Source organism: Azolla caroliniana, unplaced genomic scaffold (assembly GCF_043228905.1).
Source record: "Azolla caroliniana isolate FFs.n. ecotype wild unplaced genomic scaffold, voAzoCaro1.0.p SCAF_5, whole genome shotgun sequence".
Taxonomy (NCBI): Eukaryota; Viridiplantae; Streptophyta; class Polypodiopsida; order Salviniales; family Salviniaceae; genus Azolla; species Azolla caroliniana.
This window is the reverse complement of record NW_028230440.1, coordinates 10176644-10248732: the sequence shown is the minus strand read 5'-3', so window position 1 is coordinate 10248732 and position 72089 is coordinate 10176644. Positions and strand designations below refer to the sequence as shown.

Below are 72089 nucleotides of genomic sequence, written 5' to 3'. Positions count from 1 at the left end.
GAAAACGGAAGGTTTGATCCGGAGGGGCGATCGAGATTCCTCGGCTTTCTTTCCTTATGGACATGGAGAGGGGAAGAGGGCAGAGAAAGTGTCCATCCATCCATCCATCCATCCATCAATTTTGGTTCGTGACTTTGTCTATTTTGCATATCCAAACTCCTTCATCCACCGATTCTTCTTTCCGATGTAAGGGCGGTACATTTTTTTGAGATGCTTGACCTTTACCTACCTTACCTTACCTAACCTAATCGATGTGTCTCCTCCTCCTCCTCCTGACTCATGCGACACCCACACCACACATCGGTTGTTCAATCAATTGTCTCACACAGGGCCATGTGCCCATCCATCCATCCATTTGTCCATGGTAGGTGCACATCGGCCACCTTCGTGTCCTGTGTACAAATTCTCAACATTACACACACCTCTTAGAGTACAGTTCCCCGTTCGCCCAATAACCACTTTCGTGTGCCACGTACCGATCATCAACATATGCCTCTTCCCACCCACTGCGTTCATGTACGCCTCAATTATAATCCTTGGTTATAAAAGATTTTTGTAGTCTTTCCCGACACTTTGAAAGAAATAAGCGAAAACGATAAGAAATTATGATTATGGGTATCACAAAAATTTGTAGTATTTTCCTTGGATGTGAAACAAGAATCATGATTCAACAAACTTTTGTTATGTGAAGCGTCATGTACCACATCCACGTTATGTGTTATCTCTAAGTACTTCATGCAATTTAGGTACCTTTGATGTGTTACGTACACACTAGGTGTTTTATGGTACATGTGAAATACATGGTACTTCAATTTACATTTATCTCGCCTTTTACAATTTCTGAATGCCATTGTTTGGCCAACCACCCAACCACAAGATACTATTAATGTTTCCAATTTTTATTAATATTTTGTATAAGCAATACCATATACATAATAAGAGTCAATACACATTGCATTTCTACCCTTATGCATATATCGCATACCTATCATCCATGTTAACATGTTGAGACATGAATGTCCTTGTCATGCGCACACACGCACACGCACACACATAATGTCCTTGAAAGAAGTTAGCAAAACCGAGGAAATTTTGAACATTATTCATGTATTTTTTGACCTCCCAATCATGTATTGTAAAACCCTTTTTATCATCCATGGTGATGTCATAAAAAAGACTCCACGGAGGTAAGATCAAACTCACATTTTTCCAACAACCTTTTTATTGTCCATGTTGATGTCATCCAAAAGATGAAGGTAGCTTCGAAACTCCATGGAGGTAAGATCAAACTCACATATCTACAACTTGGGATGGAGCCTACATTCATAGAGTTTAGAAAGAACAATGTTGTGAACCGTACATGCATGTGTGTGAAACCAGAGTGAGACATTAGGGACTAGAACCAGAGACGATGGGATTGGTCGAGTCACTGATGTCAAAATTGCTCAAAGTTATATATTTCCACACTTAGTTCCCTTTGGGGAAATAAACTAACATTTCACTTAGTATTCTCATACACGGACGAGTTGTTCCATGTATGAGTGCGCACAAGTGTGAATATATTATTATATGTCTTTTTTGTTTGTTTTTAATATTTATATTTTTATGTAGAAGTGTATGTTTGTAAATATGTGTGTGACTCTATATGAGTGTATGTATGTAGGTGAATGTGTGCTATAAATATATTTGTGTGCGTGCACTTTGTATATGTTACATGTTAATGTGTGTTTATATGTGCAAATATATGAATGGTTATGATAATGTATACGCATGAATGTGAGTGTCTCGTTGCCTTGGTGTAAGTATATATTGAAAAGGTAAGAAAATATATATTAATTTTAATTGTGTGCATACTAGTATGCATATAGGAATGAACTATGTGTAATCGTTAATGTTCTAGGTGAATTTAGATTATTTATCTTATGTATGGGTATGCATAGGCTTTGTATATGTTATGGGCATGACCATAATTTATCCTATGGTAAGTTGTATCATAGTATTTTATACACGAGGATCAAGTGTGAGGCATAATCGAGAGTGTAAAGACGGGAGGATTACTTTTAATCCAAGGTGTTGAGACAACCCATATGGACCAAGTGTGAACTTGTCGCGAGGGCTTAGGTCTGGTTATATGTAAAAGTTAGTGTGCGGAAGCTTAACAAAACCGGTTTAGCCGAGTAGCAACAGAGAATAAAAAACACAGGTTCAATGGAAGCTTGAGAGTATTTAGCATACACGGGAGAGATAGAGAGACAGAAAGAGCAAAACATAAACTCTATTAAAAAAATAAGATTCTGTATCACTCAATGCATACAACGTGCTAAACAAAACTATTTATACAAGTCCTCGAAAGGACTGACAGAAGTACTATGTACTTCAATGCTCATACGAGCAGTTGACACTAACTACAAGGAATCTGACTACCTAGTAGTATAGGAGTATAGGCTACTACTAGCCTTCCGGTTCACATTTGAATCCGGCTCTCTAATCCGACCCACCGATCCGGCTCCTGGTTCTGGATACCATCCGGACACCGTTCCAGCTCTCCGATCCGGATACCGATCCGGCTCTGGCTTGTTCAGCCGATCCGGATACGGTTGAGCTTGCTCGCTCAACACTCCCCTCAAGCTCAATTTTAGGTCGGATTGTGGTGTTAGTATCTGTAGTAGCCGATCCTTTCCTCTGGCTCCTTTTAACGTCCTCCTGCCTTGCTTGCACTCCTCGTTCAATCCGGTTCTGCTTCCCACGACTCGTCCGATTCTGCGCACCTCGACCTCCTTGGTCAGCTTGTCTGCTCAGTGTTGTCACCGGGTTAGACAAACCGCTAACACAGGGTGTCCCTTTGGAACACTTCACCAAAGGGTGGTACGGTAAGGAATGTGCAGACCGTGATACAGAACCGATCCTTCCCGGTTACTATCCGGAATGATTAACTTGATACACGCGTATGATAATCACATTAAGCACAAAACAATATTAACAAGATAAACAATATGTAAAGACAAAACACTTCTCAATTAATTATCCATCGTTACTTACATCGTCTCCGAATCCTTTTATAGGTATCCGACTGGGTTACAAACCGGTGCCAATCGGCAACCGACTACGAACCGGTTCAGATCCGGATCGGCATACCGATTCCGGGTCCGTCCGTTCGCTCTTATAATTATCATAATTTAACTAATTACAACTCCCAAAACCAGCTCCCCCTTTCATACTCTGGCCTAACCGGCCAACACAGGGCACGCCCATGGGACAATACATTGTACGTCGAACCCACGGTTAGCCCCTTCATTCCTCCTCCAAAATGTCCAGAATGCTCTGGTCTAGGGGTTCCAACGGTTCATCGGGTAGTTGCTCCCTCGGTTGCGGCTGTGTAAGGAATACGGTTTCCTTTGCTATGCTCGGCCACAACCGAGACGTCGGATCAAGCACAGAAAACAGGGATGTGGTGAGATGTATCTACACACGAAAAAAATAGTAAAGAAGAGAGTGCACTGGATGTTAACGTGAAAAACCCAAATCTGGGAAAAACCACGGCAGTCCTCAAACTGCAAAATATCACTATATCAAGATTACAACAATGGGGCACAGAGGCAACGACCTCTTGCTCCCTCGCTTTGCCACCAGGCGGTTACAACAGAGGCAACAACCTCTTCTTCTCTCTCTCTCTCTCTCTCTCTTCTCTGTACACAGTTCCGCTCCAAATTATCGCAACAACGATAATAACACAACCAACTCTACATCATACACTATTAAGTTTGCCCTAGGTCATATTTATACTAATATGACTTTCGGGCTATTTACAAATATAGCCCCAGTGGGCTCTCTAGAACATATTTACATATATGTCCCTTCCGTCCGATGAGAGGTTCTCACCGGGCCTGCAACATCCAGTTCTCACCGGGTCTTCCTTGTCGGGTACTCGTCATCCGGTTCTCACCGGGTCTTCCGTTGCTGGGTACTCCACATTCGGTTCTCACCGGGTCTTCCGTTGCCGGGTACTCCACATCCGGATTCGGCCGAGTTGCTCATCAACACTGTTCTTCTCACTTCCCATCCGAAGGGACTTGTTTCCTAACAGGCTATTGCTCCTCATTCCGGAGTTCCCCTAGCTTCTCCTGCTACCGGTCACCTTCTGCAATCAGCTTTTTGTGCTCCGCATCCAAATGCTTGTCATCCTGATGCAATCGCTAAAAATCCTCCATCTTCTGCTTCACCTTTTGGTTTATTTGGCCTCGAGCGCGGTCTTCCCAGTCTTTTTGCTGCTTGCGCCCGAAATACAGCTCATGCGCGGACACCTTGTCACCGATCAGGTTTTGGATGTAGACGGTCGTCCGGACTACCTCCGCCCAGTAGAAATGGGGCATGCTCTTCTCTTCCAGCATTGCCCTTGCCACGTTGACAAGCAACTGGTTCTTCCTTTCGGCCACACCGTTTTGCTCCGGTGTGTATTTGCAGTTGAACTCTCTCCGAATTCCTGTTTGCTGTAGATAACTGTTGAATTGGCCGGAAAAATATTCTTTTCCGCCATCTAACCGCAGGCACTTGATCTTCCTCTCCGATTCCCGTTCCACCATGCTCTGGAGGTTCCGGAAACAGTCGAAGACTTTGCTCTTCCGCTCAATGAGGTAGATCCATGTGTGCCAGCTATAGTCGTCGATGAAGGAGACAAAGTATCGACTCCTGCCAAGACTCACGTTTTGTGCCAGTCCCCATACATCCGAATGAATAAGGTCGAGCTTGTTACGGCTACGGTTTTGTTAGGCGGGGAATGGAAGCCGGTGTTGCTTCCCGAGTTGGCAAGCTTCACATACTTGGGCCTTCCGGCCACTAAACTTCGGCAAACCGAAAACAACTTGTTTCGTTTGCAAGTCTTGAAGCCGTTGGTAATTGACGTGGCTGATCCGCTTGTGCCACAAGTCGATGCCCGATTCAACCTTCCGTCCTTTGGCGAACAAGGCGGTGCCAACGTCATTGGTGTCGAGGATGAACATCCTCCCATGTCTGCGCCCTTGCGCGATAATCTGGCCCTCCTCCTCGATGAAGCACCTGAGGTGCATAAACCGCACCTGCATTCCCTGGTCGATGATCTGTCCGACTGACATCAGGTCCTTCGTGATAGTCGGAATGTGTAATACATTCATCAGCTTCCCCCTCTGTCCGACGTGGCTCAGGGGAATTTCTCTGACATTCACGATTGGGTGAGGAGTGTCGTCTCCGGTTTCGAAAACTCCTGGTTGTTCCGGTTTCTCCAAGAAGGAGAACCATTCCTTGTGGTTCGTCATGTGATTTGACGCACCGGAATCAACGTACCACACTTCCTCCGATTTGGAATTGGTCTTCTTCATCGAGTTAGCCTCGTGTCTCATCACCAAGGCTGGCCCCTTACCGATCTTCCCTGTACCGGATCCTCTCGATCCTTGTGCGTAGTGCGAGCTTTGCCAGTTCTCCTGACCTGTTTTGCCGGATTCAAATCTGTCTGAATCGGTGCGCTTCTTCCAGCACTCGCTTTCTCTATGGCCCTTTTTTCCACAGTACCAGCATTCCGTGGCGAATGTCTTGCCAGCCTCCGGCGCCACCTTGACTCCCCCTGCTTGTGGAAGTCCTGGAATTATTGTCGGCATGGTCTCTGTGCCGTCGATCTTGCCCTTGCTGGCCGCCTCCATTGTGTGCCGACCCGCCTCGTCCACCACGCCCACAGGGCCGATCGGCCTCCGTGTACAGCATCCGGTTGTCGGTGGGTGCACTTGTTGACGCACCAGCGTGGTTCTCCTCTACAAGGAGCATCGACTGTAAGTTGAAAAATGACAACGTATTCTCCCTCGTACATACTGTTGTCCAGAAAGCTCGGAACTTAGATACCAGGCCCCCAAGACAGACCTGTACCATCTCGTCTTCCTCTACAGTGACGTTGATAGAGGCAAGTGAGTCACAGATCTCTTTGATTCGGGTCATGTAATCAGCCACCGACATGTCCTTCTGTCAGACATTGCTCAACTCCTACCGGAGTTGCAGCTTCCAGGATGTGGTGCTTGCGGCAAACACCTTCTTCAGGTTTCCTCAAGCCTCTTTTAGCGTCCCGGCATCTCGGACGTGGCTCAGCAGCTGGTCTCCGACACTGGACGCATACCGGGAAGTCCTTGTGTGCCGCATTAGGTGTTGTGTCGTTAGCTCCATCGACATAGCTCCAGTAAACATGCCCAAGCAGGTACTGGTGCATCTTGTATGACCAAGATGCGTAGTTGGATCTGTCGAGCTTCTCCACCGGAAGTGAGCTAGCCATTCCTCTATCCATTGTTTTTTTTTTACTTCTGTTCTTTACAAAGGTTAGGTTTTCTTCTTGCGAAAGCAAATGTCGTCTGCGGAGGTTCTCAACCCTCACACTCTGATACCATGTAAAAACAAATAGCGTGCGGAAGCAATAAAAAACAGAAAACAGAGAACAGGTTTAATGGAGAGCTTAACAGTACGCGGAGAGAGACAGAGAGAGAGAACAAGAATCTCTATTCAAAAAATTATATCAACACTCTGTACATCGTATGTGTTCAACGAACACTTTTATACAGGTCCATACGGACTGACAGAAGTACGGTGTACTTCAATGCTCACTCGAGCGTCTGACACTAACTACGAGAGTAATAACTCCCTAGTAGTCTAGCTACCACTAGGCTTCTGGTTACTGATGGATCTGGCTAACCGGCTCCCCAGCTCACCGGCTCTTTTGCTCACCGGGTGCTCACCGGCTCAGGCTTATCCAACCGATCCGTCTCCAATTCAGCTTGCCGCTCAACAAACTTGAATCGGCTCTGACTCCTCTACGATTTTTCCGGAAGCAATGAGATGACCATCAATAACTACTACATATGTTGGGCAAGAAAGTTTTCTTAAGGATACCTCATGAGCTTGGGCAAAATTCATATCCATGAAGCAAGAGTTGGCTCCGGAATCTAAGAGTGCTAAGACATGTACTAGAGGAGTACTTTTAGTACAAACCATTACTTGAGCTAAGAACACATTGCTAACTTGCTTAGAGGAAATGGAACCACTAATGGGTTGAATAGATCTAGGGATGTCCAACCAAACGGCCTCTATTTTGGTTGGACTTAATCGTTTAACTCTTCTTCTAGTTGACTAAGGATTTCAAATTTGTTTGAAAGGATTGGGCTATTAGGACTATCAGACACACCTAGAGAAATAGACTCGGGTTTAGTACTATTAGTACTAGCATTTATTTGATTTACCTACCTTCTTGGCCGATGGGGACAGTTCACTACAATATGACGCGGTCCACCGCAATAAAGACATAATCGATTTGCATGGCGTCATTGCTTTTCTTCTTCTGATAGGGGTCTGCGACGACGTGTGGTTTTGATTTCCATTGGAGTCGGAGTATTTGTTGGAGACATATTAAATGACTCCCTTGGGAAAGCCTTTGCTACAAATGCAGCATAGGTGAGCTCCGATCTTGCCCTCGGCATTTGAAACTGATGTTCCGAACGTCGTTCGAAGAGGCGGTTATCGCATCGTACTACGTGACTGATTGCTTCTGTCAATGAGTTTGGTTCTTTGGGGAAGGTCAAGAGTAAATCCTTGACATCGTTACGTAGGCCATAACGAAATTGCTCCATTAATGCTTGGTCATCCCAAGGGATATCGGAGGCAAGTAGACAGAAATCTGCGGCGTATGCGGAGGCTGGACGATCACCTTGATGTAATTGTCAGATTTTGTTGATTGTTTTCCTTATGTTGTTACTAACTCCAAAACAGGCTTTAAACTCACTTATAAACTCTTCAAAAAAATTTAGTAATGGAGATTCCTTTTCTAACAACAGAGCGAACCATGCCAAAGTTGAGCCACTTAACAACGTGCCTACTAGACCCAGTCGTGATGCATCGGTGGGATATCGGGAAGGATGCATTTGAATGACTAATCGTACCTGATTAAGGAATCCTCTAAACTATGATCGCATTCCATCGGAATTTCATAGGAAGCCTGATCTTGGGTTCTTTATGAATCCCTTGTGTACTTGGTCCTTGTTGTTGCAACGCTACAATGGTCGCTTCGAGCTGTTGCACGCGTAACGTTAGTTCCCCATGTTGTAGTTGCGTCTTCTGCTTCTCTAAGGAGATTTGTTGAAGCTCCCCCAACAGCCGTTGATTTTCTTGTTCCAATGCTAGAAACTTCTCTTTCAAGCATTGCAACTCCGAGAAAACGGATTGATATTCTTGAGCGCTAACAGTTGACATAGTATGAGAGAAAAGATGAATAAAAGATTAGTATGAAGGGAGGGTGAAGTAAAATGATAAAAGGAAGAGAATGAAGGAGACTACAAATCGGTTCACACTGTCAGAAACTGTACTAAGACAGAAAAGGAATTAGTACTAAAACATGAGGATTAGTACTAAGGGACATGTAGAACTCTCGAGAGAAGGAAAGAGTGAGAGGGAGAGAGAGAATGATGATAACAAAATATATATATTATGTGAAGAGAATATACAATAGTAGCTAGGAGGCTTAAGACTGGCGTTGAACCGATTTGGTTCGAAATAATGCCTTGTGCCTCCTTTTATAGTGTTCTCAGGAGTACTCCTGAAGTTTCTAGAATGTTCTAGAGAAATCTGGAATATACATCTACTTTCTATAATAAATGAAAATAATATCTTTTGTATTACAATGTATAGTTTAATGGTCAAGAGCTCGACCTGTGTAACATAAGGTTATGGGTTCGAATCTTGACATATCATGACTCTCTCTCTCTCTCTCTCTCTCTCTCTCTCTCTTTTCTATACAATAGCAACACTCAACTCGAATAACTTTTCAGGCTATTTACAAGTATCGCACATATAGGGACATAGGCTATTTTCTGATGGTTCCCATCGGATCCGGCCAGACCCCCAACAGATCCATTTAGTCTAGCTTCCAAATATCCTTCCGGGTCCATCAGATCCGGCTCATCCTACCCCATCCAGAGGGATCGAATTCCCAACCCGATTTACTCACCTCGGGTGCTTCATAGAGGAAGAAAGCAAGATCATCGCGCAAGGGCGCTGAGAAGGGAGGATGTTTATCCTCAAAACAAAAGACGTCAGAACCGCCATGTTCTCCAAGGGGAAAAAAGTCGAATTGGATATCGACTTGTGGCACAAGCGGTTCGGCGATATCAACTTCGCGCGGCTTTGGGAGATGCAAACGAAAAACATCATTTTCGGCTTGCCAAAGTTTAGTAGCCGAAAGGGCCAAGTCTGCGAAGCCTGCCAATTCGGGAAGCATCACCAACTTCCGTTCCCAAACGAAAGAAATCGGAGCTGAAACAAGCTCGATTTGATCCACTCAGATGTATGGGGATTGGCGTAGAACGTGAGTATCAATGGAAATCGTTACTTTGTGACCTTCATCGATGACTACACTTGGGTGTGCTTGATGAAGAAGAAAATCGAAGTCTTCTCTTGTTTCTTGAAGGTAAAGAGCCTTGTAGAATGGGAGACTAGTAGAAAGATCAAGTGCCTAATGTTCGATGGTGGAAAAGAGTACTTTTCGGACTAGTTTGCTTGTTATCTGCAAAAGGAAGGAATTCAACGCGAATTTTCGTGTAGATACACACCGGAGCAGAATGGTGTGGCCAAGCGGAAGAATCAGATGATAGAGGAAGCGTCTAGGGAAATTCTTGAGGAGAAGCATATGCCGAAGTTCTACTGGGCTGACGCAGTCAAAACTGTCGTTTACCCACAAAATCAGACATCTGCAAATGGAGGATTGTTGCCACATGAGCTATACTTCGAGAAGAAACTGAATTTGGCACATTTGAAGGTGTTCAATAGCATAGCATATGTGCATGTGCCGATGGAGAAGAGGAGGAAGCTAGACACAAAAGCCGCGAAGTGTATCTTGGTCAGCCTCTCAGATGAACAAAAGGGTTATAAGTGTTATAACCCCCGAACGAAAGAGGTCTGAGTAAGCTAAGATGTCGTATTCGACGAATCGGGTTCGTGGTACTTGCCTCCATCTCCAATCCCCCTCCACTACATACTGATTGTGAGGATGAGGCTAGTGAGGCCGAGATGCCCCTCAAGGAAAAGGAAATCGAAACTCTAAAAGAGAGTCTGATTTTGTGGGCTGAATGAGCAACTGAGTCGGAACGACCAGTCGGATGAAGAGCCGACGACTAATGGAGACTCGGTCGTGTAGTCCCCATGCCAGAAACCAAGAAGACGGTTTATGCGCAAGGAGAAGGGGAAGATGAAGATGCTAGAATATGGCACCGAGGCCGAAACATCGGATCGAAGCGAATCCGACGCGGCCAGAAGCAAGGAGACACCTCCAAAAACAAGGTCAAAGTCAACCGAGAGGTCCACGAATTTGGCGAACCAGAAGTTGTGTTGATCCACCCACCAGAAGAATCCCGTAATTCGGTATGGGTATAATGAGTACATGGTGCATCATTATGCGTATATGGCGAAGGTGGTTAAAGTGCGTGAGCCAGCGACCTATGCAGAAGCGATGAAAGACGCCATGTGGCAGAAAGCCATGGAGGAAGAGGTGCGAGCATTATCGGAAAACGAGACAAGGGACCTGGTTGATACCCCCAAGTTTGTGAAGCCAATCTGTTGCAAGTGGGTGTACAAGGTCAAGTGCAACACCGATGGCTCGGTCAACCGCTATAAGGCCTGATTGGTGGCCAAGGGCTATGCGCAGAAACATGGCATCGATTACGATGACACCTTCACGTCGGTTGCGAAGATGACAACTGTCTGTGTATTGCTGGCAATATCAATGGGAAAGGGGTGGCACTTACATCAAATGGATATAAATAATGTGTTCTTACAAGGCCATCTTGAGGAACAAGTGTACATGATACAACCCCCCGGATTTCTATTTGAACGAAACACCATGGCATTTTGCCATTTGAAGAAGTCGTTGTATGGACTTAAGCAAGCCCTATGTGCCTGGAACACTGTGTAAGATGGGGTCTGCTCCATCGAAATTGGACTCTTCATTATTCATTTGGAAGAGTCAGAGCAAACCGATTAGCATTCTACTATATGTTGATGATTTAGTCATCGCCGGTGCCGTCCTTCGAGAAATCGGCCGAGTAAAGTCTCAGCTTGCGGCATCATTTGAAATGACGGATCTGGGGGACCTTCATTACTTCTTCGGGATCGAAGTGGTCCGTGCCCCCGAAGGCATATTGATCGGCCAATGCCATTATGTGTTGAATATGCTCTTCAAGTTCCGGATGGCGTATTGCAAATCCGTCTCCACCCCTCTGGATTGAAATGTTAAGCTCCACCAAGGATCGGGAGCAGCATGTGACGCAACACGGTTCTGACAGATTGTCGGAAGCCTCATCTTTATGTGGAAAACCCGGAAGGGAAAAACCACGTGGATTCCATAAACTCCAAACAGATCACTATGATGAGAGGTAGTACAATAAGACACTCTAAGGCGATGACCTTGAGATCTTCTTCACCTGACAAACAGACGGTTACAGAGTTACACACACTAACTCTCTCTCTCTCTCTCACACACACACACAGTTACAGAGGCAGCAACCTTCACTAACTATGTAAACACTAATAATGATAACACATACATCATAAAGTTTGCCCTAGTTGCATTTATACTTATACAACGTTTTGGCTATTTACAAATATAGCTCACATGGGCACATTCAAACTATTTACAGATATAGTCTCCTGAATCAGTTATATTTCGATTTCGGTTTTGATTTCGGCCAAGGCTGAGTTACCCATGTGTCTTTGATTCGGTTCGTTCTCTTCTTCCCATCCGGAGGGACCTGTTTTCCCAACAAACTCCCCCTTCACTCCAACATGGGGTACTTCACCAATCCAACCCATTGTCGGCCCTCGTTCAACTTTTCAGCCGACATCACCGTTGTTAGCATGTCCAACTCGTTCTCCGTTGTATGCACTTTTACTAGAGCAAACTCCCTTTCTTCTACTCACTCTTGGAGCTAGTGATATCTCCTCTAGATGTGCTTGGTCCTCGAGTGGTGGGCGGCATTCTTCACAAGGTGGATGGCACTCTGATTATCGCAGTAGAATCGGAATTCTTCTTGCCAAATTCCCAACTCACCGATAAACTCCTTCATCCATATGATTTCCTTGCCGGCTTCCGATGCGGCCATGTACTCGGCTTCCGTGGTCGACAATGCCACGGCCTTCTGCAGCCTCGACTGCCATGAAACGGCCCCCCCTGCACAAGTCATCACGTACCCAGACGTGGATCAGCTGGTATCCGCATCAGTCGACATGTCCGAATCCGTGTAACCTTTTGGTGTGGGGTTACCCGAGCCAAATTGTAGACACACACTCGAGGTGCCTCTTAGGTATCGCAGTATCCACTTGATAGTGACCTAATGCTCTCTTCCGGGATTGCTCATATATCGGTTGACCATGATGACTACGTATCCAATGTCCGGCCTTGTACACACCACTGCGTACATCAGGCTTCTGACTGTTGAGGCATAAGGGACTTTTGACATCTAGGCCTTCCCAGTTTTCGATTTCGAACATTGATCTTTACTTAGCTTACAATTTGTTGGCAGTGTCAAGCCGACCGGTTTCGCGCTTTCCATGCTAAATCTCTAGAGCACTTTTGTCATGTACTTCTCCTGTGATAGCCATAACAATTTATTTGTTCGATCCTGAACAATGTGCATTCCCAAGATCTGTTTTGCCGGACCCATATCTTTCATCGAGAATGACTTACTCAAGGCCTTCTTCAAGCTTCCAATTTTCCTCGGGTCTCATACGACAATTAGCATTTCGTCCACGTACAATAGGAGTATGAGGAAATCTCCTCCATCAAATTTCTTTATAAACATGCAGTGATCGGCATGCATTTTGTGATACCCATTGTCGGTCATCAAGGATTCGAATTTTCGGTGCCATTGGCGAGGTGCTTGCTTCATTCCATACAAACTCTTTCTCAATCGGCATATCAAGTTCTCATTATCTTTTTCCTCGAATCCTTCCGGCTGGTGCATCTAAATATTTTCCTCCAAATCTCCATGAAGGAACGCAGTCTTGACGTCTACCTACTCGACTTCGAGATCCATGCTAGTCGCAATGCTTAGCACTGTTCGGATTGACGTCATCTTTACAACTAGGGCAAATATTTCGTCGAAATCGACACCCTTCTTCTGCTAAAAGCCCTTCACAACAATTTGTGCTTTGTACCAGGGTGGATTCCCGCCATCTCCCGGTTTCAACTTGTATACCCACTTATTCTGTAGTGCCTTCTTCCCTTTCGGCAACTCGGTCAATTCGTATTTGTGGTTCTCATGCAAGGAATCCATCTCCTCTTCCATGGCACTTAACCACTTTCGGTTGTGGGTATCGTTCTTAGCTTCTTCAAAGCTTTTCAGTTCCTCCTCATCGGTTAGCAGTACACACTCTACATCCAGAAATCTTCAGGGGCTCCTTCATTCACTTAGGGGATATCTTCGGCCTCCATTCGGCACGGTCGATTCTTCTTTGACTTCTTCATCTGAGGCAAATTTGTTTCCTCGTTCGGTCGGTTCCCCTTGTTCTTCAGTCGGTTCTTGATTTTGCCGAGTACTAAATCGGTCGATTAACTCGGATTCGATTTCAATCGAATCAACTTCTACTCGATTCGGTCGAGCATCGACTTCGCTCGATTAAGTAGTTGGAGACTTATTCTCAAACTCCCAATCAACTTTCGTCTTCTCTTCCATGAAGACAATGTCTCAGCTCTGGATCACCTTCTTCTCGGCTAAGTTCCATACCCAATATGCGAATTCGTCGTTGTCGTAGCCGAGAAATATACATGGCCGAGATTTCGGGTCCAGATTCCCCCTCTGGTCCTTTGCAACATGCACATAGGCAAGACAGTTAAACACCCTCAACTGTCGGTATGATATGTCTTTGCCGCTCCACACCCTTTGTGGAATATCACCGTCCAAGGGTACTGAGGGTGATCATTTTATCACATACGTTGTTGTCATGACCGCCTCCACCTAGAACAAATTCGGTAACATCGCATGTGCAAGCATACTTCGGACCCTCTCCATCACGGTCTGGTTCATTCTCTCAGACAGCTTATTAAGCTTTGGTGTCTTCGGCACAGTATACTCAAGCCGGATTCCCTATGCTCGGCAATATTCTTTGAACGGTCCGTGGTACTCTCCGCCATTGTCCACTCAGACTACCTTCAATTTTCGGCCGGTTTCCCTCTCAGCCCTCGCTTGGAACTCTTTGAAGACGGATAACACATGATCCTTTGTCTTCAGCACAGTGTCATGGAAATCCGCGCGTGCATGTCAGATAGGACGGGAACACGGGGGTCTTGGACTAGGGAGTAAGAGGAGGGAGAGAATCTTGGGAGTTCAACCGAGAAGGAAGAGAAAGATTAAGATTCAAGAGAATAAGTTCTAAACAAGACAAGATACATTATGGAAAGCACCACACCAATTACAACCATGACCGGATAGGGGAAAAGAAGAAGAAGAAGAAAACGAATGAAATTCCTAAAACGAGATCCTAAAACCCAAAATTCCGAAACCCTAATGGCAACCCAAAGAAACCCAAAAAAGTGGAAGCCCCTCAAAAATGGCCCCTCACTCCCTTTTATAGTAATAAGGGGTGAGGCACAATACATAAAGAAGAGGTCAACCCCCCCCCTTTCAATGGGGGAATATTTGGCCTTGATCTAAGGAGGAGAGATTGATGGAGCCTTAACTCCCTCTCCTCACACACACACTATGCCCACTACTCACTACACCCATACTTCATGTACTCTCCCTTTAGTCTACATGTGCATGTGCACATAAGTGCACATCACATTTACACTTTATGAATTTTCGTAGTGCACTTTTAAAACCTTACATTTACCCTTCCTTTTTTACATTTGTTTCTTTTACAAATCTTCCAAGTGCATGTGCAATGTTGCACATCCCCATTTTATCCATTCCACTTGGTTTTCCCACCATGGCCGAAATCCTCACGACATCCACCCCCATCAAACCGCACATCCACTGGTATGTGCCAAGAAAGGGAAAGAGGTGAGATTTTCGGCAATGGTGATTAACCAAGTTCCGCCGCTTCCTCGATGGCCTTGCCTGCCTTCATCTTCCATTTCGAGCATGCCCATCCTTCCCATACGAACCATCGTAGCCTCCCGATCCACCATGTCCGCCACATGTCCCCGAACCATCGGCTCCATCCGATCCACCATATACAATGCTAGCACCTTCCTCCCCGGCCGGTCGTAGTAGACCTCCCGAACGATGACGTTGATCCGATTGCTCTTCCTTTGTCCGCCGCGTGTGTCCTCCGATTGGACTCTTGACCACTCTAACCGCATGTCAGATACCATCCCTCACACACCTCGTATGTTCCTCCTTCGGCCCGACCGTCTCCTCGTCCCAAGCACCTAGGTGTGTCGTCTCCCTCCGTTCCGCGCTTGCCTTCCATAGGCTCTATCCATGCATCAATGTTGACCTCCGAATATGCGCTCCTTCTTAGGTCCTCATGTGACCACATTACACGTTCCCCATTTCGACCTTGCCCGTGGTGCTCTCTCACAGTAGGGTGTACCTCTATCCCGACATTCGCGTCGGGGATCCCCGCTTCGATGTCCTCTATGGATCACGTTACCACTTCATCTTGATGAACACCCTCTCGACCCGCTCGGCCCCATCCATCCTTCAGGATGTTGTGTTTGCTCTTCCCGGTGCATAGCCCTTCGTTCTCCATGCGCCTCCTCCGTTTCCCTAGACACAACCCTCCGCTCATGCCAATCTCGCTCGGCTCGTTTCGTCGATCTCGGCACCTTGCCGCGTCGTCTTTCTTCCTGTACTTGCTTCTCAAAGGCTCGACCCGACCTCTATCGTCGATCACTCGTTGCGGCTCCTCCGGGTGCATGCTTGTTTCTTCGCCCTCGAGCGGCTGTAGTGCATGCTTCATTTTTCGGCCTTCACTCACCGTAGTCCCGACCTCCGCGTCAGAATCTCCCCCCTTCATTGTCGTCATTCTGCACTCGATACATGCTTCGGCATCGCCATCCACTTCAATCTCCAACTCCTCGCCGCCACCTGCCATCTCTTCGGTCTTATGTTGGCACTCGAGCGCAACCGCCATAAGCCTCCAGCACCGGTGTCGAGGGGTCTCACCTCCGTCCGGTTCAATCTTCCTCCTTCACCTTGTTGTTGTCTTGGTCAACTGCTTTGCTGTCGCCACCGTACGTCTCTCCGGTCTCACGTAGGCCCTCGTGGCCGACCACCAAAGTCTCAAGAACTGGTGTGAGCAAGGTCTCGGCACCACCGCTCATCATGTCCGTAACCACCTCCATCCAGATGTCGTTGTCTGTGGCTACCCCCTCCCCAATCGCGCAAGCCTCGATTACGCTTGCTTCCTCCCCGCTCGATGTTTCTGGCAACCATGTCCCAAAACTTCTGCCCACTCTTGAAGTGGCGCTCCCCGCTCCGTAGTCTCTGGCCTTCTCCATGGACGTCCCTTTTCTGCAAGACGAGAGGGTCGCTCACTCTGCACCCTCTCCCATGTGGCCGTCATACACTCTTTTTGCCTCCACATAGGCCTCGTCCTCCGTGCGTAGGGAGGCGTCTTCCTCCGCATCCTCCAATCCTCTTGGACCTGACTCCTTAATAAACCCCTCTTCAGCTTCGATCTTTGACTTCACGATCTCGTACGCCTCCCTATCAATGCTTCTAGGTCGAACTCCTCCGAACCATTATGCGTTGAGCTCTCTTCCGGCGATAGTGCGTAGTCACTCACCACCCTCTCTTCTCCGCCGCTCGTGGTCCATGTCGTGGCCGACCGCTTCTCATCATGTTGCCGACATACCCACTGCACTTCGGACCAATCATCGGTGAGGCCGTGTGCTCCATGATCATCTTCGAGCTCGAATAAAATGTCCATCCTTTCCTCCCGATGGACTGTCTTCAAAAATAGGAGGACTTTGTCCGCCCCCACCGATCTCCGATCCCGCTCCAAGAGTTGAGCAAAACGACGCTTGAACTCTTGGAATGCTTCCATCACGCTTCGACGGGCCTTCACCGACGCCACCCATCGATCGAACTCATGCCAACTTCTCTCCTCCGGTTTCTTGTACCCGTATGCCTCTAATGAAGCTTCCATCCTCGTCCTCCCTTGCCGCCCTTCACGTCGGGTTCACCAAATGTCGTGGAAATCCGCGCGTGCGTGTTGGATAGGACGGGAACACGGGGGTCTTGGACTAGGGAGTAAGAGGAGGGAGAGAAGCTTGGGAGTTCAACCAAGAAGGAAGAGAAAGATTAAGATTCGAGAGATTAAGATTTGAGAGATTAAGATTCAAGAGAATAAAATCTAAACAAGACAAGATACATTATGGAAAGCACCACACCAATTACAATCATGTCTGTGTAGGCTGAATGTAAACCCTCTAGATGAAACCCTAACCGGATAGGGGATAAGAAGAAGAAGAAGAAGAAGAAGATGTTACGAGCGTGACCATATAATATCCCGTGGTGCGAATTTACCGTAGTATTCTATACACGTGGATAAGTGTGAGGGTTAAACGAGAGTGTAAAGAAGGGGAGGATTACTTTTAATCCTTGGCATTAAGACAACCCATTAGGTCAAGTGTGCACTTTCCTGGGGGCCTTGGGTATCGCTATAAATAAGAGGCCTAGCTACCCTCATTTCATCATCTTTTGACTACGTCGAGACTCTGTTTCGTGGTGGTTCAACTCTTGGAGCGAGCGCGCCAGCACCATGTACGACTCGACGCCACGGTGGTGGTATGGGACATGGTCATATGTAAAAAAAAATCATTAATTCAAAGATGTTGTAGTGGTAATTAATTGGTTATATAAAACGTTTACATATGTGCACGAGGTCAATACCTCATTTGACATATATTTAATATGTGATTATTGTTGTATGCGTACGAGGTTAATACCTCAATATGTATTACGTTCACAAACATATGTTACGTTTGCGTATGAGGTCATTACCTTGATTTGTATGTAAATGATATGTGTTTCATGTCGTATGCGTATGAGGTCACTACCTCAATTGCGTATTACGATTAACCCTTACTTTTAGATGTTTCATGTGCGTAGAGGGTATATGCCTCGATTACATATCTGGATTACATCATTTTTGGCTATTTTATATTACGATTTCTTTTATGTATGCATATGCGGTCACGTGTATACGTATTTGATCGTATATATGTGATAATATACATATGTGTATATAAGTTATTACATGATTTCAATATCAAATATTTCCCTTTTTGGGGAAAGGATCTTGGTGGCCGTCCTCACATTTTTGTGAGAATGGCATTGTCCCCATCCATTTTTCAACAAATTTTTATTGTTGACATCCCCATTGGTGACTTCGATTTCATTACGTAATGAAACAATCTTAGCCACAATGGTGTTGAGAACGTAGGGCTTGACCCACTTGATGTGAGGTCGCTCTTATGACACACATATCCAACATCCCTCCCTCATTACATGGATACGATGCCACCATGAGATCATTCTTACGAAAGGCATTCGTAATGACGTAACCATGTGATGGGCCACGTGGGCCTACTACGAAAAGAGGGCTCATTTGGCTTGACCATTAGGTTGCACTTTGGTGTATGCCATTGTAATTACGAGACTTGAGGTTAGGTAATGTACCAACAAAGTTTGTGGTAAATGAGGGGAAAATAAGGACTCTTGACATATATGTTTCTTTTAAAAAAATATATATGGACAAATGCCTCGCATATCTCTTATATGCATTAAATATTAACTATTCAAGAAGAGCAACCTACTTGGTTGGCTCAAGTGTTTAATGCATTTGTTCTCGAGGTCTCGAGTTCAAATATGATTAAGACCATACAACATCGTTGATACGTATGACTACAACACATGTTTAGACTTGAGGTCTAAGTGCAGTTCAGGGTCCTCGTAATAGGACTTAAAGAGCCGAAACCACATATGTGGGCACCGAAACATAGTTTATTGTTAACATTTTTTTCGTGTATAAACTATTCATGATGCAAACATACATGGTTGAGCCTTAGGGAGTCGCCATGAAAAAATCGATATAGAGATCAAGGAAAGACATTAATTTGTCACCCCCATGGTTTTTAAAACACCTTTGTGTTACCATAGTAACCTAATCTTCAACCTCATCTCATACGTCTAGAGGGGTATTGACGTGAGATCATGATATCGATTAATGTTTGCCCATGATATGTTACATCACGACATGATGTTATGACTATTTTTCTGACCTTATCCTATTTCTTTGCCAAAAATAACCATTCAATGGCTCAAAATAACGACCCAATGTCATCCGCTCAAGTGGAAGGAACTCAAGGAAATCCTCTTGGACAAATGTCCATTGAGATGTATTTTTCACAAATAAGCCAATACCTTAGTTTCACCGCTCAACGAATGACTGAACTTCGGCAATCTCAAAGTGCTCTCAAGGCACATGTCATTAGTTTACAATGTCAGACTAATAGACCTGATGAACGACAGGGTGAACCATCGTTTGTCGTTAAGCCATTTACGGGAGAAAAAAAGGAAAGAACCGAAGAAGCAATTTACACATGGTTGGGCAGATGGGAGTCTCATTTTGAGCTCTATCCCATGCTAGATGGCGGTCTGTGCTTCGACCTCCTCCCATAAGGTATTTGATGCATCATCACTAGACGTTGGTCCGGGGTTTTGCTGCACCGTAGTCGTGTCACGTGCTAACTCTGCGATGCGATCTTCAGCCTTCTATAGTAGGGCTTGGGTCAGCTTGACTGTTTTCCAGACATTTTTATTTTTGATCCCCACGTCCTTCGCGCCCTTATTGACTTTAGCCAATTCCCTATGCATTTCGACGAGGGTTGTATTCAATGGGGGTAATTCAATGCCCATGTGGCGAATCCCTGCGTTTCGCTGCCTGCCCACCTTAGCGAGGGCCCCCTCATCTTCACTTTCCGTTGTTCGTGTGAGCACACACTCAATCATCTGCTATTCCGGGTGCTCCTCTGCCATTCTCTGGGAAACCTTGATTTGTTGCATCACTAAAAATTCCATGAGTTTGTAAGTCGTTCCAAACTGTAATAGTGTGTCGAACTCGTGGGCCGTATCCGGGATATCTGGGTACTTCAAAACCTCGCTTTCTGCCATGAGCACTCCTTTTCCACGTTGTGACTAAGTCGTAATGATCGGCCATGGTTCCCGGATTATCTCTAATGTAATTACGGGCTCCGTAGGGGCGGAAGTGTCGACCGGGCTGGTTGTGTCTTTGACCAGTCCGCGGCCATCCTTTCGGTCCAATCTACATCATTTCGGCCTCGGGCTTTCTTGGTGTTGTTTCGTTTGTTGCTAATTCTTGGCTTCTTCTACCCTTGTTGGTTGTTCCACTTGCGTTGTTTGCGTTACGGGATGGGAAGGTTACAGTGGTTCCTCCTCCCATTCAATGTTTCCCAGTTGTTACCGGCCGGCAAAGGAGTCCAGAGTGTGAAACGGGGAGTTATTTAATTAGTAGGAATGGTTGTAAGTAAGCTATGAGTGTGGACAGACGGACCGGAATCGATATGCCGTTCCGGATCCGGACTGATCCCGAACAGGTGCGGATGGCACCGTTGTCGTGCCTTTCGGCGTCAGATCGTTTGCGTGAGTCGGGTGGAAACCGTTGGGGTTTTGGACTAGGAAGAGGAGAGTTTTAAGGCTAATAAGAATATAAATATGTTGTAAGAAAGAGTTATAGCAAACTCGTGAATCCCACGAGTGTATTGTATTTGATTAATCAATATGAATATAAGAATATAAATTTGGGTTGAAAGAGAATGATATAGAATCCTCGTGAATCCCACGAGTATAGTTTATTAATTGGTGTTTTTTAGAAACATATCCAGTTTCCAAGTATTTCACACACAATTAGATTGTGCTCCCCATCCTTATGTAGTGATGAGGAAGTATTAGTAATCTATGCTTTTTCTCTAACTATAGACCCCATGCTTTTCCTATAGATAGACTATATGCTTTATCTAAAGTGATCATGCTTTTTTCTAACTTGTGCGTTTTTTATCATGCACGCTAGATGTGTATGTGTAGCTTTTTCTTTTGTTATGCGTTTTTCTAATGTTTATCCTAGCGTGAATTTACCTTTCTATGTGGGACATCTATGCTTTAACACTAATGAAATGCTAGTGTAATGGTAAGACATTACATTATTAACATGGAGGTGCAAGGTTTGAATCTTGCCCTATGCATGTTCCATTTATTTTGCTATTTTCTTCTATTTCTTCATTTTTTATTGAATCTAATATTATATACGTTTTTCACGTAGTGTACAAAATACACTACGACACCGTTTTGTAATACAGACTGGAAACCTATTTAAAGGCCCGGATACAATGTAATGAATAGCGGTTAATTAATAAAGCTTAGTGTTGTTATCTCTCTATGTTAATTGTCGTTCTGCATCCATTGTTATATCTTACACGGGTGATTATTAAAGACGATCATGCTAAGTAACCTAATTAAGTCGGATTAATCATTGAGTCTAATCCGGTTGCCGTAACACCCCTTTGGTGAAGTGTCTTCCGTAGACACCCTGTGTTAGGCCATTGTCCGGCCCTAAGAGTTAACACAGTTTTTGGGACTTCACCGCCATACGGGACGAGCTGGCCGACGACTTCCAAGTCCTGGCGGATGAACAGCTGGCGCAGGTCAGGCAACTCGTAGCTCAGCTAGACGATGATAGGCTGGACGCTCAAATCTAATTTGAAAGCTACGAGCGGTCTCGGGTTCGGGAAGAAAAAGCACGGGCAGCGGCAACGGTTAACCTTAGTGATGAGGAATCGTCACCGGCCGAGGGCCAACCCGGAACCAGTCAACCGGAGACCACTACGACGGAGGGAGCAACGACGGAGACGCCGGTGTTAGAGCAACAAACGGAGAAGCAGCCGCAGCAACCACCAACGGACCCGTCGCAGCAGACATCAACAGAGCAACAACAACAACAACAACAACAACCAATTCCAGATGAACCATTGGAGACTCTCGAACAAAGCATTCTGGATATTTTGGACGAAGAATAGCAAGGTTCGGTTGTGGATTCGATGTACAAGGTATTGTCCCACGGGAGTGCCATGTGTTACCGGTCGGCAAAGGAGTTCAGAGTGTGAAACGAGGAGTTATTTAATTAGTAGGAATGGTTGTAAGTAAGCTATGAGTGTGGACGGACGGACCGGAATCGGTATGCCGTTCCGGATCCGGACCGATCCCGAACAGGTGCGGATGACACCGTTTTGTAATACAGACCGGAAACCTATTTAAAGGCCCGGATACAATGTAATGAATAGCGGTTAATTAATAAAGCTTAGTGTTGTTATCTCTCTGTGTTAATTTTCGTTCTGCATCCATTGTTATATCTTACGCGGGTGATTATTAAAGACGATCATGCTAAGTAACCTAATTAAGTCGGATTAATCGTTGAGTCTAATCTGGTTGCCGTAACACCCCTTTGGTGAAGTGTCTTCCATAGACACCCTGTGTTAGGCCATTGTCCGGCCCTAAGATTTAACACCAGTGTTACCGTACGAGACATACGTGTGATGGATAAGTGTGATAAGTGAGGGTGAAAGATGTAATGTGTTGATATGTATGTGTAATCTTATACGATTATGAGTGTGAATGTAGGTGTGAGTGTGGTGGATACAAAGAGGTGTGAGTGAGTGACTAGGTGTGAATGCCCAAGGGGCTTACACCCTTGTGGATCTACCCCTTTGTACCTATTTAACCCCTTATGGGGAATGAATGAATGGAAAAATAACCATTTCTCTCTCTCTCTCTTTGACATATTTCTCTCTCTCTCTCTCCCCTTACGTTGAACCCCTTTGGGAGGGGGGTGGAGCCATTCTAGGCACCACCCCCCACCCCGCAATGCTTCTCAATGATTCTCAACATCTTCATGATCTCTCTAACCATCATACTCTCCATCATCTTCATTATTACACCATGTCTATCTTCGTCATCGATAATCATCATTGCCATTAACCCTAACCCTAAAAACGTACAACACCCAGTTCTGCTAACCGTAGTTTCGCGGATCGTGGAGGCGGCGTAGGTTTACTAGACTGTGGTGTTGGGCCGATTGCATATGTCGGCTGAGAACTAGGGGCTAAGGCCGCCACCTGGTGGCGTGGGCTCCGAACTTTGGGGAAATTGCCCGATACCTGGACATATTTTGTCACAGTTTTTAAGGGCCAATTTTTGCAACCTCCCTCTCAAACCGATGCAGCTCAAGATTTAATGAACTTCTCTAACATGAAATTTTCTTCGCTAGAAGACTATGTCCACCATGTTAGAACCCAAATCCAAAAATCGGGTCTAGAAGGGGACAATTGGTTAATAACTTGTTTTGTCAATGGCATCCCCAATTCGGACTATCACTGGATAGTGCACGATAAGGATCCAAAATCCTTCGAAGAGGTTGTTGAAATAGTTCTTCACTATCAACGCACTTCGAAGAAGGACCACAACAAACCCAACAAAGCGCTCGGGACTAAGTAGTCGCAATTCACTGGGAAACGCAAGACACCCAACGAATTCATGGATCGCGATTGTAAGCGACAACATCCTTTTTGCGTATTCTGCAAAAAGAAGGGTCATACAAAAGACCATAAAGGTCAGATTCCTAATGTCCTTCAGGTCTATACACATCATTTAAGTAATTGTCAATGTTCTTTCCCTCACTATGTATTGGGTCCCAATGATTTACTACGTGCAAAGATAGTGAGTCATTCATTAGGAATTTCTATTGATACTTATATTTCCTCCATGTAATGAATCTTTGTACCACTGATGTAATATTGGGTTATCCCTGGTTCTATAATAAAAACTCTTCTTTATCTATTGATTGGGTTCATCATTCAATAACTTTTGTACTGAATAATTGTGCTCATTTTATTCCATGTGTAAAAAATCAATCCCTCTCAATTGTTTCCTCTCCATCAATATCCGAGTTGTCTTGTTCTACTCTATTTTATTGTGTACTTGATCCGGACATTCACGTTTACAATATCGATAATGTCTCGGTTCAATTAACATATTTTGAACAACAACTTGATGAAATCTTAAATGATTTTCGTGATGTTTTTCCGAGTGAACTACCACATGGGTTACCTCCTAAACGTAATATAGACCATCATATAGATATTGTACCTAGCGTTGCACCAATAAGTATACTTCCTTATCGCCTAAGTCGATCCGAAGAGGATGAGGTATCTAAGCAACTCAAGGACTATTTATGAATGGGTTATATACGTTATAGTAAATCTCCATGGGGTGCACCAATTCTCTTGGTTAAAAAGAAAGAGGGCACATGGCGTATGTGTATTAATTACCAACGCTTGAATAAAGTGACGATCAAGAATTCAAATCTAATTGACCCTCTCCAAGGAGCTCGGTATTTTACCAAACTTGATCTGCGTACTAGCTACCATCGAATTCGTATAAATGAGGACGATGTTCCTAAAATGGCATTTCGTATGCGCTATGGCCATTATGAGTTTTTGGTTCTGCCTTTTGGTTTGACCAATGCACCGGCCACATTTTAACAAGAAATGAATGACATTTTCCGAGAACAACTTGGAAAATTTGTTATTATTTTCTTGGATGATATTTTAGTTTATAGTCGTACATTACAAGAACATGCTAAACATATCCGCTTTGTTTTACAAACATTGTGTGACAAACAGTTTTATGCGAAGATCTCAAAATGTGAGTTCTTCAAGAAATCAATTACTTATCTTGGACATCTCATAACCGAACGAGGAGTTGAAATTGATCCTTCTCGCATCGAGGAAATCAAGCTTTGGCCCACTCTTCAAAATATTCGAGAAGTTCGATCATTCCTTGGTTTTGTCGCATTTTTGCGAAAATCCCTTCGTAATTACTCCCAATTGACGACGTTGTTTATTGATCTTCTAAAAGGTCAAACGCGTTAGTCTACAAAACCTATTGTGTGGAATGCTACACTAGACCTCGCCTTTAAGGAACTCAAGGACCTAATGTGCAAGGCTCCTTCTCTTCTTTGAGGTTGAAACCGATGCAAGTGATTATGCTATAGGTGTTGTCTTATATCAAGATGGTAAACCAATAGCATTCAAGAGTAAGAAACTTGATCTTGCTCAATGTCGGTATACCGTTCAAGAAAAAGAGTTATTTGCAGTTATACATGTGCTCAAAACATGGCGCCATTATCTTTATGGAAATCATTTTGTGGTAACTACGGACCACGAGTCCTTGAAATATTTTTGTGACCAACAAGACCTGAAAGGTCGTAAGGCACGATGGGTTGATCTCATCCAGGACTTTGATTTTTCCATACGATATCGTAAAGGTTTCATGAGCATTGTCGTTGATGCACTAAGTCGTATTCGTGAAGTTAACATGCTTAGCTTCACTGAAATAACATCAGATCTTTATGATCACCTTCGAGGAAAGTATCCTGATGACAATTATTTTGCGAAATATTGGGCAAGAGTTGAGTCTAGAACAGACACCACCACATCCTCGAAGGAATCCTTCCACATTGCTAACAGTCTGCTCTACCATAATGGGAAGGTTTGTGTTCCAGATTTGCCTGAGGTCAAAAAGAGAATTCTTTTTGAATGCCATGATGCACCATCTGCGGGGCACCTTGGAATACATCGTACACTCGTTCTCATCTCCACTCAATTCTATTGGCCTAAGATGCGCCCTGACATACATAGCTATGTGACTAAATGTCACCAATGTCAGGTTAACATAGCCGAGCGACTTAAAGCTGCAGGACTTTTACATCCCTTGGACATTCCCAATAATAAGTGGGAAAGTATATCCTTGGATTTTATTGTTAGCCTTCCTCGCACCCAAAAAGGCCATGATGCCATCTGGGTTGTGGTTGATAGACTAACTAAAATGCCAGATTTATTGCTACTAAAACCACAATAACAGCTCCTGAATTGGCTTACCAATTTGTTGACGAGTTATTTCATTTTTATGGGTTACCGATGGATATCGTGAGTGATCGAGATCCAAAGTTTACTAGTGACTTTTGGATGCAAGTCTTTAAGAAGTTAGAAACTACATTGAGCATGAGCTCCATGGATCATCCTCAATCCGATGGACAGACAAAACAAGTAAATCAAATTATTGAGGACATGCTTCGAGCATACGTTGGTACAAAGCCAAAAAAATGAGAGCGTTATCTCCCAATTTTGGAGTTTGCTTATAACAGCTCCAAGAATACATCAACGGGATATAGTCCTTTTATGTTGATGTATGGTTTTCAGCCACGAGCCCCGATTGATGTTAATATACATCATGATGAGTTGCGAAGTACGCAAAACTTTCTTCGGGATATGCAAGATATGTTGCATATTGCATGAGATAATATAAAAACAGCTCAAGATAGAGCGCGTTTTTATGCCAATCATCATAGGCAACCTCGTGTATTCAACCCTGGACAAAAAGTATTTTTACATGTACCTCAAAATTCTAAGACATTGTCTAAGGGTAAGTGCACTACGTTAGCCCCACGGTTTTGTGGATCTTTTACAGTCCTCAAACGCATTGGGTCATCAGCCTATCGTCTCGCTCTTCTCGATGGTGTTGAAATTCATCCAGTTTTTCATGTGAGTCGTCTAAACGAACTTCAAGGTTCTGGTGACAATACAATTACAACTGAAACTCTAGTTAAAGAATTATCTTCTAAACCACTTGTACCAGAAAGAATTCTCGATGTTAAAACAAAAAAAATTACGTACTAAAGAAATCTGAGAATTTAAAATAAAATGGATGGATAAATCAATAAAAGATGCCACACGGGAATGCGAAAATACTCTCGGAACTAACTTCCCTAACTTTCCATTGCAAGAGTGCAATGTTTTAAAGAGGGGGAGTATGTTACTAGCATGACCATATAATATCCCGTGGTGAGAATTTATCGTAGTATTCTATACGCGTGGATAAGTGTGAGGGTTAAACGAGAGTGTAAAGAAGGGGAGGATTACTTTTAATCCTCAGGATTGAGACAACCCATTAGGCCAAGTGTGAACTTGCCTGGGGGCCTTGGGTATCGCTATAAATAAGAGGCCTAGCTGTCGAATACGAGTGTATAATGGCCGTATTCACATTGTCCCTTTGGACAGCCCAAGTTTGGGTCATTTCTGTAAATAGGATAAAGGGCAGTTGCCCTAGGATAGTCACTATATAAAGTGACTTTGTAACCTTTAGTAAGGTTTTGGTTGTTATTTTTGTAACTGTTGATATTGAAATATAATTGATACGAAGTGTGTGTGTGTGTCTCTCTCTCCCTCTGTGTCTATCTTGCTCGTGCATACACAGGATCTTCTTCATCACGAATGTTGCTTGCACTTCCGCATTGATGGCCTTGTCCCCAACATTTGGTATTAGAGCGTTGGAGGTTCTTCAACCCGTTGTCGGCCATCATCGCACAACATAGCATTCTGTTTTCGTTTTCTTTGAAGAACAGAGAAGGGAGAAGAAAAAGACAAAGAGCTCGCATCTCACTGTGTTAAATAACAAATTGGAGTAAGCCAGTCGGTTGTACTCTGTTCCTGTGATTGTAACCGCTTGAGGGGAGCTCCTTGAGCAACAACCGACCCAATCATGCTTCATTCAGTTAAACAACATCTGAATAGGTCATCGGACGCTATTCACCCGCTTGTTGTAACCACCCGCTGTAGATTGGTCTCCCGGCAACAACCACTTCATGCCTCACTCGGTTGATCGACATTTGGGAGGATCAATTGGATCCGTCCCTCTCATCGTTGTAGTCATCTGAAGCAAAATCAGCCCAAACAATCGGTTTCGTGTAATCGGTATTCGGCATACAATCGGAAGCTAACCGGGCTCACTCCGACTCGGCAACATTCGGGAAGACCAACTGGTTCTGTCCCTCAAGTTACTGAAGTCACTCCGAGCAAGTTCAGCAACAAGTATCCGAAACCAAACCGACTCGGGTTCAAAACCGACGAGATTGATATCGGGTGAGCCGACCGGCTACACCCCACTAAGGTTTGTAGTCAACTCCGAACTGAGTCTTACCAACCGAAACCGAAGCAGATGGCATCAACATTTAGCTCATCGAAGATGAGTCTAAGGAGGTTCGACGGTTTGAACTTTAACTTTTGGAAGGAACAAATGTAGGACTATCTCATAGTCAAGGGACAGATAGACCCGATTGAGAATGAAAATCCTCCAGAAGCATACAAGGCAAACGAGTGGCTAAAGCTGGATAGAATCGTCCGCACCACGATTCGGATGCACTTGTCGGAGTCAGTGTACTTCACAGTGCAATCATGCACGACAGCGTTTGAACTTTGGAAAACACTATCGGAAACTTATGAAAAGAAGGTTTCCACAACGAAGATGTACCTTATCCGGCGCCTCTACAACTTGCAGATGAAAGAATCTGATTCGGTTCAGGCACACCTGAACGAGTACGAAAGCATAAGCTCCCAAATCTCGTCTCAAGGGACGACAATTGAGGATGAACTCAGAGCAATGATACTCATGAGTAGTCTCCCCTCTTCATGGGAAACTTTCGTTACAACCGTGTGCAATGCTTCAACAGTTGTCGTTAAGTACTCCGAAGTCACGAGCGTAATCCTGACTGAAGCAACTTGGAGAAAGTCTTTCGCCAAAGACTCGGTAGATGAAGCTTACGTAGTATAAGGTTCAACCAACCGATCAAACAACCGGGGAAGAAGTTCTTCCCAACCGCCAAACAATCAGCGAAGCCGGAGCAAGTCCTTGGACAACCGAATCTGCAACTATTGCAAGAAACCGGGACACATCAAAGCTGACTGTAGGGCACTCAAAGAAAAAACCGACAAAGCTCAGAGAGCGGATTAGAAGAGTAGCCGACATGAGGAGGTCAACTACGTCGGCTCTTCAGCCGAAATTTTGACGACCAACCCGAACATACTGTCCATAGAGAACCCAGTCGAATCAGAAGTTCTGCTTACGACTGAGGAATCGAGCACATGGCTCCTAGACTCGAGCGCATCGTATCATGTGACACCTCACCGATCTCAGTTTCGGCAATACTCAGACCGGCACTCCGACTCAGTTCAAGTCAGAAACTCGCAACATTGTGCTATAATCGGAATCGGCACCATAGAGCTCAATCTTCCGGGAGGCTCTACACTCGTACTACACAATGTCTAACAAGTTCCTGAGCTTTCAAGACCCTTGATCTCAGTTGGACAACTTGACGAAGCCGGCATTCGTGCCGGATTTTCATCAGGAGAGTGGACACTCCACAAAGGGAACCTCCTGCTTGCTCGAGGACCAAAGGTACATTCCTTGTATCCTTTATATGTCACACTCAAAGAGGGTGACTTATTTTTGGTTGATATCCCCATGTCATCGTTATGGCACGGACGACTTGGACACCTCAACAAGGCCGGCATAACGCACCTATCTAGAGCCGGTTACATCCCCAAGCTCTCCTTCTTGGATCACCAATTCTGCGAGCATTGCCAATACGGCAAACAGGTAGCCACATCACACCCGACATCAACACTAAGAGAATCGAGCCCCCTCGATTTAGTCCACTCGGACGTCTGTGGCCCGATGCCACATCAGTCTCTCGGTGGTGCTTCGTACTTCGTCAGTTTCATTGACGACTCGACTCGAAAGGTGTGGGCTTATCCCATCAGAACCAAAGATTGGGTGTTCTCGATCTTCTCCGAATGGCTTGCAATGGTCGAAAATCAGACCGGTCGGAAACTGAAATGTCTCCGAACCGACAATGGAGGAGAATTCAAGTCAGAAGAATTGTCAACTTCTACCGGGAACACGGCATTCGACGTGAATATACGGCACCATATAGTCTGGAGCAGAACGGAATTGCTGAATGCATGAATCAGACGATTCAAGAACACGTAGTATCCATGCTCCAACACTCTGGACTGTCGGATGGCTTCTGGGCGGAGGCTCTACTTACGGCAGTACACATAATAAATATGTCGCCAAGTAAACCTCTAGGACTTCAAATACCTCAGGAAATATGCACCAACAGTAAGCCGAATTATGACAAACTGAGGATCTTCGGTTGCAAGGCGTATGCTCTCATACCAAAAGACGACCGCCGAAAACTCAAACTAAGGTCACGGAAATATGTTTTTCTTGGATATGGACCCGACGGCGAGATCGGATACCAACTCTAGGACCCCGAGCACAGACAAATCGTCCGATGTTCGGACGTCGTGTTCAACGAGTCGGCTATGCATAAAACGGCCGAAAGTCCTATTGAAGTCCGAAGGGTAATATTTTCCGAAGTGCCAACCCTTCATGCCGGCCCAGCCCACAACACGAGATCGGTTTCACGGGTAACCAACAACTCTTGCACCGAATCCACCGATTCGGCACAGCCGAATGGCTCGACTCCCGACCATCTGACATCGACACCCGGTGCAACTACTCCAATCATACCTCGCAGATCCGAGAGACTGTCGCAACCTCCGGAGAGGTACTCTCCCGGAATTTTCTTTACCAACGCCGGTGAACCGACGTCTTACGAAGAAGCATCGGCATCTGCCGATTCAGCTACATGGCATCTGGCGATGGAGTCGGAAATGCACTCCATTCGGGCAAACAAGACTTGGGACTTGGTTGAATTACTGAAGAATCGATGTGCTCTTCCGTGTAAGTGGGTCTATCGACTAAAAGAGATGTCTGACATGACCAACCCAAAGTACAAGGCCAGATTAGTTGCGAAGGGATTTCGACAAGAATATTTTCACCAGTGGTGAAAATGTCAACCCTTCATTTCATGCTTGGCGCCGCCGACAACTTGGAGCTAATTCAGCTAGATGTCAAAACGGCATTCCTCCACGGTGACCTACAGGAGGAAATCTATATGGAGCAGCCGAAAGGCTTTGTGGCATCCGGCCAAGAACATCTAGTTTGCCGACTCAAGAAGAGTCTCTACGGCCTGAAACAGGCACCCCGACAGTGGTAAAAGAAGTTCGATGACTTCATCCAATCGGTAGGCTTCTCAAAGAGCGATGAGGACCATTGTCTCTTCACCAAAACAGCTCAAGACGGGTCTCCCGTCTTAGTCATCATCTACGTGGATGACATGCTACTCTCCGGTCGGCATGCCGGAGAGCTCACCGAACTCGTTCGGAAACTGCGGTTGAAGTTTGCCATGAAGGACCTCGGTCCGGCAAGACACATACTCAGTATGAAGATTAGTCAGCATCACGATACACGACAACTTTTCTTGTCTCAAACCGACTACATCAGACATGTCCTGGAATGCTTCAACATGCACTCGGCCAAGTTTGCTTCAACCCCGCTCCCCATCAACCTTCAGCTATCTCAGCGAGACTGCCCGACATCCGGTCCGGAGGGGGAAGATATAAAGTCGGTACCGTATGCACCGGCAGTCGGCTCCCTTATGTACGCGATGGTCGCGACACGGCCTGATATTTCTCATGTCGTAGGAGTCGTCAGCAGATTCATGCACAACCCCGGCCGATCGTACTAGAACGCAGTCAAGCATGTGTTCAAATATCTAGCTAGCACAAAAGACCACGACATTATTTTCAGCCCGAACTCAACCTCAAGCGTAGTCGGTTACACCGACTCGAACTTCGCCGGCTGTGTGGACATTCGAAAATCAACAACTGGATACTGTTTCAAATTCGGCAATGGAGCAATCTCGTGGAAGTCAAAACTTCAAGACTGCACAACCACCTCAACGACCGAAGAGGAATATGTAGTTGCGTCTGACGCAGCAAAAGAAGCTTTATGGCTCGGTCGGCTGGCGCACACGTTTCGACAGGTCGACTCTCACTCGGCTCTAATTGTCTACAACGATAGTCAGGGTGTTGTTGCCTTGTCAAAAAATCCAGTTCACCACAACGCCTCTAAGCATATCGACGTTCGATATCACTTCGTTTGGGACTACGTCATTTCAGGAAAAATCGGTCTCAAGAAGATATCCACAACTGATAATGTCGTAGATGGAATGACCAAATGTCTTTCGGCGGATCGTTTCCGGTCCCTTCGGCACCAAATGGGCGTAACGAAAAATCGGTTCGATTAAAGTCGGACACACAGCATAGGATGGTTTCAGACCACCGACATCGGTTCTCTGAGGATCGGCTTCAGCTCGTCCGACCCGACCGGTTCGGTCCTCTGTCTTCAGATCTTGCCGACTCTGACAAAACCGATCTGTCTGATAAACCTTGTATATATATACCTGGAATTCTTTAGATAACCCATGTATATGCCCATTACGGGGGAGTGTCGAATACGAGTGTATAATGGCCGTATTCACATTGTCCCTTTGGACAGCCCAAGTTTGGGTCATTTCTGTAAATAGCATAAAGGGCAGTTGCCCTAGGATAGTCACTATATAAAGTGACTTTGTAACCTTTAGTAAGGTTTTGGTTGTTATTTTTGTAATTGTTGATATTGAAATATAATTGATACGTTGTCTCTCTCTCTCTCTCTCTCTCTCTCTCTCTCTCTCTCTCTCCCTCTGTGTCTATCTTGCTCGTGCATACACATGATCTTCTTCATCACGAATGTTGCTTGCACTTCCGCATTAACGGCCTTGTCCCCAACACTAGCTACCCTCATTTCATCATCTTTTGACTACGTCGAGACTCTGTTTCATGGTGGTTCAACTCTTGTAGCAAGCGCACTAGCACCAGGTACGACTCGACGCCACGGCGGTGGTATGGGACGCTAATCGAGGCTCGAGTCTGTCTCGATCCCTTTGCTCGGGGGTGGTCGGGTGGATCAGCACCCTTGTTTCTCTCTCTCCTTTCTATCTATCTATCTATCATTCTTTTATCCTTATCATATGCTTACATTAGGGCATATCTCTAACAGAAGACGAATGAAACCCCTAAAACGAGATCCTAAAACCCAAAATTCTGAAACCCTAATGGCAACCCAAAGAAACCCAAAAAAGTGGAAGCCCCTCAAAAATGGCCCCGCACTCCCTTTTATAGGGGTGAGGGGTGAGGCACATTACATAAAGAAGAGGTCAACCCCCCCTCCTTTCAATGGGGGAATATTTGGCCTTGATCTTAGGAGGAGAAATTGATGCAGCCTTAACTCCCTCTCCTCACACACACATTATGCCCACTACTCACTACACTCGTACTTCATGTACTCTCCCTTTAGTCTACATGTGCATGTGCACATAAGTGCACATCACATTTACACTTTATGAATTTTCGTAGTGCACTTTTAACACCTTACATTTACCCTTCCTTTTTTACATTTGTTTCTTTTACAAATCTTCCAAGTGCATGTGCAATGTTGCACATCCCCATTTTATCCATTCCACTTGGTTTTCCCACCATGGCCAAAAATCCTCACGACAAGGGAGGCCCATAACTTCTGGCCACAGTTGTCTATGAAGGTCACGAAATACTGTGAACCAACATGCGACTTTATATCCATATAGCTTACATCTATATGCACGAGTTCCAACGACATTTTCTTCCCCATCAGGGCCCTTGATCAAAAGGAGGTTTGATTCTGCTTGCCAGCCAAGCAATCTGTGCACTTCTCAAGTTGCACGTTCTTCACCTCCGGAATGAGTTTATCCTTGGCAAGCTTTCGCATCCCTTCTGGCTCATATGGTATAGCCTCTTGTGCCACAACTCACCAGTTGTGTCGGCTGCCATGTTTGCTTCACCTCAGCATAATCGAGCATTCATTATATACATTGTGTTGGTTTTTCGAGCTCGAGCCACAATCAGGTTCCCCTTGCAAAACTTCATGATGTCGTTTCGGACGCCACCTGTGTAGCCTTCATCATCTAGCTGACTAGCTAATATCATATTCAATCTGACCTCTGGAACATGTCCTACGTCTTTTAGCACTAGTCGACATCTAGTCGTACATTACCATCCACAAACACTTCATGGGTTTCGCATATGACCTCTACGGAGATCGTGTTGTTATCAACCGGAGCCACCCACCCGGTAAGGTCTTGTACATGAAGGTTGGCTAACTTTGCATCATCTGAATTAATCTTCCCTTTTTTTTCGTATTCGAGGACGGTCGGCCAAAACCCCGTTCCCAGTTTAATCATTCCAAGATTCTCCTTCCCGATTCTTATACCGGCAGATGCGGCACAATGTATAGCTTGGACGTGACTCGCATCAGCCTCATCCTTGATTTTCTTTAGACCCTCCCTACCGAAATTCACTTGCAAGGGCTTTCGAGTCTCACTTGAGTGTATAATGTTGCCTTCCATGTAGACGAGGTTTTGTCGAATTGCCTCTTGAAGGCTAGCACAATCTTTCCTTGCATGATCAACACTATCACATAATACACATCTATATGGGTCTTTCCCCTTCGGCCCTCTACGACTCATATTAGCTAACAAAACCGCTTCGAATTTTTGTGCCAACTCTTCAATGACAGAGTTCTCCATCGATGTTTCGGTCGGCTCGCTTTGCTTTGTCATCTAAGTTGCTATTGGAGCCTTCCTTCTTTGGACTACCAGGCCCGCCATGTCGGAATCATCTAGCCATCGACAACGTTTGTCAAATCGATCACATGCTCTTCTTACCGCAACCCAATCCGTTATGAGACCATTGGGTTCTGCTTCGTCCTCTAATAGACTACCTAATTCTCGTCTATCTTTTGCATCCACCGCCTTTAAGAAGTACAAAACTTTATCTCCTCGAGAAGTGTTTGGTCGGTTCTCGAGAGACAGTTGTACATTTGGTCAAATTTGGTGTACACTCCCAATGTGTTCATGTTCTTCCCCTTCTTCTCGATCCACTTCATCAACGTATGACAAGTCATCCTCGATGCATCTTCAAGCATATATTCAGCCAAAAGCGCCATTTCAAATCCCACCCATGTTGTTTGGGTGGCTTGAATCTCCCTTATACGGCCTTGTAACCCAATAGCTATGACACGCTTGAAGTTTGATATTTGCTTCTCTTCGAAGACATCACGTTGTTGCATCTCCGTCTTGTATGTGGCAAGAAAATCCATAATGTTTCTTCCACCAAATTGGCCCATTATCTCAACGGTTTGGTCGATGGACTTATCTAAGCTTGCATCATTATCTCAAGCCCTCATCATATGCGCGACGATAGCCACTAACTTTGCCACTTCATCAGCTTGGGTGTTTGACGAAGAAGCCATCTTCTAATCTTCTATTTCAAGCACTTGATCCTTCCTACCTCCTCTTCACATCGGGTTCACCACTTAATTATGTCGTGAATATCCGTCACTATGTGCGGATCGTGAGGCGGAACTGTCGGGGTTATGGATGGGAAGGAAATAGGGTTCACACGCACAACACAAGGAAGGCTTACACAAACAAGGCACGAGTATTCGAACGTGTTTGTGAAAAGAAGAGGTGCATGGGCAAGCCCGAACTCTCCCTTGTTACAAGACACGCGAACACACAAGGAAAAGGCTTACTTACACACGAGAGACAGAGTTTCGAATGCCTTTGTGAAAAGAGAGGTGCATGGGCAAGTCCGAATGCTCCCTTGTTACAAGACATGCGAACACACAAGGAAAAGGCTTACTTACACACACGAGAGACAAAGTTTTGAATGCCTTTGTGAAAAGAGAGGTGCATGGGCAAAAGCCTGAACGCTCACTTGTTACAAGACACGCGAACACACAAGGAAAAGGCTTACTTACACACACGAGAGACAGAGTTTCGAATGCCTTTGTGAAAAGAGAGGTGCATGGGCAAAGCCCGAATGCTCCCTTGTTACAAGACACGCGAACACACAAGGAAAGGGCTTACTTACACACACAAGAGACAGAGTTTCAAATGCCTTTGTGAAAAGAGAGGTGCATGGGCAAGCCCGAACGCTCCCTTGTTACTAGACACGCAAACACACAAGCAAGATTAACACTAACACGCAAGACACAATTTCGAACACCTTTGTGAAAGGAGAGGTGCATGGGCAAGCCCGAACGCTCCCTTGCCACAAGTCGCACGAACACACAAGCAAGATTTACACTAACACGCAAGACACGTAAGTTTGAATGCCTTTGTGAAAGGAGAGGTGCATGGGCAAGCCTAAAACGCTCCCTTGTCACAAGACACACAAACAAATAACCACAAACGACGATAACATATAAGACACGTAGGTTTGAATGCCTTTGTGAAAGGAGAGGTGCATGGGCAAGCCCGAAACGCTCCCTTGTCACAAGACACACAAACAAATAAGCACAATCAAGATTTACACATAAGACACGTAGATGAAAGAAAACATTAGTTTATATCAATATAATAGATTCTTTTATAATATAAGAATCATGTTACAATGGGTTAGATGTGAATATGAAGGATTGTTTATAAAGGAATGGGGGAAGAGAGGTGGAGGAAAGAAGAGAGTGGAGTATAGAAGGAGTTTCTTCGTTGATGATGCCTCTCGATGTTGTTGATCCTTCTTCTTCCTCTTTCTAATTGAGTAGAGTTTCCGCGTTCTTTCTGCCTCCCCCCCTTCTTCACTAGAATAGGCTCTTATTTATAGGTTTAGGATTGCTTGCCTTTTTTCCCTAAAAAGAAGCTTGTCTATATGAGTCGACTTTTATTTTCCTCACTATTTCTGTTTTCTAGCATCAAATTTCACATTCAAGATATTCTTGGAAAGCTATTTAGGATAGCTTTCTTATGCATCTTTTCTTTTCTAATTTGGACATTTGACGAGGAAATTATGAGCTTTTTACTCGACCTTGCTCCTCATATCCACGGCTAGTTTTTCTTTTCCCATCTTTTTCTCTATTTTTGTCTACTTTCGAAAACCTCTTCTAACTTTTTATCCTTTCATTTATTACTATAGTTGACTTAAGAAAATTAGTTTATTTGGACCACTATTTTATTCTCTTTTGAGGGTGGTTTCACACTATGTGTTGAAAACATACGACACCGGAAGGGAAAACCCACGTGGAGTAGGTAGTACAATAAGACACTCTGAGACGACAACCTCGAGATCTTCTTCGTCTGACAAACAAACGGTTATAAAGTTACACACCCTAACTCTCACTCTCTCTCAGACACACAGTTATAGAGGCAACAACCTTCACTAACTATGTAAACACTAATAATGATAACACAAACATCATAAAGTTTGCCCTAGTTGTATTTGTACTTATACAACTTTTTGGCTATTTATAGATACAACTCACATGGGGCACATTCAGACTATTTACAAATACAGTCTCCCAAATCAATTATATTTCGATTTCCGCTTCGACCGAGGCCAAGTTACCCGTGTGTCTTCAATTTGGTTCGTTCTCTTCTTCCCATCCGGAGGGACCTGTTTTCCCAACACTCGACCAGACCTCAGTTACCCGGTCGGCTTGATCAATCAGTTTATGTCGCAACCAATTGTCAAACACCTTTAGTGCGTGCATAGGATCATGCAATATGTCATCGACACTAAGGATTGGGTGTTGCTATATCAGACCAGTGTAGTCGGACAACTTGTCAGCTACACAGATGTCGATTGGGCCAGAAATGCCAACAACCACAGGTCTACATCCGGCTATGCATTTTCATTTGGAAGCATCGTGGTCGCCTAGAGCAACAAAATCCAGTCGAAAGTGGCACTGTTGAGCATTGAGGTTGAATATAGACGAGTGGCTATCCCGACATGCAAAGCCATTTGGCTCAAACGACTATTGAAGGATCTGCGAGTGGAGGTGTCTGATCCAGTCGTGATCTACTGCGACAACCTCAGCTACATCCAATTGGCGAAGAACCCAATCTTCCACGCCTAGACTAAGCACATTGAGGTACACTACCATTTTGTCTATGAGCAAGTCCTCTCCGGTGAAGTGGAACTTCTGCATGTACCGACTAATCAGCAGCTCGCCGACATCTTCACCAAACCTTTTGGCATGGACAAGTTGCGACATTTTTCAACTATGCTTGGCTTACAACGTCTCGACATACCGAACTTGAGGGGGAGGAGTAAAGCTGAAAAGGAGAGAAACAAAGTCCGAAAAGTTGAAATGGATGAAGAATTCGATTTCGGCACAACTGAAGAAGTCGGAACGTCCAAATCGGTTGAAGAAGCTGAGGACGTGCAGACAAGTAGAAGAAGATCAACTAAGCGGAGACTAGCCAAATGCAGGGGGAGTGGTCACAAGAGAGAGCCAAAGCCAGAGCCAACCAGATCGAGGGGAGAAAGAGACGAGAGAGGCGGTAAGTCAGCAAAGTCAAGAAGCCGACGCCGACACGGAAGAGCCGACGAGTCGAGGGGGGCCAATACCGCGACAACAAGGGAGCCGAGAAGGGCTTGGGTAGCAAACAAGCCGACCGTAGGGGTCGATGTGCGCGGAACTGAACGAGTCAAGGAGCACGAGCGAGGCGTCGAAACGCTAGGAGAGGAGGCTGGAGTGACGAACCAACCAAAGTTGACATAGTGGGACCTCAAGTTGAGCTTGAGGGGGGATTGTTGAGAGACAAGCTCAACATCGAATCAATTGGAGACCGATCAACTAGTCCCAAATCGGTTGGAGAAGCTGAGAGCCGAATCGAATAGAGTTCGATTCATGTGAGTCCTGTTGCCGACTGCCGAAGTCTCTAGATCCGGTGTGGAGGATCCTTCTCGGGTCTCCTCATCGAGGCCTCCGATCCATTAGGCCACCGACTCATGCACCATACAAGTCCTTCCTTCGTTCTTCTGACCATGCCAATTGGGTTCATTTCTGTTTCGTGGCCGCATCGCCGGCCTTATACCTCTTTCCGCTCTTTTGGTCCTTGCTTTGTCAGATCCCGTTCACCTGCCGCCACCATCCTTCTCTCTAGGTCTCACGCCAGCTCTTGGGCCGACCGCCGGAGTCTCCGGATCGGTGTGAGGATCGCCATAGGATGGCTTGTCCGCACTTCACCGCACCTTAGGATCCCATTCACCTACCGCCACCGTCCATCTCTCTAGGTCTCACGCCAACTGTCGGGCTGACTGTCGGAGTCTCCAGATCGGTGTGAGGATCGTTGTAGGATCATTGTTCTGCCCCATTGCCCTCATCCCCTCGCCGCCACCGTCAGTATCTTGGTCTTACGTCAGCTCCTGATGCCGACCGCTGAAGTCTCTAGCCCGATGTGGAGGATCCTTTGTGGGCCTCAATCTTTCCCGACCCTTCCCCAGGTCTTCCTTCTCCGCAAGACGAGAGGGTGGTTCGCTCCACACCCTCTTTCGTGGTACCGATGTACCGTGTTCCGGCCTCCCCGTAGGCTTGCCCCTTCCTCCATTCCGGATCGGTCATCCGGAAGTCCGCTCCGCTCGGTTCTCGTCCGGGTTCATCCGATCTCTCTCTGCATTACCGGATCCCGTTTCCTACTGCCACCGTTAGTATCTTGGTCTCACATCGGATTCGATGCCGACCGCCAAAGTCTCTAGCTCGGTGTGAGGTGACCCATAGGACCGGTCTTCGTTCCTCCGCTTCTGTGTTCTTCTCTCGAACTCGTCGTCGACCTCCTTGTTGCGCTCCCGCCTCCATCTTCCATCTCTCTAGGTCTCACACCGGCTCTCAGGCCGGCTACCGGAGTCTCCGGGTGAGATGTGGGGATACCGATTCCTAACGACTCCCGACGACTCGTCCAAGGCCACCGACCCTTTTAGTGGTGTCAGTGAAAAGCATCCACTCTACGATCGATCAAGCCCCGCCTGGGCTTGATTCTCCAATGTTCGGAGTTTCGGCTCCGATGCCAATCCCGCCGGTCTCGTTCCGTACCCTCGATCATCTTCTTCCCGAATTCCGACCTTCGCCTTGGTCGATCTTTCTCCCCATGTAAAGAGGGCGGCTCGTTCCGCACCCTCTTTTGTATCGTCACCTTCATACCGAACCCGACCCTTGTCGATCGACTCTACTGCCCCTCCCCTGTCTTCCGTGTCTCTAGCCGGTTTCGATCAAACGATCCACATTCGAATCGTGCTCCATCTGAATCGGAATGCTGACCAGTTCGATCCCCGGTTGGATCGATTTCCAATTCCGCTCCCTTCGGCGGCACCTCTCATTTCCTCCTTCTCTGCCGCAGCTCCGTCCTCGACCTCCTCGTAGGCCGTTTCCCATCCATCTTCGTTGGCATCGTGCTAGGACTCCTCGTTGGCGCCTTCCATCTCTCCGGTCTCATGTCGGCACATGGGCTCGACTGCCGAAGTCTCCGGAATCCGCATGGAGGGCTCTTATCCGCTCCCGACCTCCTCCTCGGCCAGTCTTTCTCCGCAAGTCAAGAGGGCGTCTTGCTCCACACCCTCTCCCATGGTACCATCATACCATTCTTTAGCCTCTACTTGGGCCATGTTCGCCTTGTCCAGAAGACCGACTAGCTCTGAGTCTTCGGAATCCGTCCACGTGCCGGATCTCTCTTCTTCGTCGACCATCGCCTTCAGAGCCTCGTATGCTTCCCAGACTAGGGCCTCAACATCGAGCTTCGCCAATCCTTCTTATTGCGTGCCCGCTCCTTGACGTGATGATGCGCCGTCGCGTGTTACCTTCCCTTTACCTTTCACGGACCGCTCCTCATCCAACCGTCGACATACTCGTTCGACTTTTGACCAGTCCTCGGTGAGGCCATTCGCTCCATCATCGTCTTCGAGGTCAATTCCAATGGCCTCCCGTTCCGCTCGGTTGATCGACCTAACGAACAACAAGACTTTGTCCACCCCCACCAATCTTTGTTCCCACTCTGGGAGCCGAGTAAAGCACCACTCGAACTCCCGGAACGCCTTCATTGCGCCTCGGTGGGTCTTCACTGATGCAACCCACTAGTCGAAGTCGCGCCGTCCCCGACTCTTTGGCCGTCCTCCGTATGCCTACAGGAGCGCCTCTTCGAAGGCCTCCCACGAACTATGAGCTTCTCAAAGCTCGTTTACTTCCGTGTGCATACGAACGATGACGACCCGAAAGAAGAACTCCAGCCTCAACGCCTCATCTACGCCTTGCACCTCCATTTCTGTGTTGTAGGGTTCCAAGTAGAATGGGACTTTGTCCCCATTGAAACGACCGACTTTTTCAACCACTCGCTCAATAGCTTGTTGCGCCGCTTCTCGTCTCATCGTCGCTCGTCCAAACTCCATCACCACTTCGGCCACCATCTCCGCGAAGTCTTCATCTTCCGACTCCATCCTCCCTTGCCACCCTTTCACGTCGGGTTCACCAAAGATGTCGCGGTAATCCGCGTGCGCGCGTGTTAGATCCGAGGCGGGACCATCGGGGTCTTGGACCTGGGAGAGATGGAGCGTAGATGGTCACGCTGCTTACCGAAAGCAACTGAATGGAGAGAGAGAGAGTAGAAAGCACACGCAACATTTACTCAACACACGCCTCTCATGTACAGGAAATGGTTCTTGGTTCAAGCAACTGAACAACTGGAACCCCACCCACTCTATCTGCCTCATAAGCATGTCCGTCACGCGTAGCAATGACTTTACCTAACAATGCCTCGATGTGAGGAAGAACGTTCCTCCACTCCTTCCTCAAACCAAGGAATATCGTTGTAAAAACCATATTAGCCTCCTGATCCTACAAAATCTCGTCTGCCTTAACATTATGCGACCATTTGTGGAAAGAAATCCACACACCTTCCACGCCCGCCTCCTTAATCACTAATGGCCCGATGACATATTCCTCATCTACAAATTCCAGATGATAACATCCTCTAGACATAAATTGAATGTCGAGGATGTTATCCACTTCCTCCGAAAAAGCAACATATAAAATATGACGTATTCCGATCTATTGGGTCTCCAACCCTGGACATGCACTACCAAGGAAAACGTTGCACCAGACTCCCCTACTCACGTGTACGAGCTAATTGTGGATGATATATGAGGTTGGTCCGCAGTCGACCTCTTGTTTGCGTTGTATGCACCTCTCGCGGTGGTCACGCCACACACGACTTGTTCAATTGTCATCAGTGCCTTCTGCATCATTTCCTCGTGCACCAAAAAAACCATCCTTTATGAGAAGTACATTTACATCCCATGTATTCCCTCAATTGATGGTTTTGTCCCACTTAAGATAGGGGACCCATTTTCCCTATACAATGGACATTTCCAACACATTTTTTCAGTCGAATCAATTTGTGTGTGGAAAAGTAGGCGCATGTGCCCACTGTTTCACATCCAACGACTTCGTGCCACTGTCCAATCATGGACATCAGGGTTTTGCAACATAAATTTCCGATCTAGCGATGCGATATGGCATGTACATGTGTCCAAGCACATATCGTCCATGGTCCAATGAATCATCATCATTTACACGAGTCCATGTGCAAAATGTTGCTGTCCGAAGCATCATCAATGTGGGTACCATCTTATCATGTGCAAGGAGGACAACACAGATGTCCGTCTGGTCAACTTCCTCGCAATGTCCGAATGGTGAAATGTCGCACATCAAGGTAGGGAGGGGAGGGGGTCCATGAGGGTGGACAATTCCGTGGCGGCATCGTGCTAGGTCAGTGTAGAGGGCCAATGGCATTGTGCCACAATCAGCAAAGTGGTGGAGAGCCATTTCACATGTGAGGAGAGGGGGGGAGCCGGAGGGGAAGTGTGGCTCGCTCACTCAGTCTTGGCCAAACAGAGGATGGGCGTTAGACATGACGGGGCACTGACGGCGCCGTCAAGGGATTCTCCTCTGCTTCCTCCCCCCCTTTCACTAGAGTGCAGAGAAGCAAAACAATACATACATACACTGACTTGACTGACTGACAAAAAGAGAAGAGAAGAAGAAGAAGAAGAAGAAGCTCTCTCTCTCTCTCTCTCTCTCTCTCTCTCTCTCTCTCTCCTCCCCTCCCAATTTCCCTTTTTCTCCTCCTCCTCCTCTGTGTTTCTCTCCTTCTTCCCCTCTTTTCTCCCTCCTCAGCCAACGACGACGACTCTCTAACCTCGAGGTAAGTAAGGGCCTCTTCTTCTCTCTCCTCTCTTTGTCATTCCTCCTCTCTCATTCCTTCTGATTTTCAATTTTAGGGTTTTCTTTCTTCTCCTGCTTGTTTTCGTTTTCCCTTCTTAATTTCTTCTTCTTCTCTATCTTTCTTTCTTTCTTTCTTGATTTCGCCCCCTTTCCGACTAGATCTTTGCGTTTCTTTCCCTCACCATTGCTGTTTTTTCTGCCCTTCCTCTGATGCTCATAGCTAAAGCAAAATGGTATCATTCTATAAAATTCATGGCTTCCTTTTGCTTGCATATAAACGTCTTGTCTTTTCATAGAAAAGCAGACAGAGAATGGCTGATCTATACAACGTCTGTTTCAGGGCAAATTTTCGTAAACGGGTCAGGGATGAATAATTGTCTTGAACTAGTGTCAAAATGTGCGAGAATTGGGCACATTCATGATATAGATGCAGGTATTGATAAGATAGGAAGAACATGATTGTAGAACTCCATTTACACTGAAATGCCCCGGGATTCTGTATGATATAGTGGGCAAAATCTTCCTTTTTTCTAATTGCATATGCTCATTTGTGATACATATTTGGTGGGATTCCTATAATTTGTACTGAAATCATTCATAGTCAAAGGAGAAACATGTAAAATTCTGATTTTGTATGATAACAATGGCAATACCTTGAATTAGCTCTCTCGAACTAGTTCTTAGATGGGCTTCCTTTCCTCTACACCGAAATGCTCTTTTTCGAAGGAGAAAGATATAATCTTATGCTTTTATTTTGATAACAGTGGGAAAAACTATCCTTTGTTTTGAGGTCGTTTTTAGGTGGGTTCCCTTTCATTTGCAATGAAATGCTTTATTTTCAAAGGAAAGAATACATAAGCCTACAAAATTTCTAATTTGCTGTGGAGAAGCCTTTCCTTTCTGTGATTGAACCAGTCCTTATGTGGGTTTCTTTTCATTTACACGGAAATGCTCTATTTTCTAAAGAGAAACATTTAACATTGTTATTTTTCTATGATAACAATGGGGAAACCATTCCCGTTCCTAATTGCGTTATATTTTTTATACTGATTCTTAATCGGATTTCTGATGTAGAATCTATTATGTTCTATTGAAAACTTATTTCACATGGTAATCTTTGAAGATAAGCAACAGTTTTCCTTTTATCAGGAAAATATAATGTGAAATAATACATTTTAATTGTCAACACTTGTAAGTAGATGCATATGCATGTGCAAGTTTTAAACTACTGCTGTTTTCTGAACTTAATAGGAGATATATTCTAGCAAAACACTACATGGAAGGAGGAGCTTGTGATGAGAATTCATGTGAAGCTAAACAAGCTTTCGAAACTTCACATGCGGTTGTTGAAATCAAGATAAAGACCTTGGATTCGCAGGATTATACATGCAGAGTGGCAAAAAATGTAAGAAAAACACTCACTCCACCATGAAATGTGTATTAACTATGTCTCTTAAAGATTATTTTGAGTGAGAAGCTGTGAATTTCGGATCCAAATAATCATCACATGACAGAAGAATGTATCATGCACACATGTGCCTGTCTCAACTTCTTTCTGTAGGTTTCTGTCCCCGATTTGAAGGACCAGATAGCGCTAATCACGGGGGTGCCTTCCGGAAGCCAACGACTCATTTGTCGTGGGAAAGTCCTCAAGGATGAACACATTTTATCGGCATATGGTAAGATCATTAACATTTACTACATTTAGTTTTTTCTTGCAACATATAAAATTTGCATGGAACTTTTTGAGTGTTATAGATGTAGAGGATGGACATACACTTCACTTGGTAACAAGGCCTATACCATCACAGTCTACCCATGCTGTAACTGATGGAATCAACGGTGATGAGCAAGGTATGCCAATTTCTATCAGGCATTTGATTTTTCTTATGGATGGGACAATGTGCACTATATTAACCAATCTATGCATACACATATTACAGATCCATTCTCAAATGCATCACGCGACCAGTCTGGCCATATTTCTCGCAGTGTTTTAGTGGGAACATTTAATATCCCAGATCGTGGAGGTGTTATCTTACCAGAAATTAACAGAGTAAGTTTTAATAGTCGTCTTGACATGAATTGTTATAGCTTATTCAGGCCAGATATAACTTGCTTTTAAAAAAAAGTTAGGATAGATATAACTTGCATTTTTGCTTTCTCCTTAACAATAATCAAACTATATGCATTACTACGACAGTATTCCACTACGACAAGGTAAAAAAACAATTTGCATTGAATTGGTGAATTTCATATCTCACGTGTAAAAGAAGAGAGAATAGGTGATTGCTTTGTCATATCAGCAGATTTGAGTATTTAAAAATTTCAAATCCTTCTTCATTATGGTGTGGAATATCTTTACTTTTTCAATATTGTGTAATTTGAATGCCAAACATTGATTATGTCTGAAATGGTTACTTCCTTTGAGTGTTATGCAGCTTTTTTCCTCTGTTTTAAGCACACTTAGAGTTGGAACTTCTGTGGGAGCTAGCAATGGTAGTGGCCATGGAAATGGAAGTTCTGCTGTAAGTATATGTAGTCGTATACAGTTCTCTTTGTTTTGTTTCTCATAAAATTTCCTGATTCCATGTTTCTCAAGTAAACCTGCTCATTCATGTTGAAACATGGTTGATATTATAATGCTTCAAAAGAGATGGGAAATGGCATAATATAATTTCAATTCTCAGATTCCTAGAAGTGAAATAGATTTTATCCTTATTGTGTGAAGTAAGCAATTTGTCATGAAGTTGGGAAGATCATCTAAGAAGAATAACCTGTGTCCGTAGGGATTGGAGTCTGTCTAAATTTTATGATGTGTCTATGCAAGACAGACCATTCCACATAATATAGAAGAAAATGCTGTTGGGCATCAACAAGAAAGAAGTAATAACCAACCTGGGTCAGCAGATGATCAGAGCGTTTCCAGAGATGTTGATCCAGCAACAGACAGTTTCTCAAGTCTACATGCAGATATGGGTTTTCTTGGTTCCATTCCAGCTGTTTCTCGTGTGCGGATTGTCCAACAGGTATGTGCAATAGGTCAGTTATATATCTGGGTTGGCAACCATGTTTGCTAGGTTATACCTAGCCAGAAAGGGTCATTCAAAATTGTTTGCATTTTCTTTTTCCAGGTTGTTCCTGATGCTTTACGGATAGCATCTCAATATGTGAATCGCATGGAGCAGGTCTTGGCACTTACTGGTGAGAGTTAATATTGAATTTATGGAAGATAAGAAACCATTTTGGGAGGGGATGGTGGACAAATGTTCGAGCACTTGAGATTGAGAACTAGAAAAGGATCATGAATCTTCTTTGTTTTTCTTTATTTGGAAATTAATTTCCTATGCATATAAGTATTTACCCAGGCTTTTAGGATGCTAGGAAATATCATGTTGCAATTTCTTTGTGGTAGAAAATTGGAAGTATATATGTCTTGTAGGAAGTTTCAAGGCATTGACTAATGCAATAAAATAGTATTATGAGTCCTAAATAAAGGATAATTGATTGGCAAAGCTTATTGATTATTTTTGCTTTGCAAATTTTCATGACATCTTTACATGGGGCGAACATGGCTGCCAGCAACTGTTTGATGGATCCAGAAACTTTAAATAAATGTGTTTGAAATGTATACATGGTTTAAAAACGTCACTCTAGTGCTTTTCTTTGTGCTCAAGATTCTCATAGGTCCCATAGGCCCATGATGGTCGTTTAGAGAAGGCGATATATTAGTGACTTGATGTCTGGTTTTCTAAGGTGGGGCACAAAGACCTACTCTCAACCTCGAGACTCAAGCTTCAGCGTTTGGACACCAAACTGAACAGCAGCCACCTCCGGTCACTGGAGATGGTGATCCTGTGGCTTGGACTTCTATGCTCCGTCGTATTACGGATCTCCTAAGCAATCAGTCTGCTTCTGAACTCAGGGTATTGATATCCATTTTCAATTTTATATTATGGCTTCCTTATAAGGTTTAATCCAGAGTATCCTATCGATTTTGCAAATTCCCAGTGTCATCATCTTAACATATGATATGGAGTATCTTATATTCTTCTCATATTGCTTCAAATAGAGATTGGCAGATCGGTTAGAAGGTGAATCCAGTCTTCAGACAGCAACAGCACATGGAAGCATTCTTTCTGCCGGGATCCTTATGGAACGGTTGGGTCATCTCCTATTAGAAGTAGGCGGCACAATGCTGATGCTAAGGAGGGATTCATCTCATGTAAGTTCCATGATTCCTGTTCTCGAATGTTATGTTCTATTCTTAATCCTGCTAAACTGCAATTAATGAATTAGGATGAATCAACGGGGAATCCTAGTAACCCATATTTGATTTCTCTGCTCGATACAGATTCAACCAGGCCTCAGGTGATGGCAGATTTATTATTGACAGCCTTCTATACATGATTTCTTTGTATATATTTATGTCTTCAATCGAAACAAAATTATACAATGCTTAACATATAAATTTATCTCATTTCAGCCAACAGGTGGTCGTGATTCGAGAACTGAGATTTCATCCGAGCAAGCGTTACGGTCCACTTATTACATGGACAATGATGATGCCCTCCACAATATGGATATTCACATACATGCTGGGCTTGGCCCTTATTTGGCTGCAAGACCTCAGTTGAATTTTTTCTCCCAGCCAAGCCAAGATGGTCCTCCATTGAGTCTGAGTATGGATGGCACTAGGAATATATCAGATTCTCAAGATAATCACCGGGAAACTGAGAATGTGGCTCCATCATTACAAGATTCCTCAAGCTCAATCCAACCACCACCAGGCAGTGTTGATCATGGGGCTTCTTTAAGAGCGCTATTCTCAAATGGAGAGTCCTCTGTTGGTGACGGTGCAACTGCAAGAAGGGGGGGCTTTTATCCACTTTTTGCAAGATTCCAACAGTTGAGCCCAGCACTATTTGCTGAATTCTCACTGGATCGTTCTGGCAATGAAAGGCGTGAACAATCTAGCAATGACGCTCACCCTTCGTCCGATAGAGACCCTGTTTCTATTCATCCGAATGTATCTATTCTTCACACTGCAATACAAGAACAGTTAGAACATATATTGGCCAATGCTGAAAGTGGATCAGGTGGAGAAGTGGAGGGCATATGTCCTCCATCACAGTTAGAGGAACCAGTATTAGTAGGTGGGTGTTCGCAGGATTTAAAGTTCTACTTGCTACTTATTGAATTGCATTGCAGCTTATATGGTAATATTATTATGCAGGAAATATCAGTGACACAAGCATGAGATCCAGATATGAAGATGCTTCTGTAACCAATAGTAGCAGCATTTCTAATGATGCTGGAAATATTGGTCTGCAGGATGGTATTCGTCCGCTATTGCATGCCCTAGAAACACCAGAAAATGTACAGAGAAGAGATGAATCTGTACTGGAAGAGGTGAATTAGGCTACAACTTACAAAATTTGTTTGTTTGGGAAGAGGAGTCTTTTGTTCATTTGAATAATGTCTTGCAGCTGCATATTGCGAATGAACAACGATCACAGCAAGGAGACACAGATACTTCTTTAAACTTAAAATGTAGTGCAGAGATGGAACATGCCGATTGTACAGCATCAAACAAAGTTGTAGGAACTGGGCCTGTCATACTGAAGGAAACAACAAGAGAGGTGATAAGCTCTGAAGCTGTTGTAGTTGGGCTTCGACCTGATGGATTTCAGCCCCTGTTGCTTGCGGTGAGGCTTTTATTTCTTTATCTTTTTTCTTTTATGTGTCATAACCCTAAACCACTTAAACCCCCAGCAGAAAAGCATAAACCTTAAACCACATGTTTTTGAGAGCATGATTGTTCAAATGCTGTGGCTCAATGGAGCAGGGGAGTGCAGTGGGCCATTTATATGTCTTCATAATCCTAAACCCTGGTTCCTAATAAAGCCCAAAACTTAAAAAGCCAGGGTTCAATCATATTGCACTTGCCTATTCAATCAAAGTCCCCACGTGAATATGAAAGCCTAATACCATACACTTAAGCTGAAAATAAGTGTTTTTGAGAGCTTAATTGCTAACATATGCTTTGATGGAACAGGGGAGTGCATATGACCATAACAGTGAGCAAAATTCTTCGAATGATTTGTATGGAAGGGTGGATGAACCAATAGCCACTGCATCATTGACTGGGAGAACTATTCTACAAGACTTCCTTTCTACACTTGCTTCTAGGACAGATGAGAAGAGTGATGGTGAGGCTAGTGTAGACAAGTTCCCTCAAGAATGGTCGCTCCACCTTGAGAATCCAGGAAATCATGGGCTTCATTTAGATAGCTCAGGGTCATCAGTAGTTCCTATGAATATGGAGAATAATGAAAATGCTAGTAATGTATTATTATTGAATGAAAGTGGCGAGGATAATAGGAGCCATGATTGTTGTTCAAACTCACAAGTGCTATCACTCACCTCACACTCTTCCAAGAAGCGGCTTCTCCTCAATCCTGAAGTTTCGTTGCAAGAGGAGAAAAGTGCTACTGATGGGAGAAGACTCCTTATGACAACCTTAGAGGTAAAAAGTTATTAAAAACATGTACACTTCACTGAACAGCTAGTATTAGGCACCCCACCCCCACCCCCACCCCCACCCCCTCCCCCTCCCACAAAGCAAATTTTGATACATTAGTAAGGGTTAAACACCAAAAGTACTCTGTTTTCGTTGTACCCTCCCAGTGGGTACAAAATTTTCTACTATAGTGGATTTCTGGTAATTTCTTTTGAAAACATGAGTATTTGGATTGATAACTTCTTTTGAAAATTTATACTCGACAAGTTAAGGTCATTTTTGGTGTTTATGTTATTTTTGCACCTACCCATGGGGTGAAATTGGATTGATACAAAATTGAACGGTTTTGCAGCAACCACTGACCTCAAAAACATCTTCTAATTCTGGAGATCCGAATCGGCTTGGTCGAAATTCGAGCCCTGAAGCCTCGCCAATTGTGAAGCGTCAGAAGGTGGGCCCACATGCTACATCATGAAGGACTAACTGTTTTTAAAAAAAAGACAAATCCATATTTACACTTTTAGAGAGAATTATGCAGGTCGTATAAAATGTTTTTATTTGTTTTGTTTGTTGTGTCAGACACGATGATTTCGAGCTTCTTTTTGTTCATCGTTGTTAGTCCAATGTTCAAACAAAGGTGTCGTGATGGAGGCAGGCATTGTTCTTGCTTAATATTAATTAACATCCAAAATCTTCATGTATTGGTATAGAGGCATCTCCGCCAGTTTTGACATGCTGATCAGTCTTGAGGTATTTGTCCACAGAGGATTATGATGTATATATTGGTTGGGATATAACTTATATCTCGAGCTTATTTTTTCAGCATGAACTTGGCAAGAACCATCTTGCTATCAGATTGCATGGGCTTGGTCTTCTGCCACTTGATAGACCTTATCTCATTTATGAAAATAAATAAAACTATCTGTACAAGAACAAGAAATTTTCCTCTTTTAGCATCTATAGCGAATATATTCACATTGATTCAAGCAATCCATCAATGGCGAAATTTGTACTTTCTTGAGTTTTTATTCTTGATGAGATTTTTGTTTGAGGTTATCTTTGAAGCCTAGGTTAAGGGAAAAGAGAAGTTTGTACGGGTAAGATATGATATATATGGAAAGAGCCACAGATGCCATGAATGAAAATGCACATGAGATGGGATACAAAAATGAAAACCTACTTTCACATGGGTAACCAAGATCAATGTAAGAAACATTTATCTAGCTTCGGATTTTAAAAAAATGGAAGTAAACGTATGTACATGTAGCCAAGACTCCAGCATACATCCCTTGACAGAAACTTGGAAAAGTATGGTCAGTTTGTTGACACAGGGCTAAACATGAGGGACACATTGACAAGGTAGCGAACTGTTTAATGGATTCTAATATTTGGACAAGAGTGGATGAAACCCTAACACAGCATTTAATCTGTATGCATCTGAACTGAAGTGAAGCAGACCTAAGCTTTGTAGAAATTAAAGGTTCATGCCCCATAATGTTGTTTTTCAACTAGAATTTATTTTACCAAGGTTTTCTTTCTAGATCTATTTCAGAAACTCTATTCTATGTTTGTAGTGAGTATTCTATCACCGATGTATTTAGGTTTGAAAAGTAGGATTGGTAAAGTATTGGTATGAAAGTAGAATTTTAACTTTGTGCTGTATATATATATTGGCAGACTTCTTTACTTTGCTATGCCATTAGCACCAAAACCCACAAGATCTGTGGTTATTTCATGTGAAAAGGTAACAATAATGTTAGCCATGCATAGATGTTAGAAAGCCATTGTTGTCTATGTCTAGAAAGGAGACCAAACCTTTAAAGCTCAAATATTTGAGTGCTTTCTTATTAATCTTCACAAATCCAATTCCTCGTAGAATTAGCTAATGAAAATATTATGTTACTGTTTACATATTAATCTTCCATACCTTGCTATGCCACTAGCTCTAGAACCCATGAGGTTACGTTGTAATTTCATGGAAAAGGTAACCATGTAAAGGTGTTAGAAGAGTAATTGTTGTCGGTGTTTGGAAAGGAGATCAAACATTTAAGGCTACAATATTCCACAGAGGTTGGTGCTTGCATATTAACGTCACAAATCCAATTCCTCATAGAATAAACCAATGAAAATGTTATTATTAGTGAAGTGCATAGTTCGTTATTATAAATGTCAATGCTTGATCTTAAGAATGTGAGCTTTATTTTCTGATAGTAATATTTAGAAAGTCTTTCGAGGTGTAGATCCAAAAACAAAAGCTTCATCTCACCAACATAATATTGAGAATGTCTAGGTTATGTCATGTTCAAGGAGGTAGCATGTTCCTTTTATACAACTAAATTATATAGGCGCTAGACTACTACATGTTGCCATGAGTACCATATCCTAATGGGTGTCTCAAATCCCATGACAATTGGTTTCCTAATTATACACCTATACAATTCCATTAAAAGTACCTTTTAAAATTGGCCCTTATGGCTATGCTCTTAACAAAATGCAAAATTGTGTTGGAAACTTTGGAATTTAGGTTTTCTTGCTTAAGAAAATGGTGTTCTTGTGGAGATCCTTTTTGGGTGCTTTTAATAGGATCTCAACTAGAGAAAAGGAAAACACTTCATTCTCTTTGTGTGAAATGTAATAGAAGACGATAAACAATTATTCACTTGTTATGGACTTATTGATCCACCTATCTTTGACCCACCTTTCCAAACATTTAATTTGCGTAATTCTTTTGGTTATTTCAACTATTTCCCATTATTGTGTGAGGTGATATTGTCTTTTACCATCAAACAAAATTTGGGGAGATCTAAACCTTTTAGATTATAGTGAACCGCCTATTGTTGACTTCTATTTCTTCATGTCCTCTTTGAGACAATCTCTTTATGATTGTCTACGATTTGCAAACATCTAGTACAATATTTGAGCTTTATTTTGTCTATTCTTTATGTTTTGTGGGCGTTACCTAAAATTTAGGTTTCCCGCAAGTAATATATGGATTGCAAAATCAAAGTGTGTACAACGTCTTCCATAGGCAAATTCAATGCCTCATGTCCATAATAAAGGAACCCTTTGCTAAATCAAGTAGCATGTCAATGTAGGAATCGATTTCATAAGAAAGAACATATTCTTTTGCCTACATATGTTGCACTAACATTTGGATGTGATACATCTTAAGCCATGAAAAAAGGGGCATGGATCATAATTGTTAAGAATTAGGTAATTAAGCAAGGGTTAATTAGAACTTAATTATGTGATTAAGCTAAGCGGAAGATTAAGTGATATGTGTGTATGTGTGAGAGGAAGAGAGAGAGGAAGTTAACACTTATGAACAACACAAGATGGAGGATGATTAACTCTATATTAAATTAGCATCATCAAATACAAAAATACCCACAAATGAGGTATATATAGATCTCATGTGCAAGGGCGCACATGTGTGAGGAGAATATAGGTACAAGGGTGTAAGTCCTATATTAAATGTACTTGGGAATGGAAGATCTAGAATATCCCACTTAAGTACAAGGTCCTATTTAAGGCGTTATAGTCAACACTTCTAACTAGATTCTATCTAAGTAACTACGAAGTTACATGGTTGACTAACTAACTAAACTAAGTTGAGCTTCATCTCTCGACACACCCCCTCAAGCTCAAGTGTGAGGCGTTCAACATCTGGTTTTGCTTTCGGCGTTGCCCGGTTTTTGATGTCGGCTTCTGTGCGACTTTCTGTCAAGATTCGAACTCTTGACATAACCATGTTATAATCGAGTGTTATGTGTTAACCACACATCTAGCATATAATCATGTATACACTTCCTCATTGTAGGTTTTAGCAAGCATCATGTGCATAATTTCTCCCTCGTATTATTTACACTTGGCACATGCATGCGTACCTACTGCCTACATGCTCTATTGTATCACATGCATGCAACAGGTATGCATGCCACTTAGTATAAATAGTTGAGTTCACCTTGAAGGAATTCAAGGTGAACAACGCCAGTCATGGACATATCAATCTAGTATTCTCATTTCGCCCATCTTCTCTCCTTAATCTTCATCTCTATCTTTATGCTCTTGTGTCATTCCGTCATCCCTCCATCGTAGCCTCATCATCCGTGCTCCGTCTTAGTCCGCACTTGGTGTGTCCGTGACAGTTTGTTCACCTTCCAACTAGAAGCATCACCCGTCTCCGTCATCGCCCTTGCCTCTAGAGTTACCATCGTCACCGTACCATCATCAACATCGCTTCATTGTCTCTATTTTTTAGTTTCTCCTCATCATTGTCTCTATTTTCTAGTTTCTTTCCCGTTCGTGTTCGTGTTCTAATTCCCGGTGAGGGCCGCACAAGGCCGCTCACTCCCGTTGGTGTTCGTGTTACAGTTCCCGATGAGGGCCTCACAAGGCCACTCACTCCCGTTGGTGTTGGTGTTCCAGTTCCCGGTGAGGTCCGCACAAGGCCGCTCACTCCCGTTGGTGTTCGTCTTCCAATTCCCGGTGAGGACCGCATGGTCGCTCACGCCCGTTCGTGTTCGAGTTCCCAGTGAGGGCCACACATGGCCACTCACTCCCATTCGTGTTCCTGTTCCCGGTGAGGGCCGCACATGGCCGCTCACTCCCGTTCGCGTTCCTGTTCCCGGTGAGGGACGCATGGTCACTCACTCCCGTTTGTGTTCCAGTCTTCGGTGAGGACCGCACATGGCCGCTCATTCCAAGTATTGTTCGTGTTCTAGATCCCAGTGAGGACCGACATGGTCGCTCATGCCCGTTGTTGTTCATGTTCCAGTTCTCGATGAGGACTACACATGGTCAATTACTCCCGTTTGTGTTCCTATTCCCGGTGAGGGCCACATGGTCGCTCACTCGTTGGTGTTCCATTTCTCGGTGAGGACAACATGGTTGCTCACGCCCGTTGGTGTTCGTGTTCCAACTCTCAGCGATGACCATTCCAGTTCCCGGCAAGGACCCCACATGGTTACTCATGCCCCTTGGTGTTCATGCTCCCCGTGAGGACCACACATGGTCACTCACACCCGTTGATATTTGTGTTCCAGTTCTAGGCGAGGACCACACATGGTTGCTCATGCCCGTTGGTGTTAAATACCTTGTCTTGTGGAAGGGTTACTCCTTGTCTAGGATTTACGAAATACTTTGGAGGTGATCTAAGATTTTCATTAACAATATCCCCTTAAGCCGACAAACGATTTGGTAAGGCATCGTTGGAGGGGGGATAATGTCAAGATTCGAACTCTTGACATGACCATGTTATAATCGAGTGTTATGTGTTAACCACACATCTAGCATATAATCATGTATACACTTCCTCATTGTAGGTTTTAGCAAGCATCATGTGCATAATTTCTCCCTCGTATTATTTACACTTGGCACATGCATGCGTACCTACTGCCTACATGCTCTATTGTATCACATGCGTGCAACAGGTATGCATGCCACTTAGTATAAATAGTTGAGTTCACCTTGAAGGAATTCAAGGTGAACAACGCCAGTCATGGACATATCAATATAGTATTCTCATTTCGCCCATCTTCTCTCCTTAATCTTCATCTCTATCTTTATGCTCTTGTGTCATTCCGTCATCCCTCCGTCGTAGCCTCATCATCCGTGCTCCGTCTTAGTCCGCACTTGGTGTGTCCGTGACACTTTCGGCGTCGGCTTCTGCATCGTGGCAGTTTCGGTTCCTCCCCCTCAAGCCTGTGATGAAGGCTTGGATCGACTGTTTTCATCCATCGTGGGTCACGAGCCACTTCTGTAGAGCTCTTGGGAGCTTGTTCGACCACTACCTTCATCGCGAAGGCATAATGATGGGCCATGTACTCGTTGTTACTGAGATGAGTGACGAGATTCTTCACTCTAGAAGAACGCCGAAGTTTTTCGTTCGTCGATGTGAGCGCCTTCTTTACTCCGGGTGTCCACATGATGGGTACAACAAATTCACTATCTAGTGAGGGAGCCGACACATCCGAATCATTGTCGTTGGGATGGTCGACTTCGTATTCAAGCATCTTACCTTTTCCTTTGTCCAAGGTCGTGTTTGGTCGCGACGTGCTTGGAATGCTTGAAGGCACAGGTGGGTTTGGATTGTCCTTTGGTAGAGGACTTGTCCGAATATCGCCTCCGAGTTGACGTTCAACTCAACCTCGGTCGGGTCGGGTGGAGTCGAATCGGGCTTATACCATGATGCCGATTCGTCGAAGACTATGTCTCAACTTACCCGAACCACTCGGGTCGAAGGGTTATAGCATTTGTATGCCTTCTTCTCATATGAGTATCCTATGAGGATACATTTCTCCGACTTCACGTCGAGCTTCTGTTGGTTTTTTGTTCGGGATGCATACATCCGCAATGCTTCTGAACACCTTGAGGTGCGACATGATCGGCTTCCTTCCGACAAGGAGCTCATAGGGAGTTAGCTCATGCACCTCCAAGTGTATTACATCGAGGAGGCCTTTGTTTGTGTAGCTCTCCTTCGGGAATGAGAGTCGATGTTGTTTGCTAAGTCGACATGCTTCACACACTCGGTCAACTTGTTTCGACTCGAACATCGGATGTTCGATGATGACTCCCTTTGTTTGCCTAGCTCGGAGTCGTTGGATGTTGACATGGTCAATTCTTTTGTGCCACAACTCGATGCTCGTCTCGGTTTTGAGAACTTTGACATACATGGCCGATTTTACCTTGTTCGAATCGAGGATGAACATTGTTGTCCGCTAGAATAGTAACCGACGGACAAGAGCATAGGAATAAGAAATAATATAAGATCATAACGCATGTAACGGTTCACGCAGGAAGCGTGAACGGCTAAATAGTCCCTACGTATATAAAGGGTAGAAAACCTATGATAGAGGGAGCGTGTAATTTTGAATTGTGAAGAAGCGTATCGTAATAGAATTCTATCTTCTCTGAAAGTCTGTGTATAGCTACGGCTAATCGACTGTGTGTCTGGAATACCAGAGAATGTAAAAAACCTAAGTGTAACCATTGCTAAGGAGTCAGTTGTAGCCGTCTCCCTTATACGTTGATAGGTTACGAGGAACATTCCCCTACGCATTACGCATAGATGCCCCATTCGTTGTTCCACAACCACTTGGAGGTCTAGGTCGAAGGACTAACCGCAAACCGTGTTCCTAATCGGTAACACTTTTGGCACGCTTGGTGGTCTGTGTCTTCTCACAGACAAGCAACTACAAATGGATGTTTAGCCGCAGACGCCCCAGAGAACCAACACGACAAGACCGGCCAATCACAAGGTCCGTCACACGCTAGGCAGAAGAACGTGCACGGCAAAAGCTTCGCCTCAGCGACCTCAGTACTACCTGCCGTGATTACAAAGGTGATTCTTCGCTCTCCAAATACCTCGACGATACGCGGGGAGTACGCTCACCAGAGCCACCCTGTGCTCTTTCCTGACCTGCCGTAGCCCCCAACATGGCCTTTGCCTATCCCCGCTTTAACGACGAAACCGACGCCGCAACCCATATTCGCATGTTCCTTAATGTCTGGAATGCGAACCACATGGCGCAGAGCCTTTCGGAGGCGGTAGCGCACCAGTCGAAAATGACGGAGTTCGGGTTTAACATTGGATGGGCAAGCGGCGTTTTGGCCTTCACAGATGGATTTACCAGCAATCACAACCTTCGATCAGCTGCAGTCCGCTTTCTTGTGGTTCTTCACTCGGAGGGTTCCACAACGCGAAATCCTCGGACAGTTCTATACGATTAAGCAACTGCCAACCGAGACGATCGCAGACTTCAGCTTATGTTTCCAAAATTTACGGCGGAAACTAGAATGGAGCCCCGCGGAGGACGAGGCTCGAGAGACATTTCTGGCAGCATTACGCCGAGCCATCCGGGCAACGCTCAACAATAATAACGTGAAAGGGGAAACGACGGATATGGTCATTGAACGAGCGTTACAACTTGAGTTGGACGAGGAGGAGGAAAGGTTTTCTATGTCCTCACGACAAGCGTTGCCCCTTGACGAGGAACGCCAATTTCGTCCAGCAATCCAGTGCACGATTTGCTTGAACTCAGGACATTCCGCAGTGGAGTACAATATGCGAACCCACTGCCCAATCTGCCACTTGAAGGCTCACACAGTCGAACAATGCGAATACAATATGTTGAACAAAGCCGCTCCCACAGTCTGCAGCATGGACACCCAGCGTCCCCCAAGCCGTACTGAACAAAGGAGGCAAGAAGACCGACCACGGTATATGGATCGCAACCCACGGGACGACCAGCATCACCGAAATCGCCGAAATCACAACGATTCCGAGGAAGACGAACCAGAGGACAAGGATTATCGTGGACATCCGAGTTATGCTAAAGGGGGCCGACGCTACTACAATCACCGGCCAACAAACAAATGTGGCGGCTTCAATGGTTATCATGGTAAGCCACGACAATATCAAGATCATCGACGTTACGACGAAAGCTCGGGAGATGAGCGACACCAAGAACAATGACGGGACCAACAACAACCACCGCGTGCATTCCGACTAACGAGGCCGGACCGCGAGGAGCAAGTCGCACCAGGGGATCGGCACACACCACTAGGAGCCGAGAAGGGTGAATCAAGCATCCATTGTTTTATTTGTCAGCAGCCCGAACATTATGCCACGCAATGCCCAGCATGCAAGGGCAAGGGGCCTGCCGTCAATACGATTACGGCGGAAGTGCAGCAAGTCACGACATGCCCGCAAACAAAAACGGCGGATTGGGTTGCGCAAGATGAGATATGACGACAAGCCCAGGCATGGGTGGAAAAAGCAAACGCGACCAATACAGAGTGCCTGCGGAAGGAGTCCGCGAATGCGAGGGAGCGAGCAGAGGACGAAGGACCAGTCCTGGACCCCATTTGGCAGGCATTAGCGGGCTGTGAAATAACGTTAACCATGGAGAAGCTGTTGCAGCTAGTCCCACACTTCCGCCAGACCATGTAAGAATGGATGATGGGCATACCCGAGGTGAGCGTCACTACAAACCTTACAGACGTTAGCGACGGACCGTCGGTAGTGGATCAACACAACTCGGCTATTACATTAATATTACACGGACAGGAAATTCCTGGATGCGTATTCGATGGCGGCTCAGGTGTCAATGTAATTAGCGCGAAAACTTGCGAGCAGTTAGGCATTTCAGAATGGGAGGCTTGCCCATTCTAGCTCCGAATGGCAGATGCCCGCTCAGTACGACCATTGGAGTTAATTCGCAAGATAGGCATTATCGTGGGCGAACATCGCTTTGACATCTCGGCGGTTGTCCTCGCCTTGGACGCCCCAGGGGCGTACCTAGTGCTTCTGGGCAGACTATGGCTTCGGGCAGTAAATATCAAGCAGAGCTGGCAACACAAATGTATCAATTTCCGACACGGACGCACCAAGGTTCGTGTACCTACGGAAGGAAGTACGCCACGACCCAAGGGTATAACACCATTATATGCAGAAGATATAAATATGTTGGCTGGGGTGGAGGATGAAGAATTAGAGGCATACCTAGATGAGCACCCACGGATCATTCGGATGTTCGAAATCGACGTCATCGCAACCGCGGTAGAATATGCCACGACCACTATTCTCCACAACGAGGCTTACGAACCAAACCCAGAGTCCATATTGGAACTTAGTAGAGCACGAGCGGCATTCGAAAGGGAAATGGAAATTTCACGACGAGTCACCGCTTCCGCCCTGGAAGAAGTAAATGTGGGTACGGAGTCGGAACCCCGTTTTCTCTCTATCGCAAAGGAATTAAGGCCGGACCAGAGAAACACGATGATCGCACTACTCAAGAAATATAAAGATGTGTTCGCTTGGGCTCACGAGGACATGAAGGGGTTAGATCCCAAGTTATATCAGCATAAGATCAATTTAGCAACCGACGCAAAACCCATCCAGCAGCGCCGCTACCGCATGAACCCGAACTACGCAGCCCGCGTAAAAGAGGAAATTGACAAACTCCTGAAGGCTGGGTTCATACGACCAGTTAAACAAGCCACATGGTTAAGCCGAATAGTGGTCGTTCCAAAGAAAAATGGCAAAATACGGGTACGCGTAGATTACCGAAAATTAAACGTCGTAACCATTACGAACGCATTCCCTTTACCCTTCACCGATAGCATACTGGACGTCGTCGCAGGACATGAGATGAACAGTTTTTTAGATGGCTTCAGTGGGTATAACCAGGTACGCATGCATCCCGAGGACCAGGAAAAGACGGCATTTGTCACGGACTGGGGAGTCTATGTGGCAGTCGTCATGATGTTCGGGCTAAAGACGGCTCCGGCAACATTTCAACGGACAATTACAGAGATCTTTGGGGAATACATTCCGGCGTTCATGCAAGTTTTTTTAGACGACTTTGCGGTATATGGGAGAACAATAGACCATTTTATGCACCTGCAACTGTGCTTGGAACGTTGCCGCACCGCACGCTTAAGCCTGAATCCCGCGAAATGTGCTTTCGGCGTGACCAACGGGACTCTCCTGGGCCACATAGTCAGCAAGGAGGGAATAACGGTCGATCCGAACAAGATCTCCGCGATTGGGTGAAAGCATGCGAGTGGAAACAATTAGCTATGTCCTTGACATAGCTAATTAGCTATGCAAAAAGCTACCATTGATAAATAGTCATTTTAGTAAAAAGCCATCATTAATAAATTAAGTATGCAAAAAACTACCATTGAAAATACTAGAGTGTTTTAATTACATATGTAAATGAGTGCAATAAATGTGCAACATAAATTGATGTGTGCACCATAAATGTGTACCATAAATTACATATCGAATTCCTAGGTCCATTATGCATGATCCTTTGCCACATCACGTAGGCCATCTCTAGTTGAGTACTGTGGGTTAGTTGCTACCACTGTTGCTAAACCCTATCGAGTCCACCTGCCGCCACTCTACACTGAGGGGCCGCTACTGTGCGTTCCAAGCATCATCAAAGAGCTGCTCAATCTGACGGGGTTCTCTTCTCTGTGACACTCTACACTCAGGGGCCACTACTGTGCATTCCAAGCATCATCAAAGAGCTGTTCAATCTGACGGGGTTCTCTTCTCTGTGCCACTCTACACTCAGGGGCCATTACTGTGCGTTCCAAGCATCATCAAAGAGCTGTTCAATCTGAGGGGGTTCTCTTCTCTGTGCCACTCTACACTCAGGGGCCATTACTGTGCGTTCCAAGCATCATCAAAGAGCTGTTCAATCTGAGGGGGTTCTCTTCTCTGTGCCACTCTACACTCAGGGGCCGCTGCTGTGCGTTCCAAGCATCATCAAAGAGCTGTTCAATCTGACGGGGTTCTCTTCTCTTTGCCACTCTACACTCAGGGGTTGCTACTGTGCGTTCCAAGCATAATCAAAGAGCTATTCAATCTGACGGGGTTCTCTTCTCTTTTCCACTCTCACTCAGGGGCCGCTACTGTGCGTTTCAAGCATCATTGGTAACTGTTCAATCTGACGGGGTTCTCTTCTCTTTTCCACTCTCACTCAGGGCCGCTACTGTGCGTTTCAAGCATCATTGGTAACTGTTCAATCTGACGGGGTTCTCTTCTCTATGCCACTCTATTCTCAAGTGCCTTCTATGTGCGTTTCAAGCATCATCGGTAACTGTTCAATCTGACGGGGTTCTCTCCTCCATTGCCATCATTCTATACTCAGTTGCCACTACTGTCCAGTCCCGGATTGCTTCCACATTTCGATTTGACGGAGTTCACTCATCCAACGGCAACATTCTACACTCAGTTGTTGCCATTGGTCGGTCTTGGATCGCCTCCTCAACTGTTGGATCCAACAGAGTGAAATCCTCTACTGTTCGGTCTTGGATTGCAATAACTTTTCTGTCTATTGATTATCTTGTGTATTGTTGTGTCTAATCTTGTGTATTGTGTGGAATATTTTTGTGTATTGTTGTTGCCCATAGCCATCTTTAATACTTGTTTTTTTTTCTGGAAATTTAGGGTTTTAACATGTCTAGCCAAATGGAAGGGGAAGAAGGGTGTTTAGAATTACCCCTCAATGATCATAAGGATAGGGATGATGTTATCAGGACACAACAAGCCATACGAAACTATTGGGCAAAAAAAAAAAAGGAAACATCGTCAATTGTTGAAGGATACGAAAGCCACACTCAGTAAAGGTAAGGATAGTTTAGCTGAGAATGTAAGTAATGCGACTACCATCATAGAGAGAAAGGTTGTAGACTATTTCAATGTTCAAACCAAGCACATCAGCAATGAAGAAAAGAAGGTAGTACTTTATGGAATATGTAATGATCCATCGATAAAGGACTTAGTTGATTGTGATGGTCTTAATGCAAACATATAATCTATTTTAGTAAATAATCTTCGTAATAGTTTCGTATCCATGAGTAGGTCAGAAGATGATCTTGTCTTAAAAAGGTCTAGTCTAATGATGTTACTTAATAGTGATGTTGACGATATAAACATCAGTGAGCTATCTAAGGTAATTGGTGTTAGTAGAAAAACAGTGTACAATACAATGAACCGTATAATTTCCTCGGGTGAAGGAACTAGTCTACTAAAGCTAACTACAAGATGTAAGCCAATGACACCCATAACATTTGAAATCAAGGATGTAATCACAATGTTTTGGACTAATGAGAGTAGGGTTTCACCCAATAAAAAGGATTTATGCAGGAAACGTGTTGGAAGAAATCAATACGAGGAGCATCCCATTCATCTTCTTGATGTACCTCAGGTATTTACATTTATCTCAACATTTGTTTTGACTCTACTCGGAAAGTTAATTAGCTCAGTTAGCAGAAAAGCTAATTAGCTTATCAGTTACATTTAACTCAGTTAGCTACTAGGATCGCTACTACATAGGTAACTAGCTACTCTCAATAGTTACTACCATGATAGCTAATTAGCTATTCTCAATAGCTAATTTAGGTACAACCAGATAATTAGCTGTACTGCTAGCTAGTTAGCTATCATGGTAGCTAGTTAGCTATTTCGTTATTACCAGCTAATTAGCTACTAGGAAAGCTAATTAGCTACCATGATAGCTAATTAGCTACTATGATAGCTACTACATAGGTAACTGGCTACTCTCAATAGCTACTACCATGATAGCTAATTAGTTAGGATAGCTAATTAGCCACCATTATAGCTAATTAGCTACTAGACCAGCTAATTAGCTACCATGATAGCTAATTAGTTACTAGGACAGCTAATTAGCCACCGTGATAGCTAATTAGCTACCATGATAGCTAATTAGCTACTATACCAGCTAATTAGCTACCATGATAGCTAATTAGTTACTAGGAAAGCTAATCAGCCACCATTATAGCTAATTAGCTACCACGATAGCTAATTAGCTACTAGACCAGCTAATTAGCTACCATGATAGCTAATTAGTTACTAGGAAAGCTAATTAGCCACCATGATAGCTAATTAGCTACTAGACAAGCTAATTAGCCACCATGATAGCTAATTAGCTACTAGGACAGCTAATTAGCTACCATGATAGCTAATTAGCTACTAGAATAGCTAATTAGCTACCATGATAGCTAATTAGCTACTACGACAGCTAATTAGCTACCATGATAGCTAATTAGCTACTAGGACAACCAATTAGCTACTAGGACAGCTAATTAGCTACCATGATAGCTAATTAGCTACCATGACAGCTAATTAGCTACTACGACAGCTAATTAGCTACCATGATAGCTAATTAGCTACTAGGACAACCAATTAGCTACTAGGACAGCTAATTAGCTACCATGATAGCTAATTAGCTACTACGACAGCTAATTAGCTACCACGATAGCTAATTAGCTACTAGAATAGCTAATTAGCTACCATGATAGCTAATTAGCTACTACGACAGCTAATTAACTACCATGATAGCTAATTAGCTACTAGGACAACTAATTAGCTACCATGATAGCTAATTAGCTACTAGAATAGCTAACTAGCTACTAGAATAGCTAACTAGCTACTAGAATAGCTAATTAGCTACTAGGATAGTTAGCTAGTTACGAGAATAACTAATTCCCCTTTATTACGCAGGTCGATTTATTTATTAGGTTCAAACGAATGCATCCAACTATCAAAGTTCAACTACGAACATTCGAGTCTCTTAAGCCACACTTTGTGAGACGCTTAAAGGATCGATACACATGTTGTTGCATTTACCATGTACAGATGGGTTTTCTGAAGGACTCTGTTAATCTACTACGTCACCATAGCGCATCCCTAACTAATACAGTTTGCACATGTGGGTGCCCAATCTGTCGATCAAGCCCGCAAGAGGAGTGTAAATCATCTGAGCACGTTATCTCTTCCATGAGTTATTTATTAGATTCAATATTGTGTCCGAGAGAATCTGACGCTATCTTCCATATTCATAAATGTGTCATGGGTTTATGTCAAGATTGTGGCCCTACTAGATTTAGGTGGTGTCCAAATGAATTGAGTAGTGAAATATTGATCTCTGTGAAGTTATTTGAGTCAGTGAACACCAATTTCGAAGGAAAGGTGTGTAAAAGAAAGGATCTAGTTTGGAAGATGCTTAAACCAAGGGATTTGGTGTCTCTGTTTGTAGTATCTCTAGGAAAGTTCATTAAACACAACTTCATTTATTCATGGCAGGCCCATCAGTTTAAGACTTGCATATCTGATTTCCCAAATGATGTAGTAGTCTCAGTAGTAGATTTCGCAGAGAATTATACTTTCAAGCAGCAGAATGAAATTCAATCTATGCATTGGTGTTCAGTTCAGGTAACCATTTTTGTGCACATAACATATTTTCGAGTTTCAGGTGATGTTAAAAAAGTAATTCATTTCTTTATTTCCGATGATAAGAAGCATGATACCTTGTTCGTCCAACACTGTTTTAAGTTACATTGGCAGTGGTTATTAGCTCAACGTTTGGAGCTTACTCAACATTGGGTCTGGTCTGACGGAGCTGCGTCACAATTCAAGGCTCGACGTCCATTTTATTTTGTGGGGAGGTATCCTGCTATAACAGGTTTGGAGATGAGATGGAATTTTTTTGGGTCTGGCCATGGTAAAGGTGAACATGATGGTGCAGGGGCTGTTATAAAGCGGGCACTTACCCATGAACAACTAAAGACAGATGGTGTGCACATGAATTGTGCATCACATGTAGTTGAATTTTTAAGAACAAATATGTCGACGAGTGCCACAGGTGTTTATTCCTCGCAAGTTCGAGATATCAAACGTGAATTTTGGGAAGTGAAGATAGATGAAGTAAATAGGGAGAAGACCTGGGAGTGCCAAGGAATTCCCGAATTGCGATCTCTGCATGCTGTTCGCGGTTATTCCAGGTTGGATGGTCATTGTATTGCGGTTAGAGAATTGACTTGTTTTTGCTTCCATTGTGTGCAGGGAAATTGGAGATATTGTCTAAACAAAGCATACATTCAGAATTGGGAGTATCACACTCTGAATGATAAGGAAGCAGTTGATGGAGAAACAGGGCAGAATGCTGACTTCACATATGAGGGACTTGGAGATACTTTGAGTGATGTCCTGAACGTTGGGGATAACTTCGCTGTAAATGCTGAAGAAGGCAATTCAGAGGGTGCTGATTTCTATATATTAAAGTGCACGGTTAGTAAACAGTGTGCAAGGCAGAATATTGTAGATGCATGGGGAAATTTTGTATCTGCCGGGACATTCTACATCGAAGGCATTTTTTATGCAAAACTAGATGACTACGAATATGTGTACAGGCTGTTAGAAGACAAACCAGCGGCGTATATGTACTCTCATTTGGTCAGATGCATCAACGTCCCAATGTCAGAATACAATAGTTGCTCTGGTTTATACACTGTTGGTGCTAATGTGTATGAATGTATTTACAATAGTATGCCATGGAATTTGTAGCTACAAGTAGCACTTACCATGTTCTCTTGTAAAACAAACATGTATTTCGCGAAAACAGATCAATAAATTCGTTTGGAATCAATTTCTTGTATACAGTCTGCTTTCTGTGTGCTTCGTTCTCAATAAAATCATGTCTTTTTTGTTAAGTTTTAAGTTATAAGTTATAGCGAAATAGTCATCAGTAGCTAATTAGCTGTACAAATGCAGCTAATTAGCTGTACAAATGTATTTACAATAGTATGCCATGGAATTTGTAGCTACAAGTAGCACTTACCATGTTCTCTTGTAAAACAAACATGTATTTCGCGAAAACAGATCAATAAATTCGTTTGGAATCAATTTCTTGTATACAGTCTGCTTTCTGTGTGCTTCGTTCTCAATAAAATCATGTCTTTTTTGTTAAGTTTTAAGTTATAAGTTATAGCGAAATAGTCATCAGTAGCTAATTAGCTGTACAAATGCAGCTAATTAGCTGTACAAATGTATTTACAATAGTATGCCATGGAATTTGTAGCTACAAGTAGCACTTACCATGTTCTCTTGTAAAACAAACATGTATTTCGCGAAAACAGATCAATAAATTCGTTTGGAATCAATTTCTTGTATACAGTCTGCTTTCTGTGCTTCTTTCTCAATAAAATCATGTCTTTTTTGTTAAGTTTTAAGTTATAAGTTATAGCGAAATAGTCATCAGTAGCTAATTAGCTGTACAAATGCAGCTAATTAGCTGTACAAATGCAACTAATTAGCTGTACAAATGCAGCTAATTAGCTGTACAAATGCAGCTAATTAGCTGTCAATAGCTAAATAGTCATCAATAGAATGAAATCAACAATCTGCAACATATTCCTCAAATTACACAGTAGATAAGTACAGTGGGAACAAGTAATTAAATTCTTCATTGAATAATGTCATCTCTTTACATATTTATAAATTACCATTGGAAATGTCTACAAATCTCCTATAAACAGCTAAGCTCTTGCTAGTCAGTGGAACGAGTCTACATATATTATCCGCATATTGAGCTCGGTATGGAGTCCACAACCATGCACCTAGTTGGCAGCTCACTGTTTGCACCAGGTACTGTTCAGGCATTTCCTCGGGTAGAATGAGACAGCATCTCCGAATATTGAAGTAGTGTCGGAAATGTTCTGTATCCAAAATCAATGTATTGTCAGCATTATATTCAGGCCAAGTAGCCCAAAAATCAGAAAGCCTCTTGAATCTTGCAGCTTCCATCTGCTCACAATTTTCTCGTGCCCATTGACCTTTAAAACGACTTCGCCATTTTGGGAAGAATCTTGCCAAACACTTCCACACATCTGATTTGGGTTTTTCACTCCAAATAAACAAATCGAAGTACTCCACAGCCCACTCTAGAAACTGATTTGCGTCCCTCCTTGGCTGCATATATCTCACACTCATCAAGACTTTATCCAGCTCCAAGATCAAGGCTCTTCGCTCGACTTCTAGTGGTTTAGGTTTCCATTCCTGAAACTGAGCCGCTGTTACACCATTTTCTGGTAGGATACGATCAATCTCAATCAGCTCAGGTTCGGCTGACACAACTGGTGTCCTTTTCCTCTTTAAACCCCTAGTCGACTGTGTTGGGCCTAGCTTCACATTCTGGTGCTCTTGTTTTGTCGACTTAGTTATCAATCCTTGGATTACCTCAGTGCATGTAGCTACTGTTCTGCTCGATATCAGTCCACTGGTATCACATACTGCATCTACCTGCAACACCAAGTCACCGTGCTACATGCTGCATCTACTTGCAACACCAAGTCATCCGTGCTACATGTTGCATCTACCTGCAACACCAAGTCATCCGTGCTACATGCTGCATCTACCTGCAACACCAAGTCATCTGTGCTACATGCTTGATCAACTTGTGTGACCAGATCACTTGTGTCAGTTGCTACATCTACTTTCAAGATGGGGCCCTTTAAACATGCCGCAACATCAACAGTATCCACACTGCCATTGGCCTTACGAGCAATAGAATCAAACCCTTTAGACTCTGCAACATCAGAAAACACCAACATATTCACACTCACAAAGTAACTACTAGTCTCACAAAACAATATCCTGAACATCAAAGAGTTTCAGTCATAGAACAACACTCTTCAAATTATCTTGGAAAAACATCATAGAGTTCCATTACATAATGTGGATCAAGCAACAACCAATCTGAGGTTTTACTTGTCCAATAGGATAGTAAAACTTCATAAAACCCTAGCAAAATCCCTAAGCTAACAATCATATCCAACTAAACAGTATTTCGCTCCACTACGTCTGGGCCCCTTGACCGAGTAATTGGTCTTGTTCCCGATCGTGGCCCCTTCTTCAGCCTTTTTCTGGTTGGTTCCCCATTTAGCCTTGCTTCTAGGACCCAATGCGCAAGTGTGTCCTCCTCCGACAACCTTCCCATCGCCTCAGCAGCTAATTGCACATCAGCCGTTTCTTGAACTAGCTTTTCAAGTACAGAGGGATCTGTTTGGACATTTTCAGTAGTTGGGCTCGGTGGGGTGGAATCAAGGTCTTGAGACTCGAAGAAATGTTGCATCAAGTGTTCATAAACACTGTTGTTGTGAACCTCAGTTTTACATGTTGTTTCCACTATTTCATGGCATTTCACATCGTTGCCTAATTCAGTACACTGTTCCAAAAGAATAGGGTGCAGCTGATCTGAAGGAGATGTGATAGCAGGACTCTTACTTTCAGCCACATTGGCAGTAGTATCCTCATCTGTTGCAGCATCATCAGCACCAGACACATCATGTGCCGTCCTTAATCCACAAGATTCTACAATAACATGACAGTTATTTAGGATAGCTAATTAGCTACTTTACTAAACTATGGTAGAAGCTAGGATAGCTAATTAGCTAGTACGATAGCTAATTAGCTAGTATGATAGCTAATTAGGTACTTTACTCAACTATGGTAGTAGTTAGGATAGCTAATTAGGTACTTTACTCAACTATGGTAGTAGTTAGGATAGCTTATTAGCTACTAGGACAGCTAATTAGCTGCCAGTAGCTAATTAGCTACTAGGATAGCTAATTAGCTGCCAGTAGCTAATTAGCTACTAGGATAGCTAATTAGCTGCCAGTAGCTAATTAGCTACTAGGATAGCTTATTAGCTACTTTACACAACTATGGCAGTAGCTACTAGGATAGCTAATTCGCTAGGATAGCTAATTCGCTAGTAGGATAGCTAATTAGTTGCCAGCAGCTAATTAGCTAGTAGGATAGCTAATTAGCTACTAGGATAGCTAATTAGTTGGCAGTAGCTAATTAGCTAGTAGGATAGCTAATTAGGTACTTTACTCAACTATGGTAGTAGCTAATTAGCTAGTAGGATAGCTAATTAGGTACTTTACTCAACTATGGTAGTAGCTAATTAGCTAGTAGGATAGCTAATTAGCTACTAGGATAGCTAATTAGCTGCTAGTAGCTAATTAGCTACTAGGATAGCTAATTAGCTGCTAGTAGCTAATTAGCTACTAGGATAGCTTATTAGCTACTTTACACAACTATGGCAGTAGCTAATTAGTTACTAGGATAACTAATTAGTTGCCAGTGGCTAATTAGCTAGTAGGATACCTAATTAGCTTTTTTACACAACTATAGTACTAGCTAATTAGCTAGTACCATAGCTAATTACCTACTAGGATAGCTAATTAGCTAGTATGATAGCTTATTAGCTACTTTACACAACTATAGTAGTAGCTAGGATAGCTAATTAGCTACTATGGTAGCTAATTAGCTACTTTACTCAACTATGGTAGTAGCTAGGATAGCTAATTAGCTACTTTACTAACTATGGTAGTAGCTAGGATAGCTAATTAGCTACTTTACTAACTATGGTGGTAGCTAGGATAGCTAATTAGCTACAATGAAAGCTAATTAGCTACTTTCTCAACTATGTAGTAGCTAGGATAGCTTATTAGCTACTAGGACAGCTAATTAGCTGCCAGTAGCTAATTAGCTACTAGGATAGCTAATTAGCTGCCAGTAGCTAATTAGCTACTAGGATAGCTTATTAGCTACTTTACACAACTATGTCAGTAGCTAATTAGCTACTATGATAGCTAATTAGCTAGTAGGATAGCTAATTAGTTGCCAGTAGCTAATTAGCTAGTAGGATAGCTAATTAGCTTTTTTACACAACTATGGTACTAGCTAATTAGCTAGTACCATAGCTAACTAGCTACTAGGATAGCTTATTAGCTACTTTACACAACTATGTCAGTAGCTAATTAGCTAGTAGGATAGCTAATTAGCTAGTAGGATAGCTAATTAGTTGCCAGTAGCTAATTAGCTAGTAGGATAGCTAATTAGCTTTTTTACACAACTATGGTACTAGCTAATTAGCTAGTACCATAGCTAACTAGCTACTAGGATAGCTTATTAGCTACTTTACACAACTATGGCAGTAGCTAATTAGCTTATTAGCTTTACACAACTATTTAGCTTTTTTACACAACTATGGTACTAGCTAATTAGCTAGTACCATAGCTAATTAGCTACTAGGATAGCTAATTAGCTAGTAGCTCATTAGCTGCCAGTAGCTAATTAGCTAGTAGGATAGCTAATTAGAAAAGACTAAGCTTATTAGCTACAGTATGGTATACCTGTTTGTTTTCTCCACTCATTTGGTAGAGTTGTACTGCAATCTCCCAAACAGAATGCAGCAATTCGACAGGCATGTTGAAAACAAAGCAGATGGTATGTGTGGTTGCATGGTTGTAGGTGAACCAACAAAGACGCAGTTTTGTCCTCCACACCTAACCCGCAAGCGATGCAACGTGCTTGAACTGTCAATAAATCATTTTCTGGTTCTACTTCATTTGGTAAGGGAGCAAGAATGTTCAGGTCCATATCCTGTCTGGTCCTTACCATTCCCTCCACAAAATGTAGCTTCTTCTTAAGGCAGCTAACTACCTGTTCTTGATGAATGTATTGTTCCTTCAACGCAACAAAGAAATTTACCGATTAATTATTCTTGTTGTTGAAAGATACACCAACTTTGCTCAGGAATCGTTAACTTACTTGAAGCTTATCCAAATTGTAATCTGCAACAGTATTTACACCTAGAAGGTCCAGGTTCATTGAAAGAACCTGGATCTCTATTTGCAGTTCTATTTTACGCTGGGGATCCAGTGGCCCCTCTAATTCAAGCTCCTGTTGCGCAACCTATTCCAGATAATGCTTGATTAGCACATTTTACCCGTTATTTATAACACAATCACATACCAGCAAAACAATAGTTACCTGAATCTTATTTCTAATTGTTGTAACAGCAGAAGTAACTTTGCTCTCCATTGCAGAAGCCATTGTGGCTTTCTCTAAATCAGTCTTAAAAAATGCCAATGTCTCACAGGCTTCATGGACATTTTTTAGCATATAGCTAACCAATGTCTCACCTGTATCATCGACATTGGCTTTCCTTGGGTGTCGGTGTGGTGTATGCCCCCGGTCTTGCTGGGAGTCGGCAGTTGCATCAACAGCTGCCATGCTCCAAAATCTGTCTATTTTTTGTGCCAAGGTCCCCATCTTTCGGCATCTTTTTACCGATGCCTCACCATAGACTGCCCAAGCTACCCTATACATTTCAGGGTCTCTAGATTCCTTCGCTGTTTTGCAGTACTCATATGCAAATGCTCTAGCAAATGAAACTGACAACTCATTGTTGACTGGGATCTCCTGATGAACTTTCTGGTGCAGTCTCATGCAGTCATCGTACAAGTCGGCTCGTACATGCTTCAGCTTGACCTTGCCTTTGACTCTAGGCACTGTATATACTGTCATCCAGTCTATATCACTGATCAATTTATCACTTAGGACAGCAGGGTCAACACCCTCGAGTGACAGACCATAGGTGTTGTGGAAGTCCTCCTTTGTCTCGCAAAATTTTGCGAAGTTTAGCACTCTCGTATACGGAGGAACGAGCCATCTGAAATATCATTTCAGAAATCAGAAATAGTGCAAAATTAGAATATGTGAGAATCAAAAACCCCAATCAACAACAACAAAAATGGTGCAAAATCTTTAACTTAGCAAATCAGAAACCCTAATCATAATTTGTATTCAGAAATTTGAAATCAGAAACCCTAATCAAAATCTGTAATCAGAAGTTTGAAATCAGAAACCCTAATCAAAATATGTAATCAGAAGTTTGTAACCAGAAACCTTATTGAAATTCTAATCAGAAATTTATAATCAAAAACCCTAATCAGAAATTTCAATCAGAAACCCTAATAAAAAATTTCAATCACAAACCCTAATCAGAAATCCTAAGCAGAAATTTATAAACAAAAACCCTATTCAGAAATTCTAATTTGTAATCAAAATTTGTAACCAGAAACCCTATTCAGAAATTCTAATCAGAAATTTATAATCAAAAACCCTAATCAGAAATTTCAATCACAAACCCTAATCAGAAATTTCAATCACAAACCCTAATCACTAAAGACAGGATTAAACACAAAAAAAGTAATATAAACACACCTGTTGCTACTCCCCGATTTGCGAGACATCCTTGTATGGGACTCCAAGGACTTCGCCCTATTCGATTTTGGGGAAATATGAATCGGCACCAAAGTTCAGACAGTAGTCAAATAGAAAAAACAAATGTTTGGGGTTTCTGTAACTGAAACATACCTGGACGATGATCGAGCGGGTTCTGTGTTGTAGCTCTCAATCTGCAATGTCGATTTTTTGCTGTTGCGGGAGC

At 43.8% G+C, this 72089-nt stretch overlaps 1 protein-coding gene across 3 annotated transcripts; it reads left to right on the top strand.

Annotated features, from left to right (window-relative positions):
- The first annotated feature begins 44146 nt into the window (after positions 1-44146).
- On the top strand, positions 44147-50457 carry LOC147864117 (uncharacterized). Of its 3 annotated transcripts, XR_015529808.1 has the most exons (17): positions 44149-44349; positions 44506-44623; positions 44703-44798; positions 44888-45000; positions 45386-45472; positions 45779-45973; positions 46079-46148; positions 46701-46870; positions 47017-47169; positions 47244-47315; positions 47431-48100; positions 48181-48356; positions 48434-48652; positions 49003-49473; positions 49820-49918; positions 50047-50217; positions 50291-50457. XR_015529808.1 is itself a non-coding variant. In XM_087319789.1 (16 exons), the coding sequence occupies exons 1-16, from the start codon at positions 44221-44223 to the stop codon at positions 50053-50055; spliced, it is 2847 nt and encodes a 948-aa protein (XP_087175915.1). In that variant the 5' UTR covers positions 44149-44220; the 3' UTR covers positions 50056-50457. The 3 variants fall into 3 exon arrangements, 2 of the variants coding, with proteins under 2 accessions (XP_087175916.1, XP_087175915.1); XM_087319789.1 differs by having other exon boundaries at positions 50047-50457; XM_087319790.1 differs by lacking the exon at positions 47244-47315 and having other exon boundaries at positions 44147-44349; positions 50047-50457.
- Positions 50458-72089: the final 21632 nt, after the last annotated feature.

What these genes read in the sequence shown, in the direction of transcription:
- LOC147864117 (XM_087319789.1), top strand. Translation starts at nt 44,221, where the DNA reads ATGGAAGGAGGAGCTTGTGATGAGAATTCATGTGAAGCTAAACAAGCT. An exon ending in ATGGAAATGGAAGTTCTGCT is followed by an intron (nt 45,473 to 45,778) that starts GTAAGTATATGT and finishes TATGCAAGACAG; the next exon opens with ACCATTCCACATAATATAGA. An exon ending in CAGATTCAACCAGGCCTCAG is followed by an intron (nt 47,316 to 47,430) that starts GTGATGGCAGAT and finishes ATCTCATTTCAG; the next exon opens with CCAACAGGTGGTCGTGATTC.